The sequence below is a fragment of the Toxotes jaculatrix genome, chromosome 14, assembly GCF_017976425.1.
Source record: "Toxotes jaculatrix isolate fToxJac2 chromosome 14, fToxJac2.pri, whole genome shotgun sequence".
Classification (NCBI taxonomy): Eukaryota; Metazoa; Chordata; class Actinopteri; family Toxotidae; genus Toxotes; species Toxotes jaculatrix.
Window position 1 is genome coordinate 12,523,082 of NC_054407.1, and position 72,089 is coordinate 12,595,170.

At 40.0% G+C, this 72,089-nt stretch overlaps 2 protein-coding genes across 5 annotated transcripts; both read right to left on the reverse strand.

The window, feature by feature from the left end:
• Window positions 1-2,106: 2,106 nt before the first annotated feature.
• Window positions 2,107-7,856, reverse strand: LOC121193643 (cell wall protein DAN4-like). Of its 3 annotated transcripts, none has more exons than XM_041056046.1 (6): window positions 7,749-7,856; window positions 5,347-5,970; window positions 4,843-4,971; window positions 4,576-4,677; window positions 4,305-4,381; window positions 2,107-4,203 (listed from the first exon to the last, which is right to left on the reverse strand). In XM_041056046.1, the coding sequence occupies exons 1-6, from the start codon at window positions 7,804-7,806 to the stop codon at window positions 4,126-4,128; spliced, it is 1,068 nt and encodes a 355-aa protein (XP_040911980.1). In that variant the 5' UTR covers window positions 7,807-7,856; the 3' UTR covers window positions 2,107-4,125. The 3 variants fall into 3 exon arrangements, with proteins under 3 accessions (XP_040911980.1, XP_040911981.1, XP_040911982.1); XM_041056047.1 differs by having other exon boundaries at window positions 5,347-5,967; window positions 7,749-7,847; XM_041056048.1 differs by lacking the exon at window positions 4,305-4,381.
• A 3,401-nt stretch (window positions 7,857-11,257) lies between these two features.
• On the reverse strand, window positions 11,258-25,603 carry LOC121193642 (zonadhesin). Of its 2 annotated transcripts, XM_041056044.1 has the most exons (29): window positions 25,375-25,603; window positions 25,146-25,198; window positions 24,928-25,002; window positions 24,040-24,263; window positions 23,865-23,937; window positions 23,000-23,397; window positions 21,903-22,467; window positions 21,560-21,756; window positions 21,081-21,470; window positions 20,342-20,634; window positions 19,735-20,000; window positions 19,278-19,346; window positions 18,802-18,939; window positions 18,455-18,711; window positions 18,265-18,349; window positions 18,034-18,105; window positions 17,682-17,816; window positions 17,321-17,577; window positions 17,121-17,205; window positions 16,764-16,997; window positions 16,514-16,651; window positions 15,821-16,077; window positions 15,589-15,673; window positions 14,437-15,498; window positions 13,974-14,182; window positions 13,660-13,816; window positions 13,218-13,576; window positions 12,230-12,359; window positions 11,258-12,034 (listed from the first exon to the last, which is right to left on the reverse strand). In XM_041056044.1, exons 1-29 carry the CDS (start codon window positions 25,449-25,451, stop codon window positions 11,892-11,894), a joined length of 6,483 nt encoding a protein of 2,160 aa, XP_040911978.1. In that variant the 5' UTR covers window positions 25,452-25,603; the 3' UTR covers window positions 11,258-11,891. The 2 variants fall into 2 exon arrangements, with proteins under 2 accessions (XP_040911978.1, XP_040911979.1); XM_041056045.1 differs by lacking the exon at window positions 19,278-19,346.
• Between the last annotated feature and the right edge of the window lie 46,486 nt (window positions 25,604-72,089).

The window sequence follows — 72,089 nt, forward strand, 5'->3', positions numbered from 1 at the left end:
TGTAACTGATCTTTGGAGAGACGACGCACAGCTACAGGGCCGCTTCAACCTCTCGGTGACCCCATATGATCTAAGTTTACAAAGCTGCGGCGAAACGTGAACCCGAGACTCACTCTGTAGAATTAACTTCAATTGCGCAGCGGGATCGTGGAGAGCCGCTTACAGAGAACACACGCTTCTGATTTGCACCTCACATCGCCAGGGTTACCTTTGCGGAGAAGGGGAGGACGTTTCAGATTAGCAGACAGGCAGACAGCTGAACAGGTACAGTCTCATCCAGCTCTCGGATCAAGAAAGCAAAGAAGAAAGAAAGTCTTTCACGTTTTTGCATTAGAATTTTTTTTTTTCTTTGCGCAATTAAATCTCCGGGGTCAAAGGTGGAGCCGGACTGACAATGCTGGTCTAATTTGAACTATCCGTTCCTGGAGGTTATACCGGTCCCTGAGGCCATGTGGACCTGCTTCCCCTTCTTCCCTCATAATTAAATTTTTGTCTCATCCTCCTCCCTTGAAGTGCTGGGGTCACCACGTGTAGATCCTACCTAACAACACTGCATTCATGTTTTGGGTCAGTCTGCCCTGAAAACACCTACCAGATAGCCCTGATTGCAAAAAGAGTGTGTTTTCTTTAACCCAAGGCTTGAAGTAGGAGCTCATCATTCGGAAATTCTCATAGTAAGAGTTGTGCAGTCTGTTGTCATAGTACAGCTCTGAACACACTCATGCTTCCACTGGCAGATCTTTTAGGCGATTTCTTTTGTGGGTTTGATGTGTCTGATCTTCAAGGTGCAGCCCTCACAGCTCTGCTGGAGAAAAGGTTAGGCCTACAACACAAACCGAGAACAGCAAAAAATCACACACACTCACACACTGAAGACACAAGGAAATGTTACACAGCTGATAATGAATTGCTTTCTTGCGATACTGTAACTTGATGATGCTTATTTTTAGATTTGATGTACTTACAGTGGATAACGCCTCTAAAATTACACATTCATTTTTCTCCTCATGAGTTAAAACTGAGACCTTAAGGTGAACAATCTCTTTTAAGACATCTGAAGAGAGGAGTGTGCCTGTGAAAAAGTAAGTGCAGTTAACTGCATAACTGAATTAAAGTGACTTATATTTACTGCCTTCATTTGTGCTGATGGTGGATCTAGAGTCTGGCCTTTGGTCAGAAACTGTGGATATGCTGCCACCTCCTGGTAAATATGGGCCTCTACTGGTATCTAGACTTGTAGATAGATAGATAGAGATACTTTTTTTTTTTTTTTTTTTTTTTTGTAGTGGTTTCTCTCAGTGTTGTTCATGAAACAAGCACAAGAAAATTGTCCTAAGTGTTACTGAGCATTCAGCACCATGGCAGTAACATTGCTGCTGAAGATCATCACTAACCCAGAGAACAAACATAAATTTGACAAAAATATATTGAACAAATTTTCAGCAGCGAGAATAGATTTGTGTTTCATTGTATTTCAGAAAATCTGATGGTTTTGAAAGAGGTTCATCTTGAAAATCCTAATTACTGACCTGTAGCACTAGAGACTGTGTATGCTGAAGTCATGCTGTCACATCTTAGGGTTTCTGTGGTGCCAGTAGCTGTAGCAGCAGGGACTGTGGATGCTGTGGGTGTGCTGCCATCTACTGGTGTAGATCTGGCTCTGCTGGTTGTTGTTGCTAGCAATTAGACACAGGCGGCATAGGATAAGGTGGTCGCATTACGTCTAAACCACCATCAGGACTGATCATTTACAAAACCATGCTGAAAATCCAGTGCAGACCAACCCATGACTTTGTATGAATGGGAAGAGTGGCCAGCAGTACCCTACACCACTACTGACAAGAATGATCCCATTGTCTGCCAGAACAAGTAAACTATGTTGGCCTCAGAGTTATTTGATTTTTTCCCCCCTTTTCCACTGTTAGATAATGAGTAACACTAACAGAATGTTATTGTATCTACAGCTGAGAATCCACTGCCACAAATATAACCAGACTGCAGACAGTGAGAAAACTCAGTGTAGAAGTTCTCCCATGTTCAAGCATTCAAACACACATTAAGACCATGTTCCAGCAACATTTCAGTTATCATTTATTGCATGTTAAATTTCTTTCCAACAGACTGTGACCCAGTTGTTTTCATACAGTGAGACTGTGCATTAAACATACTGTACTGGATATTTGCAAGACATAGGCACTGGAATCATCAATCTCCATGTAAAACAATACAAACTGCAAAGATGTCAAATCACCATATAGGATTAGGTTGATTTGTTGATTGGTCAAAATTGCTACTGTATTAGTAAATAAGAACAGATAATATCACCAAGTAAGTAAAATCAATATAATAGCAAATAATCAGCACAACAACAACAACAACAACTACAACTAATAGGTACATTCACACAGTGAATCACAGTGTTCATCAGACTTAACTCAGTTGTCTCAGAGCTATAGATGTTCAAACTTCCCATCTAGGACTTCTCAGCGCCCCCCCCCCCGGCTGATACATCTCATTGAATTTGATTGGTCAAACATTATATTGCACCCTGGAGGGGAAAAAATTTGACATATTTATTGAAAAGAAATTAAAGTGATCCGTGAGGCAAGATAACAATCGCGCCGTGACCCCACAATAAAGAACAGAAAGTTAACTTTGTTTAGTTAGTTAGTTTGTTTGTTTGTTTTCCTGTGTTCCCGATAATGCCATCCGACGGTACCAATAATGGAGGGAGGATATGAGGACTTCCGGCAACAAACAAACAAACCAACAAACTGATCGACCACTACAGCAGCCTGTGCAGCGGGACACTAACGCTATGCGACATCAATACAATGACCTCTTCGCCTCCGTGAAAGAAACACGAAAGAGAAGAGAATGAGCTTCTACGTCGAACAGCGTGAGTCAAATAACGTTAAACCCTGTTTCTGTCTCTTTTCTTGCTGATTTCTCTCCTGGTGATTAGATGCTTGGACTCTGAAGCGGTTGTGTACTATGAAGCGGTTGAGTTGTTGCTGCAGTCGGCACACACACAGTCAGCAGGGACATAGTTTACCAGGGTTTAATTCAATTATATGGAACTTCTCCAATTTTGCTTTCTTGTTGTTGTTGGTCTTTCACTTGTTAATGTTTTATTTGTAAAAGGTCTGTTGTGGTTGCTTGTATGAATTAATTCGTCCTTTATTTTATTTTCAAATTGTGCTGTAATGTCATCTTTAATAAGTATAATACTTTAAGCTTTGTGGGGTATTTTTATATCCCCAATCACATATTAAGATTGAGTAAGTCATGTATTTGATACATGCATTGATTGAGACTTTTTAATGTGTACATACATGTCTTTCTTAATTTCAGTTGTGATAAGTACCTGTGTCACAGTACAAGCTTTATAATACAGTATAGGTTTGTATTCTAAAATGGTACATAAATACATGTAGACTGTGTATCTCAGATATATGAAGGGTTTCTTTTTGATGTGAACATAATCGTGTTCTCCAAATGCCATCCTAAATTTGACTAATTTTGATATTTTGTGTTGACTGTTTGTTGCTGAACTGAAATAAGTCCATGACCAATTACTAATGTGCAGCAATTCTGATAACAAATGAACTTTTCTGAGCAATAATGTTAGAGAAAATTGCCCAAATTCTGTGTTTCCAGTTTCTCAAGTTTGAATATTTTCAGATTTCCCCTGTCTTTTATGAGAATGGGCTGAATATCTTCACGTTTTGGTCTGTTGCTCGCACACAAAACAAGACATTTGAAGACATTTTCACCATTTGCAAACGACCAGTGAGTCAATTGAATTTGTTAACATTCTCCTAAATGTGACACATTGTTTGACCCTATACTTTAATAATGTGACCTGTTGACTTGGCTTCTGAACCGTGCCCCTGCTAAAATTAGTGCTTAGTTTTCAGAGTTAATTCAACTGAACTCTGTGGTTTAAATGGGCAAGAAGCACCACTTCCAGCACCACAGCCCCCCCTTCAAGGCTTAAAGTAGGATCTTTAACAGATTATTTAGATTTAACATATGGTTCTGTTGTTTCTGAGAGTTGTGCAGTCTGTCTTGTCACAGCACAGCTGCAGCCACATTCATGCTTCCTTTAGCTGGAACACAGGCTTAGTTAATGGGTTTGATGCCTTTGATTGCTGCAGTGCAGCCATTAGAGTCCTCCTGAAGAAGAGCCCTGCATAGATTCTGTGAGAGAGAAAACACTCAGTGATTAAAGTTACATATAATTCATGTTTTTTGTGATACTGTAATTTTATGATGCATTTTTAAAGGTTATTTGTACTTACACCAGATAAAGCCACTGAAATCACATCTTTATTTCCCTGATTCTGGGATAAAACGTAAGCCTTTAGGCGAACAGTCACTGTTTGGAAAATTTCAAAAAAGGAGAATATGAAAATGTGTTTTATCACGCAGATACAGACAATGCAGGTATGCACAGATAGACTGGTATTTGTCGGTGTTTTTCCTGCTTTTGAGAACAAGGAAACAAAGGCCTGAGGGTGCCAAAGCGTGCCAAAGGAGGTGAATCAGCAAGCCAAAGCCAAAATGACCAACCTGTAGCTCTGGAGACGATAGGTGTGGCGTCATCTGTGCTCATATTCATTGGTGTGGGTGAACTGGGTGCTGTCGTTGGAGGTGTAGAAGTTGTGCTGATATCTGCCAATGTAGATGTAGTACTTTTACCTGCTGTGTTGGGTCTGCTTGGCAGTGCAGTAGTAAGATTTGTAGTCACGAAAAATGATTTTCTCGGTAAATCTAAACTCTCAAACCATATGTTCAAAATGCAGTACCCTTCTGTTTTTGGTGTTCACCTTCACTTACTTTGTGAGCATGTGGCGCTGTAGTCAGGACAGCAGTCCCTAAAACTCAAACAGGCCTCGTCACAGAAACAGCCTCTGAAACAGCTGTTGTTCTGTCCAAGGCAGCACAGCACTGGTGGACCTGCACAAGCTGTAGCACACACAACACAGCTATATGGAAACAGAACATCAACGCTGCTCTGAACTAGTTTACAAATGTAAGTGTGCACATTGTTATTAAGATTACTCATGTGCAAACAACTGAGCAGCACGGGGGTTGGAAGATTCAATACAACAATGATGCACTGGAATATGGTGAGAGGCTGAGACATGCAGAACGGCCAGATAGATGAGGCAGCAGATTTTGCTGAATTGCAGTGGATCATTGTTAATACGCTAATTATTTACATTTGACAAATAATAAATAACATATTTTCATCACTGACTTGAAGAGGAGATGCAGCTTTTGTGAAGGCCGTGTTGAGTTTTTGAACAAGATTCAGCACAGAAAATCAAAATAACCAACCTCCGACTGTGGACGGTGAAGATGTGTTGGGGCTTGCTGGCGTAGATGTAGAACTGCTGTTGCCCGTGCTGGCTCCTGTTGTAGCAGAGTCTGTGGATGCTAAAGCTGTGCTAATATTTGTCGGTGTAGATGTAATATTACCATTTGCTGTGTTGGGTGTTGTAGTTGAAAGGACTTGGGTTGCAGAAGTTGTACTGTTGCTTGTTGTGTTGCTTGTTGTAGTGGTGGAGCCAGGGCTCCCATCTACTTGTGTAGGTGTAGTACTACTGTTTGTTATACTGGGTGGTCTTGTAGTAGAGACTGTGGATGATAAAGCTGTGCTGCCATTAACTAGTGTAGGTGTAGCACTGGTGTTTGGCAGGCTGGTTGGTGCAGTTACAGAAGTTGCATTGTTGCTTATCGAGTTGGTTGTTGTAGTTGTGGAGACTGTTGATGCTGAGGCAGGGGTCCCATCTACTTGTGTAGGTGTAGTAGTGCTGTCTGTGTTGCTGGATTCTGTAGCAGAAACCGTGGGTGCCGGAGTGGTGCTCAAGTCCATGAATTCAGATGTTGTATTGCTGCTCGTTGTGTTGAATGTTTCAGCGGCAGAGACTGTGGCTGCTGAAGTTGTGTTGGTGTCTGCTGCTAGAGGGAATTATATTTGAGGACAGAGGGCTCTTAGTTAACCAAAGAAATTAAGATATGTTATAGGTTATTGTTATTTCATGGGAATAGCGTGAAGAAAAAAAACAGTACTGACATGGATGTCACAGTAAAAGTGTCTGTTCATTATGGTTTTTGTCCTTCAAGAACAAATCACAAAAAACACAGAAACTGCTGCAGTAATTTGTTTTCCAATGTTCAAGTGCATTGCTGTTAAGTGCTACTGTATGAGACTGCAGTCAATAGTGACCACCACAGATTCAGTTTTCTGTACTTTACTGTCACATAGCTCAGGTTTATCGTGTGACAGTAATGTCAGAAAATCTATGAAGGCGTACAGATGATGTACAAATTACTGTACATTATATGTACAATTAATGCGTAGTGATGGAGTTATCTAACAACCATTTAGTTTGGCTTGTAACAATCACTTTGCCATAGACATTCGCAAACATTCAGTTGTGGTACTGATGTTATATTTCTCTCACCTTTGCTGAGTACAAGACTTTCCTTTACGAGAGGTAGTTAGGTCTGTCTTGTTACCATAAGCCTCTTCTCCTGAGTGAATTAGCCAGAATGTGCGCATACACTCACTAACAGCCTATGTCAGACTGCTAAACAGCGACATCACTATTTATCCATGTGTGTATATGTTCGTCCATGTGTGTTAGGGTCGGCTTTCTTTCGTAGAAGCCCCAGTCAGCTCCTCATAGTGTAGAAAGCACAGGCTATGATGGTTATGTATTGTCCTGGATATAAGTGAACCAACTGAAGTTTCAACAGTTGTGCTCATAATTTAGCAGCTGTGCACTGCTAGTGGAAACAGCAGTGCACAATGCACAATAACTGGCCCAGAGTTTCACTAAACCAGCTTTTTTGTGGCAGAATATTGAGCAGGAAATAAACTGCCCATTAAATGTAGTTTTTTTTCTTCTTTTGGTTAAGTGAACAGGCTAATACTACATGTTTGATTCATATCAGGTTATAGACTTTCACTTGCGTCACACCTACTGTAATATGGTTCCTGGACAATCACTTTAGATACCAAGTCACAGCATGTGGGCTTGGAATCTTTTCATCACCATGCTGAAAATGATCTACCTGAATGATAAATATGTTGGTACTTTTAACAAATGTACGGTAAAATGTGCAGCATTTCCTTGTCTGACATTCAAGTCTCACAGCTGAGTTTCCTACTAAATCTGCTTTGTTTTGTGAGGCACCAAACCTAAATGTGAATACAAACTGATGATTGAGTCAGAGAGATGTTTTTTTGCCTCTGCGTAATTTCACGCAATGGCCCGACCACAGGAGAGACCAGGAGAAACAGGTTAATTTGAAAACCGTGTAAAGCGGATCTGAGATCTGGCATCAGACAAGTAGGTCCATACCCAGCCACAGCTGAACTGTCACATTCCAGGCTTAACGGACACTTCACAACATACGCCTCGCAAAGCAAAGGTTTACTCAAAGCATGGCAATCCCCCTTTTGTTTAAACCAGCATATCTATAAATTCAATTTTCAATCAACAATTCAGGAACTTACAGCAAGCCAAACACAAAAAGTTCAGCAAAAATGATCCAATCCAATGAAAAAAGCACAAATGTTGTTGTTGTTATAAATGTGATGTGTTATTGTCTGAAAATACATTTCAGACAAATTGTCATTGCCACCACTTTTGCACTAAGCCCTAACTCACCATCATCTGCCATTGCTGTCAAAATTTAAATAACACATTTGACTGCGTGTAGTTACTCACCACTGTTGAGAGGCAGCAAACCCATCAGGAGCAAGAAGTACAGTTCAAACCAACCCATGACTTTGTCTGACTGGTGAGTGTAGTTAACTGTGGCCAACGCTTCTGACATACAAGATCCCAGTCCCAAAAACAAATCAGTTACCTTGTCATGTGACAAAAGCTCCTGTCAATTATTTCCGTGATGAGTTCCTGATGCGTGATGGGCTACGCCTGTAGACATTTAAGGAATGCTGTTGCAGCTGCACTTGAGATGCCAGTGAGCAGATTAAAAGTGACATGCATTTAATCGTGTTGCATATTTTATTTTATTGCAGTGAAGATTAAGCAGAACACCTGCTGATCAAGTGGCACTGACAACTGCTTATATCCAGCCAAACAACACCACCTTCATCAGTTTTTGGCTGCACAGCCTGTTAGTTGACTCTTGACACATAGTGCTGATGAATATGTGGTTCTTTAACAGTTTATTTTGATTTAATGAATGATTTTGGTGTCTCTGAGAGCTGTGGAGTCTTGTTGTCTGTCTGGCTGAAACACAGGCCATTTCTCAGGTGGGTTTGTTGTGTCTGATGGTCAAAGTGCAGCCGTTACAGTTCTGCTGGAGAAGGGCCTCGGATAGATACTGTATGAGACAAGACACTCACTGGTTAGTGACAAAGCTGTGTATAATACATGTTTTTTGTGATACTGTAACATTATGATGCGTATTCAAAGGTTGTTTGCGCTTACATTAGCTAAAGTCTTTGAAATCATAGCTTTATTTTTCTCAGTGGATAAAACAGAAGCTTTTAGGTGAACAGTCACTATTTGGTAGTCTGAAAAAAAAAGAAATGTGAAAATGAAAATGTATTTTATCATGGAGATTGGTACCTGCATCAGTGAAGTACAGAAGTCCATGTCAGTTACTACCTGTATTTGAGCTGGTGGTGGTCTGGGAATCTGTGTTTTGGTTGGTGCCCGTTTCTGTTGGTGAAGATGTGACACTACTTGTAACCACAAGTTTTTGTCAGTGTTATTCCTGCTGAAACTGTTAAAGGCCTGAAGTGTTATTCAGCACAGGTCATAATGACCAACCTGTAGTTGTGGAGACTGTGAGGCCATCTGCTGTTGGAGATGTAGTAATGCTGCTTTCTTGGCTGGTTGCTATAGTTGAAGACACTATGGGCTCTGAGGTTGTGCTCGCATCCAGTAGTGCAGGTGTATAACTGCTACTTGTTGTTCTGGGTGCTGTTGTTGAAGAGACTGTGGATGATAAAGATGCAGTCGTATCTGTCTGTGCAGATGTACTTCTGTTTTTTTGTACCGGTTGCTGGAATAAGAAAGACTGGGAATGCTTGATCAAGTATTACTACTTGTTTGCTGTATCAGAGTGTGTGGGTGCTGTCGGAACGGAGAGTGACGACGTTGTGCTGTTATTTGCTGGTGAAGATGGACGACTGCTTGTGAGGATGGTTCCTGTAGTAGCAAAAATAATGGCCGTGCAGTTGCACTACACTACTGAATGTGATCTTAAACAGTAGTGTAGAAGTTGCACTGCTGCTTGTTGTGTTGGATCTGCTTGGCGGAGTAGTGGTCAAGACAAAAGATTTGCACTATAAATCTTAAAACTAATCTCAATCTCAAATTCTGATACCAAATGTTTGAAAATGTGTACCTTTCTAATTTTTGCATTCACCCTCACTTACATGTGCAGGTTGACCTGTAGTCAGCACAGCAGTCCCTGAATGTCACGCAGGCTTCATCACAGAAGCAACCTCTGGAACAGCTGGAGTTTGTAGCACGGCAGCAAAGCACTGGCGGGCCTGCACAACCTGTAGCACACATGACACAGCTGTCTTAGATAGATAGAGATACTTTATTAACCCCCGTGGAGAAATTCGTCTTAGTGAAACTACAAGTTATTTTAAGATCTGGTCACTTACAAGATCATGATTATTGAACAAACAGTAATCAAGCAGTCAAGCATAATGCAACTTGTTCTCCAGCAGGTAGTGCTGATGTTCTGGTGGGAGCAGTAGTTGTAGCTAACACCCTCCAGATTCAGCGAATGTACGTGAAAGGGATGTTGCTAATCTTTGCAGGGGAGAGGTAGATGGAGAACATGTTGCACTAGAGGAGTGTGGGAACAGGGAGGGTTGCACTGTGGATATTACCTGTTGGTGTGGTATTGGGAACTGCTGTTTGAGCTAGAAAATTAAAAGGGACAGCAACATGTCAACATTTCATTTGAATTCACAAAAAAAAAAACTACATTTATTTTTAGCTTTGGCTCGAGAGGGGTAGCTGACATGGATACATTGTCATGGATGAATTGTCTGGTACAACAAAAGTGGGCAATAAAGCAGTTTTTCAGACAGCTGCATCCACCCCATTAAACCACAACAGTTCATTAACAGTAAATTTAGGTTCCAGGTCTGATGGAACAAACTACAGACACAAATTACAAACACTTCAAAAGGCAAATACTTGTTCAAGGAATGAGCTCTTTGTGTGAACAACATGACTTACATATTCATAATAATCATTGTTAGACTGAGGGATGTAATTTGTAACCCGTTTCTGTATGAATAACAATTTTCAGCAAGTTTCACATACCACTGTGAAGACTTAACAAAGGCAATTGCATCTCATTAACATAGATAAAAAATGAATTAGTAATTTGTTATTCTTGGTGTCTGTTTATGTATTTGTTTATGGGGATAATTTTCACACTGAGGTCAGTACAATTAGCACTAATAAATTATCTCTCAATAGTTAATAGGATACTATTTACTTGCTACCTCTAATAAATTGAGGCAGTGATTTAGCAAGGATAATAACCTGGTCCAGCAGGGGCTTATTTTTTTTAAATTGACAATGGCACTTGTGAGCATTGACTAATTTACCATTATTCTTTGAAATAATCCAATCATCTGAGTCCTCTAGTCTTTTGATTATTAAATAATTTGGCAGTCAGTTAGCTTTTTAAAAACAGGTCAAAGAACAACAGTCAAATCATTGTTTATCAAGCTTCAACAATTTGTGTTTGTTCTATCTTAATTATACCTAATTGTTGAAAATTTGTATCCTACGTAACTATATTAGTTAAACAATTTTTTTTTTTGTATTATGAGAAAAAGTTGAAAATTCCATGACTTTATTTCAGTATTAAATGCGGTAATGTTTCACTCACCATCATTGAGAGGTAGCAACACCAGCAGGAGAAAGAAGCACAGTGGAGAGCAACCCATGACTCAGTGTGGCTGTTAGGTGTAGCCAAGACTTATTTATACATTCATATGAGCATCACAGACATACACACACACAGACACACAGTCCGTCAAGACTAAGTCTATTGTTTGTGGGGGGGTTCCTTCCTTGTCTTCACATTACAATATTATGTTACAAAAGTTCTGTACAGTTTCTTTCCCTAATGATTAGTTTCTCCAGTTCCTCTTGTTCACACTGTCAGACTGTAAATATGTCAGGAATGCTGTTGTAGCTACCACTGAGAAATGACTAGACACAAATTTAACCACAGTGCATCTTTATTAGAGCAGTGAAGATTCAATAGAAAACCTACCTGGGTGCTGCCATTCAAATACACATTATGACCAAGTGAAGCAACATTCTGAATAAGCATTTATTGCACATTTGATCTCTTTCCAACTGTTTCAGGTAGTGCTAAATAATGCAAGTGTAGTCGCGCATTCTCATTATTTAAACACACTGCATTGTATGTTTTGTTCAGTGTGGCCATTACTGTGGAAGATACAGCATCTGCACAGATCACTTTTGAATAAATAGTGTGCATGTGACAAGTCTGATATATTGTCACAGGCTGCAAAGTTTTCATGAGAAAAGTAATGAAGATTTTGGCTTTTAAAAGTAGACTTGAAAGCTTTCAAATGTAGGCATGACTTTTTTTTTTTACTGTGATTTTCTTTTTTTACTGTTTTTTTTACTGTGCCGAGTCATGTATGGAAGCTCAGGTTTGTTGTCTAAGTTAAAAATAAAATCAGCATTAATTCTGTCTGTTCTCATTTTCCAAGGTGACAGATATTATGAATGTGGAGTTTTCTTGTAAACAGAGAGTAATATTTCTACTAAACCTCCACAGGTTATCTTTAAGTGCTGTGTCTCATCCTTACATCCATCTGATATTTAAACTCTCCAGCTCTCTCCAAACTCTTGAACGCTCCGGGCCCTTGTGCCGTCTGGCTTCATCCAGTCATTCCGCTTCTGACTGTCAAAGTTTCCACACAGACCCCCGACTTTCCTTTTATATATGTGTGGTAGAATGATCTCTGCAGGAATAACATCAACAATACAATGTCACTTAATTCACTGTTTCCCAGAAAATAACTATTTCATTGACAAACGAAATAGTTATTTTTGAATCAGATAATAAATTGTGATTTAAGAATTGGTGATGAATCCTAAAGATTCCTGGACTACTTATATGTCTGTTAGTCATGTTTCATAAGGTGAAGATGAGTTACCTGCTGTGCTGTGTCCATCAAATTCCACTGAGAGGCCAAAGTCAGTCTTCAGGTAGAGGCGAGAGGAATGCTCCCGGATGTTTAGACCTGGGGCTGGTGAAACAGGAGTATTAGTTCTCCTTCCATCCACCTGGAGAGAGATAAGAGTGGGGGATCTGTCAGTGGGACATATTTAAGTAGAACTGTCTGAACTAGTATTTATTCTTGTACAGTTATGTATGTTCTTTTCAGGGATTCACAAAACAATTTTTTGTTTGGCTGTCCCCTAACAGTTGATTAATTTTTTTTTTACATCAGTTGCATCCGTGGTCCCCACAGAATAATTCCTAATGACTCTGGACCCTGACATTTCTTCTGGCACCCCCACAACACCAAAGGTCTCACTTATTTAGGCCTGCTGACTTTGGTGATCCCCTAACTGTTCCATGTCCCTATCAGGATGAAATTTCAATTTGTCCAATACTTTGGTTTATGGCCAAATACCTGCAAAACTAATGAGATTCCCATCAGTCTCAGCTAGTCTTAGGATAGCAAAGTTATTGTGATTATGCCCGTAAGCTCTTAAATTCTGAGATATTGTTCTAGTGATGTTTCCCAAGAGTAACTGTCACCTGATACAAACTGGATTCAGGAAATGGACTCCTTTTGAAATATATATATATATGCATTCATATATATAGACATATGTACGTCTATGTAGTTCATATTATCTCCTTCTCTGTCTCTTGTATACAAATACACAAACAATAGTGCCAATAAGGAAATAATATGAGCAGAGTTAAGCACATGGCACATCATCTGCCTCAGTACTTTCGCAAGGAAAAGATGTGAAGGAGTGTGGTTTATTTCCCTTGGTGTTTTCACAAATGTTTGTGGGCGGGCAGAAATATGAAATAATCCCATGTACCTAATATTGCGTCTGCTGAAAATGCGCCACAGGAAAATGAGATGGCAACAGTGTGTTGTTAAAAATGGCCTTGATACTTACAACCAGCCTTCTATTCTTCTTGAACTCCACAGTGTGATTGTACACTCTGATCTTAAGCTTTTGTAGTCTGTGGTGTTCCTCATGCTCTTCACTATCATCATCATCATCTTCATCGCTGTCATCTTCATCCTTGATGCTGCGACTGTTGTTTTCTTCACTGCTACTGTCGCCATGCTGCTGACTGTCATCTTCATCCTCTACTGTGCGTGTGTTGCTGGCCTCAATGTAGACATCTGGAAGGTTACTTGGCAAATTGTTGGTCCGGACTAGCACATATGAGTGCTCCCCCTCAAAGTCATGCTTCATTTTATCAAAAGTTTTGTACTGAGGGTCTTCCTTTATAGTGCACTCACTGAAGCCTGTAGAGCAATTCATAAATTAGTGAGGAAGATGTAACATAGTTTAGATATGTCACAAAGTTAAGTCTTGGCATTTACAGCACCTGTAGACTTGCAGTAATATTCGCCCTTGTCGTTTTGAAGGCAGACAGCATTTCCATCACATTCATCTCTGTCATCGCAGTTGATCTTCCCCACGCCATTGTCTTCCTCACATTCACATTTCTGACTGCAGTGATTGGTGTACCACACTTCATTAAACTGTCAAGAAAGACAAAGTAAATCACACAGCTCAGACCTTATTGTCCACATGCAATGCTTTGGCTGTCAGAAAGTAGTACCGGGTATTTGAAAATACACTGTACAATAACACTGTATATGATCTGTGGATGACGAGTCGTTCTGAACTGTCTCTCACCTGATGTTTGGTCCCATTCTTGTCCACGCATCCACACTCTTGGATAGGCACACAGCGCTGCCGTTTCTGCACAAAGCCGTTGTCACATACACATCCGGGCACACAACTCTGACTGTCACTACACTGGGGTGGACCATTCAGGTGTGTACAGGTTGGGCTGCAGGCAGGGATACAAGTGGTGTAATGACTATTCCCTGGGCAAGAGGGTGCTAGAGAGAAACAGAAAGATAGACAGTATATACTTAGCATATATACAAGCATAAAATGACAAATCAAACAGGTCTATGCAATTGTTGTATACACTCTATCTACTGTAAATTTGTGAGCTATTCTTTAATTTTAGCTCACAAGTGACGTTTGGCATTGTCACCTATACATGGGAGGTGTAAAGTATGCATTAGTGGAAACCCAGTCCATGTTTAAAGTTTTTCATTAAGTAGGAAAATGCAAATGTATAACTTACTTGGCACAGGTGTTGTTGGTGGTTGTGGTCTAGCTGTTGTAGATTGTGGTGTAGCTGTAGTTGTAGACTGAGGTCTGTCTGTTGGTGGATATGGTTTATTTGTTGTTGTGGGTTGTGGTCTAGCTGTTTTTGTGGACTGTGGTGTAGCTGTTGTGGGTTGGGGTTTAACTGTGGTTGTAGGTTGTGGTCCAACTGTTGTTGGAGGATGTGGTCTAGCAGTTGTTTGTGGAGCAGTTGTTGTTGGAGGGTGTGGTCTTGTTTGTGACTCAGTTTGAGCTGTGGTTTGTTGTTGTGGTGTAGTTGTTTGTGGCTGAGTTTCAGTTGGAGGTTGCGGTTCAGCTGTGGTTGGAGGTTGTGGTCTCTTTGTTGTTTGTGACTCAGTTTGAGCTGTGGTTGGAGGTTGTGGTCTCTTTGTTGTTTGTGACTCAGTTTGAGCTGTGGTTGGAGGTTGTGGTCCAGCTGTGGTTGGAGGTTGTGGTCTAGCTGTGGTTGGAGGTTGTGGTCTAGCTGTGGTTGGAGGTTGTGGTCCAGCTGTGGTTGGAGGTTGTGGTCTAGCTGTGGTTGGAGGTTGTGGTCCAGCTGTGGTTGGAGGTTGTGGTCTAGCTGTTGGATTGGGTCCTACTGTGGTTTGAGGTTCTTCACTATATGCTGTTGTTTCAGGTTCTGGTTGCTCTGAAGTTTCAAGTCCTGGGTGCCCTGTGGGTGGGTGGGGTCTAGCTGTGGTTTGGGGTTCAGTTGTAGCTGTAGTTATTGGTCTTGATGTTACTGGTCGCTGTGGTCTTGTTGTTGGAGCATCAGGTGTTGTGGTCAGTGGGCCATTAGGATGTGAAGTGTATGGGGGCTTAGTTGTTGCTGATGGTTTTGTCGGGGTTTGTGTATCACAGTTAGTTGGGGCTGCTGTTGTTGTGGCGGTCATTGTTGTAAATGTAGTGGTCGACTGTGGTTTTGACGAAGTTGTTGTTGGTTGTGCAGCAGATGAGCTGTTTGCTGGAGGAAGCTCAGGACCCTCTGTTGCTACTGGGTCCAAGGTTTTGGGAGCAGGTGTTGTGGGTTTAGCCAGGTCTGTAACAACATTTCACAGTCAAGTCAGTCACACCAGTTTTCAGTTATACTGTGTTTGGACTAAGCAAAATGTCAGAAGGAGAGAAGCACCTCCACAGTGTCCGTGGTGAAGTGATATATCATCTATGGCCACATCAGACTGATCATTGGAACCTCTCCGCCCCTCAAAAATTATCTAAAAACAAGTGCACAGGTTAATGCCTATTACAGCATAGCAATCCAAAGGTCCTGTTAATGTTTCAGGTAGCACAATATTATTGTTTTGCAATGCAATTTTCTAACATTAGGTTGGAGAAAGAAACATTTTTAATAAGTAACTCACCTGGAAAGCTCCAGTTGTGGTCAAGTCCACCTGAGCCAGGTGCCACATATTTCCTTGGTCATTCCTTTTCCTCCAAACAGCATTAGCCTTTCTGTCCTGGAACAGGTAAACATGGAGTCCCATTGTGTCTGCCGAGCCGTACATATGGTACCAGAATTGCAGGCACTGAGGACCAGAGTCAGAGCACTCAGAGCTGATGAGACGAGCTGTGTCTCCAAGTGATGCACTGTTTGCTTCAATGTAAAGATAGTGGCCATCTGGATAAGAGCATAAGAGTTAGGTTAGTGAAAGTAACACATAGTGTATAGTTTTCTTAGATGATTTTCCATTTACTTCTATGTTCAAGGTATGACCTATTACAGCAGAAACTGGAGGCTAAATGTTGACAGTGCAAATGACTTTTAAACCAAAAAATGACTTTTATTTGCAAGCAGCAGCTACGCTGTAACATTATCTGGAGAATGACAGACTGATAAACACTGTTCCTGATATGAGATATTTTTCTTTATCAGGCTGCCATTCTGGTTTGACAAGGAAGAACTGCTTTAACAATGGGATTTTCACAGGTTTGAGGTTGACTGAGGCTAACGTCACTCTTTAAAAGAGTGTGCTGGGTTTTTTTTTCTCTGAAAGTTAAACTCTTATCTTACGTGGTATACAGTTACACCTGGCTTGTGTCAGAAGGCTAATTACCTCCTGTGGTCTGATCTGAGGAAGGACCAGTCATCATAGTGGGAGTGGAGCCACTATGCCTTGTCCAATCAAAAACATCAGCAAGCAGTTGACTCCACTGACATAAATCTTGTTCAAAATCACAGCGGAGTTGGCATACTGGAAAGAAAGGTTAGAAATATTATGAGATCACTGACATGGCAATTCTGGAAATAACAAAAACTGCCAACATCAAGGATGTTAAAGTGCCGTGGTGGAATTACTACTGTACCTCGTTGTTGTGGTGGTGGTCTGCTATGTGGAGCTTCAGTGACATTGTCCATATTAATAAAGTCAGTTTTTGCTTCCACTGTTGGAGGTATGGTGATATTTGTTGTTGGGGGCTGAGCTGTAACATTGACCAGAGGGGGCTCTGGATCCACAGTGGTTGGCACAGGGACACTTGGTAGAGCCGTGTTGTTTCCATCTGGTTTAGGAGGGCTTGTTGTCGCACCACCTGTCCGATCTGCAACAGTAAAATAAAAGCTTATTTTTTTTGTATTTAAAATATTATAAGCTACACATTTTTTTAAATAAGCAATAGGTTTTAAAGGTTTACAGTTACTTATTCTGTATGCATGTTTCTTACCTGAGCAGGGACCACGATAAAGCTTTACATCGTCTATGGCCACATCTGACTGATCATTAGATCCTCTGCGCCCTTCAATGATGATCTGAATGATGGTATGGAATTCATTAGTAAATTTTGCAGAACATATTATGTAATAGCATTGCACTACTAAACCAAAGGCTGTGCATCAGCTGAGTCCCTGGTGTGAGATGAGTCACCTGAAAAGCTCCGGTTGTTGTGATGTCCACCTGAGCCAGATGCCACATATTTCCTTGGTCATTCCTCTTCCACCAGACAGCATCAGTCACTCTGTTCTGGAACAGGTAAACATGGAGGCCCATTGTATCTGCTGAGCCGTACATATGGTACCAGAACTGCAGACACTGAGGACCAGAGTCAGAGCACTTAGAGCTGATGAGACGAGCTGTGTCTCCATGTGTAACACTGCTGGCCTCGATGTACAGGTAGTGACCATCTAGACGAGAGGAAAGGAAAGACTAAATTTATCAGACACACTTTCCATGGTGTTTTGTTTGTCTGTCACCTTTTCAATTGTCACATGAAGAAAGGGTGTATTACCACCAGTGTGGTCAGCAGAGGGCCCAGTCATCAGAGTGGGAGTGGAACCACTGTGCCATGTCCAGTCAAAAGCATCTGTCACCATCTGATTCCAGCTACAAAGGTTGCTGTTGAAACTACAGTCGAGACTGCAGACTACAGGAAAACATTTGCAAAAAATTAACATGGACTCAGTATTGAAACACTCATGCAGCTTCATGAAAAATTAGACAATCTGTAACCTTCAATCACCATTACAAATTGCACATTCAGTATTTATTGGACTAGGCATAAATGTTAATTGGTAACCAAACTTCTGCTTTTCCGATGCAGAAACAACTGACCCATAAAATATAGCTTCCTGTGTACTTACCTGGGTGTGAGGGGGAGACTTCTGCAGTTGTGGAAGGAAGCTCAGTTCCACTAACCAGACCAGGGAAGCTACCTAAAGGAAGTGATTACCGACTTTTTTTTAATGCTGTTATATCAGGCATGATAATAAATGAGACCTTAATTTATTAGCAGCAGTAAAAATGTTACAGTACAGTATATCAATCATCAAATCAAAAATTTTTTTGTCCCTCTTGTTAGAGGTGAATGTCACCTGAGCATGAGCCAAAGCGGATGGAAATGTCATCTATGCCGACATCTGACTGAGCGTTAGAGCCTCGAATTCCCTCTACTATGATCTGATATGGGTGGTAAGAAAAAAAGTGTACAGAATGTTCACTGTACAGAAAAAGATAATTGTTTTTTTCAAAAAGGTAGTGCAACTTTCAACCAGTCAGACTTACTTGGAAAGGACCAGACACTCTGATGTCAACATTTCCTGGATGCCATTCTGGCCCCTGGTTGTTCAACATGGACCAGAGCTTGGTGGCTTTATTTTCTTTAAGCAGGTAGATATTTAGGGCCATTGCTGTGGCTGAACCATACATATGGTACCAGAAGTGCAGACAAAGTGGGCCATTATAATGGCACACCGAGCTCAACAGACGGGCTGAGTCTCCATGGGTTACACTGTTTCCCTCAATGTATAGGTAGAAACCAGCTAGAGAAATGGTCAAAAGCACAATTACTCATAAACAACAAAGACAGAAGTCCAACAGATGTAATAGTTTGGCCGGACACAAGGTTTTACCTCCAGTAGTGTGGTCCTGGTTTGGCCCAGTTAGGTCTGAGGGGGTGGGTCCGGAGTGTCTTGTCCAATCAAAACTGTCCTGTATGAGCTGCTCCCACCCACACAGATTTTTTTCAAAGTCACAGTTCATGGGACAGACTAAGAAAAAATATATAAACACAGTAGAAAAAGCATATAAACACAATGGAAATGTATAACGTTAAAGTATTATGAACTAATTATCTATAGGAACGTTACAGTCTGAAAAACAGAATTTAAGTTAAAACATTATTTCATACAATCTGTAGATAATTACACCAAGGTTATTCAGATATATTCAAATACATTTTTATATTAAACCTCTATAAATTTATTGCGGTAGGAGGCAAGCAGAGTCAAATGTAATACTTGTTTTTGAAATGATTGATTATAAATTGGATTATGCCACTGATTTTCCAAACCAGTAACAAATAAACCTCATCCCTGAATGCTCTTACAAGTCTGATCTGGTGTTGGAGAAGAAGGAGGTGGAGTTGTTGGAAGAGTTGAAGTGGTTGGGGGGTCAGCTGAAATAGGAACAAAAACAAAACAAAAAGCCAAACAAACAAACAAACAAACAAAAACAAAAAAAGGAAGTGAGTTTACCATCTTTGCCTTTTGGCACCCTAGGCAATATTTTGTGTTAGGCCTCCCCCTGCCCATCTTAACCACTGAATTTCTCCGACTTTGCTAACAATAACAAACAAAAAGAATCATTCAGGTTGGGGCCCCAGGCAGCTGCCTAGTTTGCATATGCAACAGGCCGGTCCTGAACGAAAAGCGGAAGCAGAGAGAAACACATTTTATTTTTGCAAAAAAATAAAATGTGCCAGTTAATTAATCAATACCAGTATCAGTACACATACATATCCTCTCACAGATTAACGCTTTCATTATCTAACGCATGTAACTCACCACAGGCTGTGCCTGTCTGCCAGGGGGGCAGCTCCACTCCTGCAACCTCGCATGCTGCTGAGTAGGACTTCAGAGATTCACATAGGGTGTGCTGGTCACCATTCGTGGCACAATAGTCATACACACAACTATTAAGGTAGATGTTTGGGTGAATGGTTTCGTGGCAGGGCCTGAAGGCGTCCCTCAGTAGTATGTTACACTCATTGTAGGCCTCGTTCTCTTCGTCATAGTTGCAGAGCCTTGGCTTATTTGGATAAGCAGTACACCTGGAGGAGAAGGTTTAGACAATGAAATAGAGATCAAAACATTAGGAATTATGGTGCAACTCAACTTGCTGGGAATTATCTTATCAATCTGGTAATTGTGTATATATCTGGTTATGTATAAAGTTATCAGACAAGCCAGACAGAAATTATTTGGTAAGACAAAGAGTCTATGGCTATGACCACAGCTCCGTGAGACTGTACTTTGGCACAGAGGAGCTTTCAACTAAATGCTAATTTCAGTATGCTAAAATGCTCATAATGACAATGTTAACATCCTAATGTTCAACAGGTATCATGTTTTCCAGAGTTTAGTGCATTAGCACAGTGAGTAAATAACTCACTGTTTATTGTCCGGCACCCTCCAGCTGTCACCAAACTCAAATGACTCTGTAACGTTTTGACCTCCTGGGGTTACAAAATCATCGTCCTGGTATCCAGAGTAGGTGCCACACAAGCCGCACAGTTCATACTTGTAGCGCTCATCCACCTGCAGAAAGAGCCTATTCTGCCCATCTATCAACATTCTGAGGCCAAAGGTCGTCTCCAAGATAATATAATTAATCTTCACGTTCACCCATACTGAGCCGTATGTTCCATTGGTGGAATATGGGAGTCGGACAGGGTTGTTATTCACCTAAAGAGAGGACAATCCATTATTTGTAATGAGTTTGTGAGAACTGCTTGTTTTTAAATCCCAAACAAGCTTTAATGTTTTTTTTTTTCTACTGGTATAGTTAGTGCAACCATTTAGCTTCCAAATAGCTGTTCAGGGCAAAGTAAAATGGGTCAGCTGTTAGTTTGTGTATTCTTGCAAGCCCCAGAGGACAAACAAGTAACTTCCTCTAATGACCTGACGCACAGTACTGACCCCTATAAACATGGGTGTGTTGCTACTAAAGTAATCAGCCACTGCCATTAATGAATTACATTAGATAATACTGAACATTGACACTCCAGTAAAAGGCCATTTACAAGTCATAGACTGGAAGCTGTTCAGTATCATACACATTTTCTATATATAAATTGGTAGAAATTTGGGATTGCTTGATAGAGAGAATTGTGAGGAGTTTTCATGCTTACATAGACCTCTCCACTTTGATTCAGGGTGATGTAAAAATCTTCAATCTGCAGAGTTACAGCTTCCAGCTTGGAGCGGGTGAAGTTCTGAAGGGGAGGATGCATGTTATGTCCGATCACAGTGAACTGGACTGGGCTTTCTTCCCCGCATGTTGTAGTCAGCATGTAATTGCAGCCTCCTTGAAAGTCATAATCCACATTGTCGAAGGTGATGTAGTGTGGATCACCGTACACCTTGCAGGTGGCAGGTTTGAAAGGGAAGCAGTCTTTGACCCCATCCTTTACCTTACAAACCTCATTGTCTGCACATTGTGTTGCGGTGCACCACAGATTATTATTACCCATACACTGGCACTGCTGCTCACATTCTCCTTCTTTGAATGTTGCTCCTTTCTGCAGGAAGACGAAAATTGTGTAAATAAATGATAGCCTTGTGGACGTTAATAGGTGAACGTGACATTGTTTTCATCTACTTCACGTACCTCATAGTGTTTCCCATTATACCAGCACCCGCAGTCCTCTGCTGGGACACACTTTCCCCCACTGAGTTTGAAGCCAGAGTCACACTCACATCTTTCCTCACAGCTTCCACAAGAGCCAGCTAAATCCAGACTGGAGCACACCTCAGGACAGCCATCAGCACATGAGTTATAGTGGCTGTTCTCAGGACACTGAAGGGCTGAGGGGACACAAGAAAAGAGAGGAAAGAGGACAGAGCATGGCCTTAATGCTACTGTGTTATTGCAGTCATTATTTGCTACTGTTTCTCCTATTTTAGTAGTAGGAGGAAGAGAAATGAAAGCTGAAAGCAATAAAGTAACATACGACAGAACGTGGAGTTCCTCCATATGGGTATGGCGACTCCAGCCTCCTCACAGATATCAGTGTAGGCCTGTAATGTTTCGCACAGCACCGCTGGGTCACCATGAGTAGAGCACATGCCAAACACACAACCCCTGAAGTAACCCTCTGCCCCCAACACTGATTGGCAGCCAGCAAAGAGCCCAGTACTAGAGAGGAGGCCTCCACAGTACAGCTCACTGGCATACTCCGCCTCCTCCAGTGGGTCACACTGATGAGGGACTAGAATAGTTTCACAGGAGGGGGTGGTTTGCCCAGTCTGCCAGCTCTCAGCCAAATCTGTTGCATCTCGGGCAATTGTTCCATCTGGCTTACGGAAGTCATCTCCTCTGAGGTGGTTAAAGTTGCCGCACAAACCACAGACCTCATCTGAGTATGTGGATGGCAGGGTGACGTGTACAGCACCAGCACTGTCATATGAAACAGAGAGACCAAAACTGGTTCCCAGTACAACAGCAGCGGGGTTGCTCGTGATGTTGACCGTGCCACTGCTGAGGCTCAGCGGAAGCTTCCTCCAGATCCCATTAACCTGTAGAAGAGTATCAGTTTTATACTTACAGACTGTCATCAGCAATATTGACTCACTCTGTCTTACAGTTTGCATAAAAAGCCACATTCTGAAGATAGACATATCTTTGAGAACTGATAAGACTGATAAGTCCTCCAGGAATTCCAGGACATTCTGCCATTAAACTCTACACTTTATGATATGACGGTTTATCAGTAGAATGGGCTGCAGATATGGGAAGTGCTTGATCCAGGACATTACCAAGCTCAACGCTCATAACAGGTGCCTCAAAACTGAAGTTGTACACACAGTATTTAGGTTTTTATGGAGGGACCGATGTAAAATAGAAAATAAGAATGCTGTATGTTTTAAAGGAATAAAATGGCCTCTAGAATACCAGCATGTTAATTCATTGTTTGACTTAACATATCTGAGGATGGATTGGTTCACAAATAAGTCTCTTTTAGCTAAGAACAATGAGAAATACCATTGTCTTCAAAAGTAGTATTATGTGCCTTCCTAAAATCCTGTGTCTGTTCAGTAAGTAACTCACCACAACCCGGTGTGTCTGCCTTTTCACCAGGGACACTCTGAAGTTCCCTGTGTCCACGTTGACCTGCTGGACAGTTGACAGAGATAAGTTCCCGTTCTGCTCATTGACCACTTCCACACTGAACATAGGCAGGGCCTCAGTGGGTGAGCAGGTCTTAGCCAGCATGTAGGTGCAGGGTGCCATGAAGCGGAACAGCACCCCATCAAAAGTGCTGCAGTCTGTGTAACTGTGTATAGTACATGTCCCAGAGGTGGAAATCCCACTGGAGCTTCCTCTTTGAGGGCCGCAGATTTGGCCCTTAGGGCACGGAGAGGGAGCGCAGGAGAGCTGGCCAGCAGAACAGAGGCAGCGGGTGGACTCATCTGGCCATAACTCTGTGTTAGATTCACACTGGGGTCCTGTGAGGTGTATGAATGAGTAAACAATCACTTTATAATGACACAATTTGGCTCAGAATGATTGATTAGTAACATCAATGAATCATTATGTTCAGTGTTAATACGTATGAATTTTAAAACATTTTCTTAATTATCTTAATTAACCAACCTATTGTTCATGTAAGTGATACTTTGATTCATGTTTTCCTTGTTTAATCAAAAGAATGAAAATCATTCTTTCTGTTTTACTGAAATTGTGAACCTGATAAATTGAAGAATATTTTATGTATTTAGAGCTTGAGAAGGGTTTTGTGATCTTTTGCAGTTTCACTGACAGTAATCTGAAAGGTGTTATGATAGCAATGGTTTGTGTATTGCATAAACATTGTTATCAACATACATACTTAAATATAGTATGATTTTTTCTTTTTTTTTTCCAACCAAAGCAGGTTCTTACCACATAAAAAGAAAAGTAAAATAATACTTACCACATGAGCCTCTTCTTATACCTATTCTGTTAAATGTGATCTGTCCCTCTATGGACACAGCTTCAAGTACAACCTAATGTAAAAGCAGATTATCTATTTAAATATTTACAATTTTATATTTTAAAAATGCCAATACAGCTTAGTTATAAATCTGTGGTTAAATTCTTTATTTTACCTGAGTCACTGGTTTGTTGAGTGTCAGGGGGACAAACACTTGTCTCTGTGAACTTCTGGGGAGGGCGGGAGAGGTCCAGATTTCTACCAGATCAGTACCGGTCCTCAGGAGAGCTCGAACTTCAGACCCATTAGTTGCAACTAGGGCCTGGTACCAAAACTCTAGACAGGCTTCGCCCTCGGGCCCCAGTGGACCACTCTCTAAAATATTCACGGCAACATCCGCTGGAGGTGAAAAGAACAATAAGATAATGTAATACACTAGATGCTAGAGCTGTCACAGATATTGACCTAATTTATAGCTTTGATGTAGGGATTGTTTCTAAACTATAAATTCCCTGACCTGACACTCACTGATACACAAAATAAATGGTAGAATATTTTTTAATTACACAGGTTAGGAAAGGGCTTTTATGTTGAATCATAATTTCTCACCAGAAATGGAAAACCATTTCCTTGCATTTGTTATTGCAGTAAAACCAGAAGTACATCTGTTGTGGTGCAGTTTTCATTGAATGCAAAATAGCTGTTTAGAGTGTTTTGTGCTTAATTTCAACCTCAAGTGCAGGCCCTTTGCATTGATTGCCCCTGGGAGAACACCAGGCTATAAAAGATTATTAGCCTGCTTCAGATCAATTAGCGATATGCAGCGAGGCACGGACACAGTCACAGCCTGCAGATTAAAACAGAACTGTGGACTGATGTACCAAATCCCCTCCAAAAGGGGAGGGACAAAATGAAAGGTTACTACAGGCAAATAATCGCTCTGTGTCAGAGTGAACTGAATTGAGCTGTTGTGATGACTTTAAAATACATTTGGCTTTCAATTTCATTATTGCATTATTTAATTAACCAAATCCATTTCAGCAGTAAATGTTTCCTTCTGTACCTGTTCTTTGTTGGCTCCTTGTCCAGTCACAAATCAGATTCTTCTGTCTGTCATAAAAACATTGTGTAACATATTCTATGCAAGGAAAAAATAATAGGGGTTAGATATAATATTATGTACAGTTTGTGTGTTTATTTAAATTCTTATTGTTGTGACAAATTGACAAATTTGAATTCAGACAATACTAGTGAGGTCTCAGCAGATATAATACTAAATACCCGAATTTGTCCTCCACTCTGGTAAAGGAACTAATGAGAAGTCATTTTCGGCTCTGAAAAAGGAAAACAGGTGACATCAATCACAGGTTGCTTTTAAAACAACTATGCCATAAATTCATAAAAGACAGGAGTGATTTAATGACAAAATCTGATTAATTTCCCCTCAGCAAAATTAAAGAGCCACCTATCAGCTAAAATGTGTTAAAATTTGAATCATCTTTAGACCCACCTGCACTGAGTCCCTGTCTGAGAGAAGAAGAGTAAAGTCACTGTGACCAACAAATTTGTATAGACGCCTCCAAGCATGGCTGATCCCTTAACGGCAGCCACTCAGCTGTTCTCCCGTTGCTAATACTCTCAGTCTTTGATGAGCTGCAGAATGAATGATGAGCAGTAACTGTTGTGGAGCCACAGCAAATACTCTGTGACCCTATATCTGCCAGCACAGAGGTTGTGACTGTCTTGTGTCCCTCTCAGAACAGAGTAGAGGGTTTTAGACATTTATAGTCCCCCCACCCCACACACTTGACCAGGTAACCGCAGCAGTAGGCGGAGAAAGAAAACTGGAGTACAGGAAGACATAAAAGGGGTTGGACCGAGTCGGTGGCGTAAAAATACTCTAAAAGTGACATCAGCAGCTAACAGTTACAGTAAATAGTGATAGGCGAGGTCAGGGTTTAGTGCTGCTATGTCATGAGAGGCACTGAGACCAAGATAAACTAACGCATACAAAGGCGTGGGGAAAAGAAAAAAACAAATGATTTTGACAACACAATTAAATATCCTCCCCCCACTATGATGCAAAAGTCATACTTGTTAAGGTTTAAATCTGCAACTATTCAAACATTGTACACGGTGCAAAATATATTTTGTTGCTAATTATCATTGCCAGAACATACATGTTTATAGTCTTTAGCCATTTTTTCATGATGAAAAAAGCAGCAGGATCCTTGCAACTCCTCTGCTGTTCTCACCAAGTTCTTCTTCTGTCTATTGTGGTGTTAATTTCTGTGCACAGTTAGGCTAAAAGCACACTTTTCACTATGAGAAGATGGTAAGATTATTGAAAAAGAGTTAAATGTTAACATTAAAGCCCAAGAGAAACCAAAGTGACTATTATTTGACCTTCTGTATTATTATCAAAGATTTAGCTTCCAACATGTTTATCTAAAGGCATGACTTTTAATACAAAGGTATTAGATAATGTTTTCCATTCAGAATATCAAAGCTGAGGATCCTCATGAATTCTACATGCAGTAAAAGGGCGACAAGATAATTTCCTTTGCAAATTGGTGCAGAGCCTTTAACTTCATCACACTTAGCCAAGATAAGCCAAAAAGATGGGCCATTAAAAATGTCAACTTGTGCAATGCATATTCTTGAAACAGTCAGAACAAGGCATGTGTACATTGTGACCTGATAATGCTGTTGTAAAAAAACAGGCTTGAAGTTGCTGCTGGAGTATATTGAGTGTATGTCAGCTAGATAGAAGCACACACTATGAACATGTGGAAAACGAGTGATAAGAAAGACACATTGTGTGGAAGGTGCTGTGTGATCCACCTGTTGTAACATTCCTGAAGCACTGTCGGTGTGTGTCAACAGAGAGGGTGGTCCAAAACAAATATTAGAGCTCTTTAAAGCTGTCCAACATAAAAGAAGGTCTTTGTTAGGCATCTGTAAAGGACCAAATGCTATTTTATAATATCCAGAGTATAAAAAGTCTTAATTTTCTGCATTATGTGGACATGAACCTTCTTTTTTTGTGCTTGTTGGTAATGCCACAATTTTCTTAACTACACAGATTATCTACAGTTATCTGAAAGACACCAGTCTGATTTCATAACAGATAATCAATGTTTTATCTCAGGTTGTTCCAGGTGTTTAAGGTGTGTGATGAAAGCCACAGGAAGTGAGTTACTCATAAACTGACCTGTAGAAGACTGTACAGAGCAAGGACTGATATTTTGAGAGGCTCTAATATGAAATGTGGCAGATGTATGGCTCCGCTATGTCTACTCAAAAATCTGTATTTACACTCCAAGGCAGTGCAACACACCACTATGCGAATAAATATGCTTGACTTGATTCAGCTAATGTTTTGTCATGCTCAGTTACTTATTGCATTTTACTATGCACATACTTGGTACAGCATCACTCTAGCAAAGGCAGATTGTCAGGCCTGCCCCCTAATAGTCAACCAAATGTTAGTCAATGAGAAGAGGGTTAGTTAACCAAGTTTTAATTGGCCGGTTGGTTGTAGGAAAAAAAAAAAAATCAAACTCTATAGGAAGTGGTGACTTAATTTGTAACTCAGTCAGTCACAGACTGACATTGTTTACACGGCTGGTTCCTGCTGGATTAATAATAGTGAATGAATAATACTAATAATATCAAAGGCTTCTATTTTTAGCAGTAATAGTCATGATAATTACTGGAAGGGAGTTGTCTGTCTTTTGATAAGGCCTGTTGCGGGGTCAAGTGCCTTCAAATCAGTTTATCACAGTATATACTCACTTCTGAGTAAACCATAATGATGTACCTTACTGGTAACCAAGACAGTCAAACAGTGTGGCAACCTTTCTGCCCCACCCAGAGGTGCAAAATACAGTGAAATACTATGGTAACCTTATCAATATACCCTTGTAAAATGTTAAAAGCTGAAATATGACATAATCAATCAGAAAATGCTACTCAATTACATACCAATAAATCCATAAACCTGTACTTGTCCTCGTGTCTCATACCTCCTCATGTCTTCAGCCAACAAATAAAAAGGGCCATTAATAATCAACCTCGCCCGCAGGAAATAAGAGAAAGAGCTACAAGAGGCCAAGACCAAGTGCAAAGCAATATACTGTGGACTTTTTCAAGGCTCATTGTGGACTGCAGATGCCCTGATCCATGACTAACAGTTAATAAGCCTATGTATGCTATTTGGATCTCCTTTTTGCTAACTCCTTTGTTGTAGGTAAAAATAGAACACCGTAGTAAGCAAAGGAATGTTATTTTGAAAAAATGGGGCAAATGCCATGTTAGTGTAATTTTTTTAACAAATCTCAAGCAGGCAGCGTGACCTGCTCCTCTACAGAGTGTTCTGTTTAGGAGGGCAAGTGTACCATTAAATATTGCCTAATACAGAAATTGCCTAAGCAAGTCTCCAGTTGCAGATTTTGATGAGCGCATACACATGCTTGAATAACTTGTAATGTCTCGCAGGTGATTTTCCACTTGAATATTTCGTGAACATTATTGGTTTGGAGACAACCAAACAGGGAAAGTGGAAGTGGGAGTGGAGGCGCCAGTGTGCAACAATTTCTATAACTTTCCAAAAACAGCATTCACTCATTCTTTCATTCAGTCCGAGACAGTAGAGTTTGTGCTTTCCCAAGCTCTTGGTTACTTTTCATAAATGCAACACTATGCACCCCCCATATTTTAACAACTGCATCTTTTCTCTTTCTACAACAACTGGCTTTTCACCTTGCCTTCAAGAGTGGTGGCTCTGAACCTAGCCTAAAACACTTCTGCATTCTGACATGTTTGGATGATATGTCTTTTCAAGCATAACCCGACCTTTATGACACAGTTCATGAGCTGGACCCTTGTCTGTGGCCTTCAGAAAAACAACTGTATTTCTAAGTTGTTTCGTCTGTTTGAAAACTTTTGTCCCTTAATCTTAGAAAACTGTCCCCCTGTTGAAAGTCTACTCTTCGACCCTTTTGTCAGAGTTCAGTTTATACCAAGCTCACACCCAAAGGTCACCTCTGCTGAAAAAAGAAAATCAATCCACCATGCAGCCTTTCATCTATGAATAGGTCACTCAATGGCATATGAAAATCCTCTCCGCCTTCCTTCCAGTTTACTTGCGTCTTAGCAGCCTGCGCTCCCAGGAGATGTCCTTAGTTGTAGCAGCAGGTCAAGGTCATGGTTGATAGATAACACTGGGCAAGGCAGGGCAGACACTGAGCTCTCCCTCATGTCAGAGCCTTAGTACTTATACTGAACTCTCATTCGTAAACTTGCTTTCTTCCCTTAGACGTGGGAGTTCAATGAGGACAACTGGGATCAAGCTGCTTCTTCTTTTTGCTGTCCGATGATTCAGTGTAGGGTCAAGGTCATCAAAGATGGAGACCAATGGGAAAGCAGGCCAGATAACTGGCTCTCATTTAGGTTCCAGGTTTGAACTGAAATTTGAGCTTTTGAGTTGATGCCCCATTTTTCCAGTCTAAGGAATACTAATAGCTTTTTTGCAGCTTTGAAGCGTGTGTGGACGTTTTGGCATTTCTAAACTCTTCACATGATTTCTTTTCTACTCCTTGAACGTTTATAGAACATGATGTATGGCCTTCAAAATACTGCAGAGGACTGAGTGCTTGTGCACCTCGTTGATAATTATAGTAGTAAATTACATTGGTACATGAATGTTGAGGACATACGTAACTGCTTAAGTGGGTCTATAACATTGCATTTTAAATCCCCTGAATATTTATGGACACATTTTTTACAGGAGCTACCATTTATAGTCTGTCTGCTAGAAAATGACCTATTTTCAATGAGGTTTTTAGAATGAAGAGTTACCACTGAAGGGTGAAAGAAAGCAGTGAACGGCTCCTCTGTGGAATGTAAAGTAGGTAAGGTATAGGTTAAAGCAATCTCTTAATTCTTCCAAAATAAAACAAGTCTATCAAAACAAATTAGACCTCAATATGCAGCATCTGCTTAATATTCATTGAATCATTGAACTTGCCAAAGCATTTCTTAATTTCACAGGGACAAGTCAAACTTGTTAACATTTCACCCTCGAGCCTCAAAAGTGAACAAGTGTTTATAAAGCAATAAGAAAATAAATAACCTCTGTCTGATTCCAGTTATTATTGAAATAAACCACCCAATTTAACATTTGTTGGTTTTCGGTTAGGTTTTTCCTGCAAACACCTGTGCGTTTCTTTCTTTTCCCCCTTTTCTTTTTTCTTAAGACAAGGTCATGAGCTGTCCTTCCCTCTTTCTCCGCTTCCTTCCTTCCGTCACGCTCCATTGAAAAAGTTTCTGTGCAATCTTGCAGGTGTTTCTTGGCCTGTGGCGCTTCGTTTCACAAACAGAGCCTGACTTCTCCTTCCGCCGCATGGTTGCTAAACAGGTTGTTTAATGAATACAGGTGCTGTGGTTCTGCTCTGCCTATCAGGGAGACATGATCAATACTGTAGGCAAGCTGCGTTTAATTGTCTTTTGTCAACACTTGTGTGAGGAGGAGAGAGGAACATTCCCCACCCCCCATATCTTCCCAATTCAGTGCTTTTATGCCATTCTTGAATCCTCATCATGCTTTATGATACATGCAGCTTGTTTCAACACCCAACTCTCTCTATGAAAAACGTGACGAGAATGCAATGTTTAGGCAGAACTCCAAAAACAAACAGAAACAGAACAGTTTAAGGGTCACATCAGTTGTTGTTGTTTGTGTGAAGGCTCAGAGAGACGTATTTGCATCATAAGGCATTTAAGATTTTTTTTTTGGACACACGAGTGTCATATAGTTACATATAGATTTTCTATATAAATATATAGATTTTCTGTGTGCATTTAAGACTGGGTATTAGAATAGGCTGTTTTAAATAACGTCAAACCACGAGGCTGTCATTTTTATGCACCAAGATTGGTTTTTATTTTTTTTTATTCTCAGGCAGTTTTAAAATTCTCAGTCTATAAGCCACATTCATGACAACACTTAATACAAGCTGGTGGAGCAGAACATTACCGTCATTTATTCATTTCACCAGAAGGTGGCACTCTGTCTCCTTCTGTAAACCACCTTAGTATCAGAGGCATGATTGCAAAGTTTCTGAGGGTTTACCAGCCAGACCATATTATGAAAACCAAGCCTTAGAGTTTCTCCCACAGATGGAAATGTATAATCTTTAACTGAATATTAATTTTGGTGCACGCATACATATATAAGAAATAATAAAATAATAAATTAACTACATTTGGACATGGATCGACTGAAACATTAGGTGTGAATTGGGATCTGCCAGGTCTTTCGTGCCCATGAACCTGGCCCAGAAACAGATGAAAAGAATATGAATTTAATTACAATAACAATTGATCTCACTATCTAATCTGTTAAAGCAAGATAATTCTCATTTGTGAGCTCTGATAAGGAATCGTTTTTTTTTCTGGGTTCAGTGATTCTCTCACTGATAAACCCTGCACCCAACTACAATACTCCAGCAGACAGTGGCCCAGTGTCCTATCTCCCCTCAATTAACTTCAAACTGCTCTCCATTACACGCTACAATGAGACACGCAATTTCATTACCTCACACAGGCCCATCAGTGCTACTAATTGTTTTTCTTTGCATTTTTTTTAGCATCCCTCCATCTCCCAGGGAGTGGGTGTGACGATATCCCATGTTCAGAAAGATAGAAGAATACAGGAGGTAGGGGAGGGAGCGCGATACATAGAGATTCCAGTTTTCCTGGGTACTTTGTTGTTTATTGGTCTGGTAGTGAACAGGGCTTGGGAGGTAGTCTGTATAACCTTCACAAGCTGGGAACTTGAAGCACTCACAGACACTTAATTCACAATCAGCAAAAGGTCAACGCAGACACAGACACATATACAGAGTGAGGCTGTAGTTCACTGAGCTAACTGTCAATGTCAGCATGTCCCTGCTTTCTGTCCCCCAAAGACAACAAATCATTGTTTGTACTCTGGTAGAATTTTGAAGTACCCCAAGCAATGTTAGTATACTTGAAAAAACACATTTACTTTGATCTACAATACCCCGATGGACTATTGAGATGCACAAACACACATAAATTAGATTTTAGTCACATGCAGATTGGAATATATTTAGCCACCATCCATTTTAGAGTGGGAAACTCTGGAAGAAAAACCTGGAAGAGCAACCTTCTAACAAATGTGTGCATTCAAGCTGGAATTGCTTGAGTTTAGTATTAAGCTATAGTTCATTTGGGAACTCTATCAAAAGTCCTACAAAATATTTTGAAAGAATGAAAATAGTGTATGAAAATCTCCAAGCTTCTGTATGAGTAAGACCAAAAATGATCTATCTAAACGATTTGCTTGTTAAAACACCTGTTATCTTAGTCCTGTAATGACTGATTTTTGGCCACTTGGGGGCAGTGGAAACAAGCTGTTGTTGCAATCAACTGTTGTTAGCAAAGAGATGCTTATTTACACAAATGGCAAACATTGAGCAAAATTAGCTTTCATTAAAAGTGATGTTTTGCATCCTTGTGAAGAATCTAAATCCATATTGACCCATCTTTTAGCTATGTTTTGCTCTCCTCCAACTAAAATGTCAGAGTCAAATATAAGGCTGCCACCTGCTCCACTAGTTATTTGCTAACTTTGTCGGAGTGCTGCTTGGTGCTGGGTAGGTAGTGGACATTAGGGAAGGTTTTTAGAGGTTTGTCTCCGAAAACAGCTGCTTTGGCTGTGGCTGGAAATGGCAGTTACGAGAGCTGTGAGAGTGAACCAAAACAGTAATGATTTGTTTTGTCTCAGAGTTTTTATGCTTTTACACTGGTGTACTGCAAGGACCTCTTAAAATGGTAGAGTGCCAGTGATGTAATAGAAATGACATAAGCTTCTCTGAGTCAAGAGAGCAAACGGGGGAGGCCAAGAGCCAGGAGTACTTAACTGCCACTTAACTACTCAGAAGAAAGAAGTCTCCTAATTAATAATGCACAAAGTCGTGCATATGAGTTGCACTGGTGATGTCAACTCACAGTGGGCTTCTTGCTGTGGTAAGACCTACAGAATGACTCATTCTGCCTTAAATAACCACAGATCGCAGTTAAACTGTTTTCTAAAAAGGTGCTAATTTTTTTTTTTTTTTCTGTAGGTTTCAGCGCATGATCACAAGAGTCACTGCACTGCAGTGTAGAATTTATTGCATTTTTTTTATTCAATGTCTCTATGGGTTTGGATGTGTGATCCTGTGTTGTTTGTTAGTTGCATAGTAAGACACTTTGTGGGAAACAGGTGATTTGCAGAAACTTTCAAAAACAGAGAGGATAGCGTGATTTAAATTCCATATGTTTCCATGCCCATCTCAAGTTTTTGTTTCATAACCTCAGCTGTCCTTTAACACCGCTGTCTCTGTTCCTGTCCATATATGAGCTGAATTGAATCGAATGCATCCAATTGAATGTGCCCCAATGACTGAGATGTGAGGCAGGGTCTCCAGTCTCAAACTGAAATCGTTTCAGTCGTGCTATCCAGGATTTGATTCGCTCACCCAACCAGCCGAGACCAGTCTGTGATGAGGTGCTGGTCTCCAACAGAGCTATAGAAATCACATCCACGCTGCTTCACCTTAGCTGAGGCATACAACTACTACACTGATAGAAAGAAGAATAAAAAAAAAAAAAGGCAGAGAGACAGAGGAAGAGAGGGAGAGAGAGATAACGGGAAAGAAGTCTCTGAGCTTCAAGCAGAAAAGGTTGCCCGCCCAAAATCCTGTGCAGTCGAGCATATAAGAACAATCAAAGCTTTCAAACACACACATACACACACGCATTCTTTGTACAGTTTCTCAGCTGTGTCTTAGTTCCTTCCTATGTCTTACCTTTTTTTCCTCACTACTTAAAACATGCGGCTGTGGTCTGTAATGGTCAGCCAGTAGAACCAGAGGAACAGCACCTTCGTTTTATTTAACAAGAGGTAAAAGAAAAACAGTGAAAGGACGAAACCTTTGGTATTCTAATTACTGAGTGATCTGCATATAATCAAACCACAGCATATTAGCCTGTGGTAGGGCCCGTATGCCCTGACAGGAAGAATAAAAGTATTTTTCTCCTTTTCTGTAAAGGGACCAGGCACAGAGGCGCCCCGGCAAACCCTCATTATGTTTTGAAGATTCGTCTGCGCCTGCAGCACCCAACCTGTGCACCCTCAACCTAGCTGAAAAAGATAACAGTGAGCAGCCGCAACCAGGTAGAAAGCACCGCATTTGAATGTCAACCGTCAAATATCAAAGCTACAAATGGCACAGCAACTTTGTCAGAGTCGTAAAGACACACATTATCTCAACATGGAGCAACTCTGATAAGGCGAATCAAAGCCAAGGGAATTTTAATCATGATATTAGGGATTAGACATGGGAACTGAATGGCATTAATTTGAGGTTACCTAACACGGCCCTGAATGCAAAATGAAAGCAATTCATACGAGGTGCATAAAGAATAGGCATGGCAGGAGGTATATTTTAATAATCAATGCACTGCTTTATTTATGCAAATACTAGCTAATTTGTAATTTTCTGAGTGGGTGCATGTTTGGAATCTTTTTAGATCATCCTCTCAATGTATAACCAACAGCACCCATCAACAGCAGCTGATAGTAATGAGGTAACAAGAGAATACAGTGAAGGGTGAGATTCTACAACACTGTATGATGTACAGCATTTCAGACATATTCAGTGTCCTACAGTACGTCATTATCAGGCTCAATCACCACTGATTTGCAGCCAGACCTGCCATGTAAAAACAGAATGAGCAATGTGAATGAATACTCAGAATGAATACTATGACAGTCGACCAAAAGATGAGAATTGTTCTATTGAGGAACACCATTCAGGGTTGTTACAATACTTTGCTCTATGCTTGCATCAGGTGCTGAGAAACATTGTTACTTCCTCGGAGGTACAATTGCCTTTTTTTTTACATATACGTGTGTGTGTGTGTGTGTGTGTGTGTGTGTGTGTGTGTGTGTGTGTGTGTGTGTGTGTGTGTGTGTGTGTGTGTGTGTGTTACCTCTTTGGGACCTTTTCTGGCATAAACGCTGACCTTGTTGGGACCAGTGGTCCTCATTGTGACCAAAGCCCAGTCGTAATGAGGCAAAACATCATTTTTGAGGCCCTGGTTAAGATTAGAGAATCTTAACCAGGGAGGGAATGCATTATGTCAAAGATAGAAGTACAATTTTGTGTGTGTTTGTGTTTGCATTACTGGGCAAAAGTTGCCTTGACCCTCACTTTTCTGATGCAACTTGTTTATTGATGCACTGATGAACAGGAGTTTGCAGTTGCCTCCATAGGACTCGAACACTGACAGAAAGCAACGGGTGCATGCTCACCTAGTCGATAAACAATCTGAGCACCACAAAGGAACAATAGCCACCGTTCTATTGCCCACCCAGCAAACAAACGTCCTTTTAAAATGTCAAATGAAAAAGCTGTTGCAAGAGCGCAGTGTTCTGTTGATTCGAAATGGGCTCATCATTTGACCACTATGCCCAATTTATGGACTCCTTCCATCCTGGATACAAAGTGGTGGAGGAAGACCTGCAACTATTTAAGAAATTGCTGGAAAACACATGAAATCTGTAAAGTCATGTATAAAAACAGTAAAGGAAACTGAAAATAACAGCAGCTGGAAATGTACAATTTGTGGAAGACTGTGGACGGAGCTGTAGAGACTGAGAGAGGCTTTAAAGAAACACTTGGTTTCTTATTTACCACAAAATCCCAGTAATAATCCTCATCAACAATCAACACAGGAGTCAAAAATAGCAATGTAAATAAGTGATACAGGCAGGACTGATTAAACAGAACAGAAATGGAAACCCAGAGGCATCCTAATACTAGAGCCAGAAAGAGAAAAGGACAACAGTGTTGTTTCATATGCACAGTGCCCACTTCCTTTGAAGACCATATGAGTGTGGATTCAATCAGATTTAATATGCCTCCTTCTGTGGAGCTTGGCCCAGTGAAACCTCCCTTTCTGATCAAGCCAGGCCTTTTTATCCCTTCGGTTGCCTTCCTAAACCAGTCCAACCACCATTCCTCTCATCATCTCTCATTCTCTACATCTGCAACCCTTCCCCCATCCACCCATCCTGCTTCTTCCATCGTTTTGCCCCTCCATCTTTCCAGTACTATCTTTTCCTCCTGACTCAGACACGTCTTTGTTTCTAAGGCCCCATGTTCCCTCACAATTATTTTTGAGCCCCATATTCCTTCAATCCTCAAGTTTATCCAGCATAATAAGAAGAAAAATGTTCACACAGCTTGTTAACAAGATGTTAACAAGAGTTTTATAGCACGTGGTCAGTAAAGGTCTAAAATGGTGAATATAAACAAACTTGTGTTGCACATTTCTGTGAACAAAAACGATTTAACCATGAATGTTATAACTGTGCAGCAATGTTTATGTAAAAAAAATACTGATTATTACATTAGCATATTGAAACAGTATGGCAAGTCGAATCTGCTGAAACTACTTGGTTAAGGTTAGGGAAATGTTAAGGTCATTGCAAATACACAGAAGATTAATGACATAACCATGGTTATCTGAGTGAGCTTTTCTCAGAGCGCTGGCAGACCTCTTCCCTCAGTATTGTTAGCAGTGAGGCCCATAGTTGCAATGCACAGCCACAGGTGGCGATGAGTAATCATCCAGATCACCTGACCTTCATGGGTCACTCCCTGTCCATCTGGAATATGTTAACTGGATGGAGATAATCTGGGTATGATTAAGGTATGGTTACGGTCAGTTAACAAAACTACACATTGTCAGAGCAGAAAGATCAAGGTCATGGATAGATAAATGTCAGCATTGACTAGTAGTATAAGATGGACATATACCACTGAAAATGAACTCTCCGTTGCCATCCACAATGAACTGTAGCTATCACACTATTTATTTCATTGGCATTGAACTTGGCCTCTGAGTATTCTGAACACAAAAACAGTAATGAAGATGAAAATCATTTGCAGGATACTGGGTTATTTAACTTAAATGTAAGGATAGTTATTTTTCTATTTTCTATTCACTTGTTAATCATAAAAACTGCCCCTTGTCCAGGCAGGTCCCTCTCCCTCCTCACCTTTTCAGAAAGGGAGCAAGCAGGGAGGTTTGTCACAAGTTTCACAGCTGTGCCAACCAGATCAATGTTAAAATGATTTCTAATGGCAAATACTTTGTATTGCAGACATATTATAAAATCTGGCAGGAATGATATAACCTCTCAGTAATTTATTAGAGTAGTAAAACACTACATTCTGCATATGCTGTCCAGATCATTCAATAAAATCACTGACGTGCAAATGTACTGAATTACATTACCGCCATTGTCCTGCAATACTAATCCCATTTGGAGAGGCTATTGTTGGAAAATGGAGGGAACATTTTGAGGAGCTTTTAACCTCGATGGACATGCTTTCTGATAAGGAGACAGTGATGGAATATTCTAGTAGTGGGTCCATTTCCCTGGCAGAGGTACAGAAATATTTGAGGCACAAGATATTTTTGTTTGTCATCCTTACATTACCAAGTCCGTAAGAACGAGGAATAGAGAGTGTATTTCAGTATCACAATGTTGAGAACTCAGAGGGGAAGCCATGGAAAGCATGGCCCGGTCTGAAAAACGTATTCTCACTTGTGGTTAATTCTGAAAACGTATATCCTAGCTCTTTCAAAGCCGGCATTTACTGGAGAAATTACCCTCCAAAGTGAATTTAAAGTAATAATTTATCACAGTAAATAACCACCCCACAGATATTCAAGGAATCAACAGAGCTAATCCTGTCTATATACATTTTGTTGATTTAGAAAAAGGCCTATGATTGTCTTCCTAAGGGTTTTTTGTTTTCTTGCTGCCACTGCTACAACCTATTTTATCTCTACTGCTATCACAGTATATCAAGCTTACAATTTGAGTAAACAGCACAATTTTTTTCAAATAGAACATCCAAGTAAGACCTGACATTTAGCTGAAAAAAAGTAGAGCTTTGAGCACACTACACAGGAATTATCTTGAAGTTGAAGCTTAAAAAAAATAAATAAATAAATAAAACACACGCACACAAACATGGACTCTTGGAACCCAACTAGCCTTTGTGTAGTCACAGTATTGAGAAGGTGCTCAACAGCTATGGTGGAACCCTTCATGCACAGAGCAACTGCAAGGAACCAAAATGCTTTCATCTATCTGTCATTGTTCCCAATGTAACTTTCTTTCATTTGCCAAAATCTGAGAAAAAGCATCAAATCTATGTCTGTGTTTATCTGTCTGTTTGTCTGTGTCTTGCTGTCGTACGTGGTGTGTTCTTCAGGCCTCGATGGCTCTGTGATGAATCCTTATGGCCCAGCAGGCATCTGCCTGTATTACAGCTGGGCCAGACTAATGAACTGGACCCAGACACAGTCATAATCAGATTAATGACTATGTTCAGGTATAAAATGACCAAAATCAATGGGGAGAAAGTGAGATAGAGGGAGAATGTAGCCAATCCATGGCTAAAGAATGATTAGGCACTGTGGACAAGCATGGGGCCAAGGTCAGAGACCAACCAGCCAATTCCAGGTCAGAAGAAGGTACTAAGTCAGGGAGCAAAATAAATATAAAAGGTGTCCAGGTAGCTAGAGGCCTGAAACATTCTGTCTGCCTGCTGTTGATGCCATATGGGAAATTACACTAAATGAATACAGATCGCAAATATTTTTGAGAGGCATATGGTGACAAAGGTCAGGGCCATTCCTGTCTGCCCCGGTCACATCCCCAAGGACAGTTTGACTCCTGGCATAGACTGTAAAAAAGGACAGAGATCACAGCGCGACTGAAACTGAGGCCATTCATGCACAATTCTGGGCCCTAACATCCTTAGTAATACGCTGCTTGGAAACAGCCACTGCGTGGCAGAGAAAATGTTAGAGAAAGGTAAAGTGTGACAGCAGGAAAGAACTTCAAGCATACTAACTAAGATAATAAGACAAACACTGGTTTCTTCAATAAAATTTGCAACAAAGTAACATGGAGTGTAGAATCAGAAACTTAATGTGTACAGCTGGGGTATAGATCTACTTGCCAATTTGTTGTTACTATTGTAGGTTCATGTTTTGCATTTTTATTGCTATTACTGTGGTTGTTTCAGAGGATGAGAAAGGAGGCTCGGGTGAGGATTACTTTAGCCGTTGAGGCAAGCAGCTGCCACCCTTTATACACCCTGCCAGTGACTAATTGGAGGTAGAATAAATGGCTAGAGGGGGAGCTCACACTAAAGGAGTAGGAGGTGAGACTAAAAAAAGCTACTGGAGGGAGTAGAACCAAGAGAGGGTTTACAGCAACAGACTTAAAAGATGTTTACTTCATGCTCTTGTGACTCATATGTAACATGCTTACCTTGTGTTCTGGTAGCTTCCCAACAGATTTCTTTCACTTTGCTTTTCAGAGGAATGGCTCACAATTACAACTTTCTGCCATTTGGCTACATCCTGGCAGCCCCATAAACTTTCTCCAAACGTGGAGATGGCACTTGACACTTAATTAATTTATTAAAAATGACCAACTCATCATGGCTTGCTCTCCAGAGTGGGTCATATTCCTCACATCCCTGTTGACACTGCACCTGACCAGGTTGGGTTCATGATGGGCAAACAGCTACATCCCAGCCAGCAGATATTGCACTGTACCTTTGAGTGTAGTTCAACTCTGCCCATTTTTGTGTTCAGCTATCAGAGCTGAAACACATGATGATAATCCAACTTTCTCAGGCATATCAATCTGCTGAATGCCAAGTCAGTCTTTATCTTTATTGTCCCCCAAAGGGAAATGTTATGTGCAGCCTTTCTATCTAGCAGAAATCCTCACAAATACAAAGACACAACTAAACAGGTGGGTCCTTTGGAGACAAGCCTTAATCTTCTTGAGGCTGGGGTTGAACTTTTCTTTCAGGCACAAAAATAAATCCCAATCAGTATCTTTTTCAGAATTGTCTGAAAAATGGCAATGCTATTGTAGTCATGGGCAGCAATTTTCTGTAGCCTGCTTTGAGTCTCTTAATTTTTTCCTGTTACCTGTTGAGCATACATGCATACAAATACAAATAAGATGCTACATAATTAATATGAATGTCAGATCAAAAGTATATTGTGCACCAAATGTAGGAGCAGGAGCGGAAGGTGTGCAGTTATTTTTCCTCTGGAAGATTAATTGTACATTTCAGTAGTGATAGTAAACAAGCTGGGAGATAGGGACCCATAATCACATCTTGTTATTTTTAGGCTGAATGGCAATGCACAGTATACATATCTGTATTTTCTTTGAAGTGGATTAAATGTTCAGTTATAAGTCAAAGCCAGATGTAAGACGTTACAAGCACTTTCATTAAAACAGACTGTGATCACAATTAAATTCAAAGGCAGGGTTTCCTTCCTTGTTTGAAAAAGCTACATGACATGTAAATGGAAAATTATATAAAATAGTCTGTATTAGATAAAAATAGGCCTGTCTCTAAGAATGCTCCTTCAGTTGTTTTCAACAACAATAACAGACTGATTAAAATAGAGTACAATTACAGGTTTTCTTCTTCTGCTTAGCAAAACACACAGCTGCGCAATTAACAATAAAAATATAAACAGAACTAATCTTTTAAATCTGCGCCATCTCCAAATAATTGAACCATTGTTTTTCCTTTTACAAACCAGGTCCTCAGTGTCTCCCACAGATTGAAAATTTGCTTATGGTGGTGTGTGACTGATGTGCATGGAGAGACTCATGCTGTTTAGAGGGGGAGAGTGTAACCCATGTTATTTTCTGTCTGTTCCCTCACGCCTCACAAGCAGGCTATCGGTAGATGTTACAATTTATCGATGTTCCCTAAACGCCTCACATGCAGGAAATTGGTGGAGGCTAGCTAGGTCGCTGCACACAGAAGTCTCTAGGCCTCATTCAGTTACTGTAGTGCACGCAACTCAGACAGATGTGTAACCAAAAGTTAGTTAGTTTGAAAAGAGTGAATTAAAACATTCTAATGGAACACTTACCCAAACTGAGTAATTTAATATACCTGGTGGGTCTCAATCTACCTGTGTGGGCTACCCAAGTAGAGCCTATGTATGGGAAACGTGGGGTCTTCTTCGGCAGTGTGGGCCAGCACTGTCTCCTTTCTTGATGCAGGAGAACTTGTGAGTGGGTGGGGCCAGGTTTATGTGCAGATGCAGAGAGAGAGTGGCAGCAAGGTTTTGCGAACAGTGTGAGGGAGGAGAGATGCAAACACTGGCATGGTTTTGCAAAAGAAATGGGTCATGTAACGCGACATCAAACTATATCAACATAAATGGTATTGTCTCATCCTGCGTCTCGTTTGGAAAATATATTGAAATGCCTTAAAAAGTCAATATGAAAACATTCCCCCTTCTCCTGTTCCAGGGGTGGTTTAAGAAGGGATCGGGCAGCTCACTCCCGCAAGGATCTACATAAAAATGTCCACAAACAAAACCAAAAAAACTTTGGAAGTGTGGCAATAACAGCACAGAAACGATTGTAATAATCTCAAAAGGTAGCAATAAAAATCCTTTTGACCCAGCATGCCGGACACTGCCAGGCCATTAAGGAGCCCCCGAGTGGTGCACCATTCCTGCTTCACTGCCAGTGGCTGGGGCAGACATGCTGCTTCCACCCTTCCTGACTTCATTATTATTACCATTATTAAAAGTGGCAGTGATAGAGGTGACAGTTACAGTAATGATAGCAGCAGTATTATTTTGTCATGAGTTGCCATAGGTAGTATTAGTATTGGTGTTTTTTTTAGTATCTTTCTTTCTTTTGTTACTGTTTGTTCCCCGATTAGCTTGCCAATACTTTTTCTCCCCACTCCCATCCACATAAGTATATAATGGTATAATGTGGGGTACAGGCAGGCATGTGTGCATGTGCATGTGCATGCACACGCACACACATTCCATGCTAATGCAACACCCAACAGCAAATGTCACTTTGCTTTTTTGTTTCCTGGCCAGACATTAATTTTCCTGTCCTATATTTATTGTTTTGTTCACCCGTGTTGTCCTGTCAATGTTCTGTCTTTCATGTTGCAGGAAAAAAACAGTCAATATACTGCCCAGCCCTATAAATAAGTAATGGTGGGATTAAGCAGGTACCAAATAAGAAGTACTGCAATTACCCCATAGTATTTCCTCTTCATATTGAAAAGTAAATATGTTTTCTCTCATCTTGTTCTTTGAATTATTACAAATGCAAATCAAGATTGTTAATTAATAGCGTCAACAACAAAAACAAATGAAGGAACAACAACTGTATTCCAAGCTACTCAGCACTAAATACTCCCTGAGATCCAGTGTTGCAGAAAGCTAAATGGCTTGCTAGTGTTTAACTTTGCAGACGTAATCAACAGATGCTCAACATGTTGTACAATGGATATTACTTGGAATATGGTCCATGGATGCTCAGAGCCCATATCCTGTAGTGGAGCGCTTTGCAAATTTAATGCATTTGGATAGGGACACGCTTTACAAATATCCATTTGAATATTCATCCAGTGAAATACTGTGAAATTGTGCCCTTGGTTGTTGTGGTAATCTTTTTGATAATGCCATGCTTTCTTAACAAGTTGATTTGGATGTACGCTTTTCACTCTTTCTACCATTCACACACACTTTCAAAGGCAAAATTTCAAAGGCAAATGCAAAATCACTCACGCACGTAGTCACAGACACGCACATGCACAATTTCACCTCATCCAGTAGCATCCAGGTGTCCAAGCAGGGAGCCAGGCAAGAGGGCACATGGGAGTTTCTTCACAGCAGGCACAAAACACTGCATGAGAAAGTGCTTCTCATTCCGGTGTATCAGTCTGAGACAGATGCCACCCCAGGAGAGGAAAAAGGGAGAACATATGAACCACCATATAAGTTTGTTTACTCACAAAATTGATGCAAAAAATTTGCACCAGTCTTTTCATCATTAGAGCATTGCAGTATATTGCTGAAATATTAAGCATTTTCTACGACAACATATCAGTTACCAAGTTTTATTTCCTTTGTTTACAGAGAGACTATTACAACTATTGTTTATGACATCTCACCTTTTTTCTAATTTGTCATTGTAGCATAGAATTTATTTGCTAATACCATTTTCACAGTTTGACAGTTGCTTTCACTAAAGGCTTTGAAGTCCAATTTTTTTGGCTTCAATCTTCACATTGGCAAGTGTGTTTAGCTCCCTTTGCATTGTGAGGGCTGAAGAAAATGTTAACCTTTTTTTTTAATCTCAATTTGTGATCTAGTCTTTTAGTGACTTGGCTATTTAAGTTTCAGCTTTATTTTTTACTTATTTTAAGTTTTTTTTTTTTTTTTTTTTTTTTTTTTTTTTTTGTTAGGCCTATTTTCGGAAAACCTACTTCTGTCTAATTAGCCAATCACCAATTAGTACAAAAATATGCTGTTGGCTGCCAGTAAATCTGGGTCAGAAGTTTCCACATGGACTATTTCCATTCTCCTTGGGAGTGATTAGATAAACTAAAAACATAAACAGAGATTTATTGCTTAGTGTTGTTGACTTATTGAGTGGATTAGCCTGTAACTCTGTTTGAACTCACAGCTTTTTTCAGGTCATCAGTGTAGATATGGATAGCTTAACTACAGCAGGCTGCTGCTGTCATCACATATTCAGAAGGAATCATTTGCCTCCATTGAGTGGTAGTCAAAGCTTGCAAAAAGTCTCCTTAATGAGCCCTTCTACACTGTAAGACTTATGAATAAAACACACCAGATCAATGAATTATTGACTATGTGTCATCAAGTAAGGAAACCCCTAATGAAAAAGTGATATCAATCCAGGCTGTATTGCGATGTATGCAAACAAAATCCATTAACTTTATATGGTCACTAATCAAAAGAGTTATTACCCTGACAAAATACAAACGTAACTTCTGCACAGTAAAAATGAAAACAAAGAAATCATCTTTACAGTGCACTAATTCTTCAACACATTTTACGACAGCCATTTAGATGCTATCTGGGAATTGCCTATGTTGCTTCTGAAGCAACATTTGTGTGTGGTGCTGTAAAGACTTTAGATTTTTTTAAAAAATTAAAAAAAAAAATCAACACTTAATCACGGGGTTGATAATAATGCCATTAAAATGCCAACAAAAGAAGATTTTCCACTATTCCACTATTTTCAGTACATTTAGAGAGTATTCAGGAAGTAGTCCTCCATTTTTTTCACATTTTGTTTTCTTGCAGCCTGATGCTAAAATTGTTGAAATTAATTTTTTCACTCATCAGTCTATACATAATGACAATGCGAAAACAGAATTTTAGAAATTGTGAAACACTATGATACTATAGCTTAGGTGCCTCCCATTTCTCTTGATCGTCTTCAAGATGTTTTCTAGGCCTTGATTGGAGTCCATGTGTGCTAAATTCAATGGATTGGACATGATTTGGGAAGGCACAATCCTGCCTGTATAAGGTCTCACAGCTGACAATGCATATCAAAGCAAAAAGTGAGCCATGAGGCCAAAGAAACTGCCTGCAGAGCAAGACAGGATTGTGTAAACGCACTGGAGAAGGATAGAAGGTTTCCATGAGCACAGTGGCCTCCATAAAAGTTTGGAACAACCAGCACCCTTCCTAGAGCTGGCTCCTCGGCCAAACTGAGTGATTAGGGGAGAAGGGCCTTGGTAAGGAAGTCTCTCCTCAGTGAAGGACACATGAAAGCCCCATTTGGAGTTTGCAAAAATGCACCTAAAGGACTCTCAGACTGCATGATGAAACCACAATCAACTGTTTGGCCTCAATTCTAAGTGTCATGTCTTCAGGAAACCAGGTACTGGTCATCACCTACCCAGTATCTTCACAGTGGTGAAGCATGGTGGTGGCAGCATCATAATAGTACAGCCAAGAGAACTCAGGAGTGGCTCAGTGACAACTCTGTTGAATGTTCTCAAGCAACCCAGCCAGAACCATGACTTGAACCCAACCGAACATCTCTGGACCTGAAAATGGCTGTCCACCGACAGGTCCCTGCCTACCTGACAGAGCTTGAGAGGATCTGCAGAGAAGAATGACAGAAAATCCCCAGATCCAGGTGTGCAAAGCTTGTCATGTCAGACCCAAGAAGACTCAAGGCTGCAGTCGCTGTCAAAGGTGCCTCAACTAAGTACTGAGTAAAGGGTCTGAATACTGATGACAGTGTGATGTTTCCGTTTTTCTTTTTGATGTGCAACAATTTCTTAAATTCTCTTTTGTCACTGTCATTTTTGAGTGTAGCTTGATGAGGGGGAAAAATGAATTTAAACAATATTAGCGTAAAACTGCAACATAAAATGTGAAAAAAGAGAAGGGGTCTGAATACTCTCTGCGTGCACTTTATGTCTACCTAAGTGTCATGCATAAATACTGCCTGTGAGTCAGTAATTGACTGTGCCCTTTAATAACAGCCATGTTTTTTTCCCACTTCTCAACTGTATAACACCCAGTGCACATTTCCATGCAAATAGGCTCGAATTGCATCACAAAATATTTGAAATACTCACATCATCACTCTCTGCCCGTGTCTGCTGTCTAAAGCTAAATAGTGAAGTGGTTCTAGCTGTCTGTTTCTGAAGAGCAGTGAAGCTATGGGCCCATTTTCTGTCTTTCCCTGACAGCCCTGTGATGTGTACAAAGCCCCCATTCCTCAGCTGGGAAATCAGCCTTACTACAGCCCCGTCACAAACAATCAGCACTCATTACCCACTACACAGCACTAGATTCTACCCCATTTACCTGCAATGTCTAGGGTGTGTGCTTGTGTGTGCCAATATGTGTGTCTTGGTGCGCACAGCTTATGATGATTTTGTTTGTGCACAATGAATTGCGAGTGCTCTTAGGTGAATTGCTGTTAGCTGCGTAGCTTTCAGCCTCTAACTTGGTGAATGAGCTCTATGGTCAGACGGTGTGTTGATGTTACCTAGGCCCTCTAACCTTGCATTGAGTAGAGCAACTGTCAAATTCAGAGAGATGCTTTTATCTGCCTGGTGCGGTGCCCCAACGTTGAGCACTCAACCAATTACCTCCCCTTCAGACATAAACATGTATGCTGTGTTGCTGCTCTCTCTGTCTATGCCTCTTTGAAGGACATGATGATCACAACCAACCTCATGTCAGAGAGAGGGCCATTCCAGGAATTGAGTGTAATTTATGAGGAGAGCTGTGAGCTGGTTGCTCTGTGTGTAAGCAGATTACAGGCTGGCATAGTCGAGACCCCCTTAGGGCGGCACAACATGGCTGTTGGTACGTGGTGTGTAAAACAAGCATGCCACTCATGAATTATACATGGGAGAATGCCCAGCCATGGAATTAGGAGAGTGGAAAAAACAAGGGAATAAGAGGATGTAAAAATAGGAGAAAGACAGAAAAAAGAAAGAGGGAGAGACCTCGCTTCATGACAATTAAACAGAAAACAGGTGTAAGCCAACCACCAGGAAGCCAGCCGGAATTTGCTGAAAGCAGAAAGCTCCAGGGTTTCTTTCATTTAGCATTGTTCACAACGCATTGTTGCTGTTTTGTGTACTTACCTTCCTGCTAACAATGAGCTTGTTTTGCATAGAGTCCAAATTGTTGCTTATCATTTTTGCCAAAGAAAGGCTTCTTCACTCACACAAGCTTTTGTTCTCTCTTGGATGTGTGTCGTCTTTAGGATTAGTCTCTTTCATCATTCTAAATAGGTCCCTTTGGACTATTAAGCTTTTCTCAGCACAATATGCTTCACTGCTCATTAAAAGAGAATAACATACCCATAGTACATAAGCCTAAATACTATTTGGCAAATAGAATCTGGACGTTCACTTTTGTAGAACTTTTCCCAGTTTTGTACAAATAAGTTTTCTATCACACCTCTGCAACCCCTGGCAGTTGCTCAGACGTAGCAGTTGCACAACAAAACACATTATCTGCTTCTTCAGATTCGATATCAGGCTATTATCACTGTTGTTCTCTGTCTATGTAAAAAGAAATGAAAGCTAATAGCTTTTGTATATTTTCTATGTAATTTCAAAAAGCTTTGAGAAATGAAGTGTTGAATCCTTGAAACAAAACATCTTGAGATAATCTCTTTCTTTGGAAAGCTTGTTTTTATTTGCCACAGTGAGAGCAGGAACTCTGAACACGGTTCAAACATTTATCCCACCTAGGGCCTTCATCTGCAGATTTGCTTTGTTACACTTAAGTTCACTGCCATAGATGAGCACATCTTGTGTGCTTTTTTTCAATGAAATATACATTTTCTATGTTAAAATTATGCCTGCGATGTCAGTCTGTTTCGCGGACTCGACTGTGTTTTGCTGTCTGTGCTGTATTCCTGCAGGTTTAATGCTTGTCACGAAGCAAAGATGGTCACTAACTCAAATCAGTCAAACAACTCAATTCACTTTAAGTTGATACATTTTTGTAGCTGCAATTGTACTTGAGCTTGGAATATGAAGAAAATAGAATATATATTGATATACAGAGCTATGAATTGGGGGGATGTTTAGAGAAAAGAGAGTTTTATCTTTGTCTGTTTTTCAGAGATAAGTTCCAATACAGTGCAGTCAGTCTATGAGCAGTATTAACAACCTGTGCCCCAGAGAGTAGATCATTAACAATGTATGGACATTAGTCCCTGAACAAGGTGCTTCAAGACTTATTCAGTTAAAATCTGCAAAAATACAGCATAATCTTGGCATTGTCAGGTATTTTAAGTGACACTGTGGCAGACATGTTCATTTTCCAGTCTATTTATTTCTCAGTCATCTTTGAAAAGGAACGAAATAGCTTATCTCTGTCACATTTTTACCAAAATTACAAGGCTGCTGCACCATGGGACCCAACCAGCAGAACATCAGCCCATTGAGAGTGTCACAGTTGATAATGATGCTCATTTCAAGACACATGACAAAACAAAACAAAATCAGCACGTAGAAAGCCAGCCTCCGATCGAGATTGTCCAGTGCCAAATGAGCATTGCCAGTGCAGCCTTAGCAATTCAAATAACCTCTCTCCTGTGCTTTGCATTAGGATGCGGCAGAGAGAAAAACCTTGATAATGGTTTTCATTTACCCCCCAGCCAGACTAATCACACCAGCATTGGTTCCACTCACTGCTCTGGCTGACGCATTGGAAATCCTGCAGCCCAGCACTGTAGGTAGCAGTGGAGCAGGTCGATGCTCCCGCATCATCCTGTGTGCCATTGCCAGCTTTCACCACACAGCCTCATGGCAGGAGTGCAGAGGATCTTGGCAAATTTGTCACATTACATAGAAAGCACTCACTTATACACTACATAACACGCAATGAGTGCATGTTTGGAAGTGCTTCTGCACGCTAACCTGCACAAACTCATCACTAGGGGCCCGATGCATAAACACTGCACACACACCATGCATACGCCAGTTTCCTCACACAAACAGATATTTATTGGATAAGAGTGTGCAGTAGAAATGCATGCACCTCATGCATAGTTCAGCCCATACACAGACCACACAGTTTTACTAGAGTAAGCAGAGTGTGATATGGTAAAAGGGAAACCGAATCTAATAAGCAATGTTATTCTCTTAGGCTGTTAGTCAGTTTCATTGAGTGTGTAGATATTTTGCAGTCTGGCCAGATTTAAATAATTTAAATTATGTGCATCATAAACTTCGTTTTTAGGGCCGTTGTATACTCAGTTGTATTATTATCATTTTCTTAATTATTCTGATTTCAGTGCTTTTTTTCTTTTTCACTGTGAAACACTTTTTAAGCTCATCTTTGATATTATTGCCATATTTAAATCATTATTCATTACCTTTCTAATGTTTGATGACAATGATTGAAATACAGTGTAGCTGCTAATGAGGGTTTAAATGTGCATTTGGGATGATTTGAATAATTAATGAAACTATTGATGCTATAAATAGTTAATGCGTGAGTGTAAGATTTGCTGCTGTGCCACTGTTGGACAAGCTTGCCAGTGGTATTTGGTAGAATTTAGAGGAATGAGTCTGGTGGAGACAGCAGCTCTGATTATATGCAAACAGCTTTTTGTGGGCATGTCTGTGCCCATTTATGACTAACTGTAGGAGTGGAAATCAGGTCTGTGCAAGTACACACAATATGCTTACACACGGAATGAATATGACTAAAATATTATGTACTCTACATTTTTATATATATAATCTCCTGAACTACAGGTTTATGCATCTGGCCCCAGGAAGTGTTAAACAGTAATATAAATGTTTTACTCTATATAATGTATAGAGTAAAACTACAATCTCGCTTACTAATTATACCCTAACATTACAGTGGATATGGACATCTTTGGTGCATTTGTATTTGTATATTTGCATCATTACTGTCAGTATGTGTTGTGTAGCACTGTTGATGACACAGTAGTCCTGGAACAACATAATCTCATTAACTCAGGCATTTAAAATACGCTGAATTATTAAACATACATTTGACAGTTTCCGCAGTATGTGAGTGGAAAGCCTTATATGGATTATTCATCCTTATATTTATTCCTCCATAAATATCCTGGGCAGTCAAAATTCACTCAGAGAATTAGATAACTGGCTTATAATGCGAGTCGGTTCTTTTTGCAATCAGGCCCAATTCCATCCTGCGCTAAGTCACAGTTTGCTCTAGCAGGTTGCGTTTATTTTCAGTAAATTTATGGCTGTTTAAAACTATTTTGTATAAAGGGAGAGTATTTTCAGTCAAAGCAGCATTTATTTTGAGTGTCCTGCTGATATATCTCGGCAGTAGCCATACGCTTCTGTGGGTGACATAAAAACAGCGAAGAACCCTTGCAGCTAGAAATCTCCACCGGGCTTTTGACAATTAATCATTCAGAGCTGAAGGTTCCATTTGTGGAGATCGTGTCCATTTGCCTCATGGTCGAATAACTGAATAAGTCAACAGCAACAATGAGAGAGAATTTGTTCTTTGCTTAGCCATTTCTCAAAATAACTCTCCTGAGGCTGAAACTGAGACAATGAGAAAAGGAGAGGAAATGGGAAAGCCAAATGCATGCTGACACTGTGCACCACCATATTTGCTCAGCTGTCTATGAAATAATAAAAATTGAACACTGAGGTCATGCTTTATTCAGCGTAAGAGCCTCTTGTGTTTTTGTTGCGTTAAAAGACTAATAATAAACCCTGCAAATGTCTTGTTTCAGATCCTGCCTCCTCACAATATCTCCAAAATAACGTCATGCCAGGTCCTCTGTGCTGTTCCAACACTGAATTAAAACAAAAGAAAGTGAGAACACTAGAAAGAGGTTATGCAGCTTCACTTGATACGACATAGACCATGTTTAGCAAAGATGTATCAAAGTGTATTCACAGGTGCATAAATGTACCAGAAAATGAGGAGGAAATGTAAAACAAAGAGCTTAAATTACCAAGGCAAGTTGATTTCCCTTCACAGATCTGGATTTTTTTTTTTCTTTTTTCTGCTGAGACCCAATTATCTGTGATTTTAGGCTTATGGATGTTCTGCTCAGGCTTTACAAAGAGGAAATTTTAATTACAACAATGATGCAAGGACCGATTTTCGTATTGTTTGCTGTGATGGTTGATTAGGTGGATGAACTCAAACATTTTCCTGCATAATTAGCAAGATGCTGACTCTTCAGTAACTGGAATGATTTTGAGTTAACACTTTAAGTCGCAGCCAGAGTCATGCAACAGAAGTTTTAGAACTTGACATGAATTTCTTGTTGTATACCATGGTATGCAAAAGTCTGGGCACCTGTGGGTTAATTACATATTAGTTTAGTTTGATTTTTGAAGTGGAATGAAGCACAGGGGGCTGTAGAGTCTGTTCCAAAAGCTTCAGCCTGTGTTTCTTGTAGTAGTTCATGATGAATGTTGACGTCTGATTTAGATCATGTTTTTGTTGTAGAAGCCAGCCTCTTTTCAGTTTCACTTTCTTGACTGACTACGCGACGTTTGCACCCAGAATGTGCTGATATTTAGTCAGCGTAACGCTTCCTGTGTTTACTGGCTGCCACACAACCCCAAAACAGAACATTTCCACCCCCATGCTCAACTGTTTGCAAGGTGTTCTTTTCATCAAATGCTGCTCCTTTTTTTCTCCTCTTTTTGGCCAAAGAGCTCAGTTTTAACTTAATCTGTCCACAGCACTTGTTTCAAAAAACAACTCTGGCTTAGGTTGCCGGTAAAGTTTCCTTTTGATGGCTTCCATGTAGACCCTGTGCGTCAATGCCTCACCACACCACTCCTCTGTCAACTAAACCTTTTTGCAGGTACTTAGCAGTCATATAGGGGTTTTACGTTGCATTTCTATCCAGCAAACGTGCAGTATTCTTGGTCCCCCAGATCTTTTCTTGACCACCACAGTTCACCTTAACTACCACTTCTTGCTGAGATTTCATGGAAATCTCATTCTAGAAGCTCTTTGATATAATTTTATAGCCTCTCCTGCATTGTAGGCATCGCTTAGCTTCACTTCAGATCCTCAGTCAGTTGCTTAGAGGAACCCATTGTTGTTGCTGTTGATGTTGCTGTCACCAGTCAAAAGGTTTGAAGAGTCCTAATGACAACTCTTAACCTACCTTACATGTCTTAGCAAGTCAGTTAAGGCCTAACAATTTAATGAGAGTTAAACGGTGCACAACAATTTCTGTGTATTTTTTTTTTCTATGCTTTAAGTTCATGAAATTAAAAAAAGCACAAAGCATTAACATTTCAAGAAAGACTCATTTATAATTCCTGTGTGCTGCAGGGGTTGTATTTACTTCTTCTCACTTCAAAAATCAATAAAAAATGTAATTTGCCAAGGGCTGCCCACACTTTGTCATACAACTGTAAGCATTTTCTAAATCACATATAGTAACAGCAGCCATAATATTTACTCACTTAAAATGATGGTTTATCAGTTTTCCCTTACATCGCTGACAACCATTGACATTGCTAGTGGTAATAAACTTGTGGAATAAAACTATTTTCAGTGGAAAATGTTTTAGCAGGAGATGCTAGAAAGATGTAAAGGAAATATTAGCTAAGTTTCCCAGTTGCCAGAACTCTGTTGTACATTAGGGACCATTACTATGAAGCCAATTAAGCATTTTGACACTTGAAGACACTTTTGTCTAAAACACTTAAAAAATAATTTGGCAGGAGAGTGCTGTCTAAATTCTAATGGAAGGCTTTTTGTCCATCACAAATTACAGTATAATGGCAGTTTTATTTGCTTTTTTTCCACAAAATAAATTATCTGTAAAAGCTAAAGCTTAATGCAAACTGCAATTTTGTTTGAGTTGTTATTGGTATCTCACACATTGAATGCGTGGGTAAAGGACCGTCTGGTTTTCTAAGATAGCTAATTATATATATCTATGTAAGAAATAACTGTCATAATGACTACACATACTTTATGTTCATGGTCCGAATGTGCATACATGTCTGTCTCTGTGTGGCTCTGTGTGTGTGACTTCATGCTTCATCTGCTTGAATGCTACATCACTCCACTGCCACTGATGTGCCCTGTCAGGGAGCAGCAACATGGGTCTCTAACCTGTCACATTGTGGCATGGCATTGTTTGATGATAAGAGAGTGCTGAAGACACTCAGCAGCCTCTGGGGTGACCAACTGTTGTAGAGGTGCAGCAATACTGCCTCAAATTTTATTCAGGCTGTGGCCGAGACTGTCACAGGCTGATGTTTTCTTTTCTTTTTACAAAACTTGCTTTTTTCCACGCCTCCTTCCATTTGAATGGTATCACCCCTTGTCCTCTCGGAAGTTTGAATGAATTTAAAGTCATAAAAGACTGAAGCATAAATTTGTACATGCTTGTTAGTCCTCTCTCGAGACTCTCAGACTGTCATGTCCACAAATGCCTTTTTTTTTAACTTCCTCTTCTTTGGCTGTTGAGATCACTTTTGACTTGACTTTCAGTTCATCTATATTAACTTGATTTGCAATGCTGAATAAGGACTGATCATGAGTCACTCTTTCCATTAATCCATTGAATCTTTCAATTTGCAGTCTCGTAACAAATTCACTGAAAGTGTGCAAATTTCTGTGGGAGCAAAGTTTTTTTGATTTTCACAATTCTTCCCTCGCTCTATAAGACATCACATTGTGAACCTGTTAGCCACAGGTGTGAGACATTGAAATGAAGTAACACTGAGGAAGCTGTGTTGGTTGCAGCGTGGCCTTCACAGTTTTTGCACCAGATGCTGTATCCTTTTAGTTCAGGGACCTCAAAGCCCTTGGGCTGAGCAGAACAACTGAATCATGGGGAGATGTGGGAAAAAAAAAAAAAGATTCCAAGAACATCTGACTTATGGGTGCTGAAAGCACATAAATGTCTGTAGTTGGCAGTGCTGACCTTGAGCCAAGTCAATGCTGTTCTTACTGTAGTGTCAGTAGTGCTGGCTGCTTGTTAACTTTATTCAAGCAGTGCTTCAGAATTGAGGTTACCACTCAGAGTGGCATGACACAATTTTCGGAAATAGGCTATTTTCTAAATTGTGAGAGAAACTATGAGATAGAATTATTAGTCAAAAAATGCTGTTTCTGTTCCCTAACATTTATTGTAGTCTACTTATTCAATAAGTTATGAGTGTATATTGAACTTACATTTGCGAGGTGGTCAGAAACAAATGAATGCTAATGCTTCTCTGAGTCTGCTGTTTGGCTTACAGCTTGTTCTACTGCACCCAAGTGACCAAGAAAACAAAGACGCTTAAAATTAAGCAAATATTATATATATAGGCTTGATATCATATGAAAGATTTTTGTCCCCATGTCTTTATTTGGCCTTGAAACATTCAGCAAACTGTAGCCTGATAACATTTCAGTGTCTCCAGGTGCAAATAGTTTTTACAGAGGAAGGGCTGGAGAATTTAAAATTCTGTCATCATTTAGGTATGATTTACAATTTTCCCATTGTGATTGTGAATGTGATCATATTTTCATACTGTCCTTATTAGAGAGACTTTTATATGTAATTATCATAGTACTTAATGTGTTCTTATAACCAAACGGCAAGACACAAGTCTGTCTGAATAAAATTGCCAAGAATGTCAGTTGCCATTCTTGGCATTTCTTTCTTAGAAGTACTGTTATTATTTACTCTTGATAACAGTTTTATTTGTAGTCAGAAAGTGCGTGAATGGCAGTGCCTCACGTCAACATTATACATGGATGATCTTTAAAAAGTGTCTTCACTGCTGTCCAGGTCCCCCTTTTTCCATCCACATTATTCTGAATAGAACATTACCTTCCCTCCCTCAATGTCTTTTCTATCTTTTCTCCCCTCTCTCCTGCTGGTATGCTGTGTGACAGCTAAACACTGTTGCCTGCACCCCACTGATTTTCATCAAAATTGCATGCATCAGCCAATCTCTCTTCCACTTTATATCCACCTGTAAGGCAATATGTGCTTAGGAAGGACAGAATGAAAGGTGGGCTGGGTGGGCTGCCGATAATGTGTCTGTTTTGGTGCGTCAGAAATATTCTCTGCCACAGAAGCAATGTAGTAAATTAATTAAAAATATGAATGAAAACTCAACTAAATTAATATCATAATAAGAAAATGCAAGTGAAATTAAAGAACAGATTGTGAAATATTATAAAATTTAAAAATATATATAAAAAGGACATATATGTTCAAGGAGAAAAGTCGACTTATAATTAAATAAATCCGTTTTGGAATAAATAAAGATCTAATATTTTAAAACTCATTTCTACCTATGACTGATTAAAGCTTTTATAAATTTACTGTATGCTTTAAATCATTTCCAAGCTGCATTTTTTTCCTGACTGGTACTTTCCAGCTATTTTTTGAATAAAAATGGGGGAAAAAAGCCATTTAATTTTTCTTTGATATGAGCTAAAATCAGGGTGTAATCCATTCCAATGGCAAAAGCCCAGTTTCTATTTTCAAATTAGGAAGCCATAATCACTAAGGCTGCCAATTCCAAAAAAAAAAAAAAAAAAAGAAAAAGAAAAAAAAAGAAAAAAAAGAAAATGCAAAATCTGTTTCTAATTTGATGTCAGTATAATAATAATAATAATGTGGGGTTATATCTTGGAGAACTGTAAATAGAAAATTTTAATTATTTGTGAATGAAGTTGGACATGATATTGTAATATTAATAGTCCTTCATTTCCTTCCTACATAAACAGCCTGTGCTGGTAACTTCTCTTCCCATAGCTAGAATGTGATCTTCTTTCTGTTTTTATCTTTCAGACAATACAGAAATGGGTAACTTCAGTGTTTATCTCAAATAAGATTGCTTGCTGCTGATACATAGTAACTTATTTAGATTGTGTACAGATGTGACTCTTGCTGCAGTGTTTTTCTCAATTACTCAGGATGTAGAGCTTTGCTGAATCAGCAAGGCTCATATACACTCAGCCTGTAGAGGTGGGAAAGTTACTTCACAAAGGTTAAGAGTTAACAGGCTACAGACTATTTACCTACTTAAAATTGCCCAGCAGCAGTAGTAGAAACTAACTTTTGATAGATACAGTAAGCACAGAAACATATTGTGTGGATTAATTTTTTTAAAGGTATAAAAGATGTGTGTTTATTACACAAGGCAAGATCTTAGTGTTCTAACTTAAAAGATATTTCCTCTTCATCTTTGTATATATCATTCAAAGTCAGAGTATGAGAGAGAAAAGAAAGAAAAGAAATATATAATCAGGAACAAAGAGATAAAAAGAAAAATGAAAGTGAGAAAGACAGAAAAAGGAAACAGGTTAGTGTCTAGATATACTGTAGCTCTGAGTGTGTGTGTGTGTATGTGTGTGTGTATGTGTGTGTATGTGTGTGTGTGTGTGTGTGTGTGTCTGTGTGTCTGTGTGTGTCTGTGTCTGTATTTAGAAATGTCTTCAAGCATCTCTGATTGAATCAGCATGATATCAGATTTGGTGAAAACATGTGGTGTGCTGTCATCCAACATAGAGCTGTCAGTGTGCACCAAGACACGCAGAGTGTGAATTGTGAAGGCGGCCTCATCTAGCGGATGCCTTCCTGTCTCTGTGGACTGCTGCTGGCTCTGTTCAGCTCTTTGCCTAATATCATTGAATTTTTTTGTGTATGTGTGTGTGTGTGTGACATGTGGTTATGGATCTCCAAGGACAAGAACAATATGATGAGCAAGTGTGTTTCTTCTCTCCAAACCAATGTGCATTCTAGTGCTGTATATTCAGCCATGTTGATCTTGTGCCTTCTTCACCAGGAGCCCAGTTTTGGGAGAAGCTATTTTGAGAACATGACAGTTCAGGCTGTACTGCTTTTAAAGACACGTACAAAAGGTTATTTGATTAGTACTGATTTTTGCCAGTTTGTACCACACCTAATGTTAATGTATTGCACCTAATCACACCTCATTTGTGATTGTGCCACAATTACACAACATGCCTCTGGCAACAAGATTAACAAATTCATTTGACATGCCCTGTGTGCTTGTGCCCTACGCTAACAAATAGGATTTGCACTCTATGCAATGAATTCATGAAAACAGAGCCCCGTAAGTAACCGTAGGTCTCAGATGTATTCTGAGCATCGGAATTCATCCCGTATATGGAACAAGAGGACCACATTAGCTGCAGGAAGGTCTGACTCTGTGGCAGCTTCTCAGCTCACACTTTTTATTCTCGCCAAGTAGCTCTACTCCTGCTGGGTCCCCCCACCCTGTGCCTGGATCGACAGTCTAATTTCCATTTACTGAGTTTTAGACTGAAGAAAAGGCTAAGTTTAAAATGCAGGGAGTGCCCCCTGTTTTTGAATCAGGCTGTGGCTGCATAAGCTGCAAGGACAGTCTGTGTCCATCACCGTAAAAAAAGAACTTTGTCAAGGATGTGGCCACAAACGACCACGTGAGCAGCTTTTCTGCACCGGCCTGTCACTTTGTGTTAGAGCAGTGCTCACAGGAACCATGAAGGTTTCAGGTTCTGACAGAAGGCTCCTTAACAAGTGCTCTGCCCCCGCTGAACCCTGAGACGACTCGTAGCTGCCCAGCAGAAGGGTAGGTGGCCTGTTGGTGTGACCTTGGCCTGGGGCCAGACACCTGGGCAGAAGGGAACTGAGGAGTAAGCCAGCCGGGACCAGCTGCTGCATAAATGCTTTAAATTAGGTAATCAAGATTCAGTTTATTGATGCCTGTCAAAGGTTTATTCCTAGAACATAATGTGTCTGTTTTTGGCTACATTTTTGTCTACCTTGGATTTATTGGTAATTGGTTTAAAAGCGCAATTAAAGCATCTTAACACAGTTTGCATTCATAGGTGATGGCAGTCAATGGTTTGTCGTGTGTGGTGTACTGGGGAGAAATTACACAGTGCTTTCAGGACTGATCTAAGGACATTTAGTAGCAGAAAGCATCTACTCGAAAAGAGTATGAATGTCTTAGCCAGGCCCCACTAAATGAGCCATATCGGCCTGCTGAAGCCAGCCAGAAGCTCCAAACTCCAACCATCAGTCAGGCTTTCTTCTTTCCAAGCTGGAGTTAGAGAAAGGAAGTGGGCTGGCAGTAAGTGGGCATCTGCAGTACTGGTGGAGGATCATCTGTGGACAGTTGGGATAGAGTGAGATCTCCTTCCTGGGCTTTATTTTGGCTGGCATTCAGCAGTTGTGGTAGCATGAGCAGACGTGAAGGCTCTGCGATGAAATCTCTATCTGCCATGGAATGCAGACACTTGGTCATTGGCCGAGGTGGTGAAGATTAAAGCGCAGATCTGTGCGCCAGTGGGATGTGGGACTGAAACTGGACTCAGTCGTCTTCCATATGATGGAGTCACCAAGTTGCAGATTACACAGATGGTCGAAAAAGAGAGATCAGCTTGGAAGAAGAGGAGTTCATATCTTTCTTCTCCAGGGTTGTGATATTTAGCCAAACCTGTCAGTTGCTGATAGTGATCAAAGCTGAGACATGGCCTGTGGCGGCGGTAATGCAACAAGACAGAAAATGCAGCTGACCACATATCTGAGATTTTTTCTGAAGGGAGAGAGGGAGAGAGAGAGAGAGAGAGAGAGAGAGAGAGAGAGAGAGAGAGAGAGAGATCGATCTTAGCCATGGCTCATGGATCAGTTTTAATAGTTGAAACCAGTAAATGCAAAATTTCAGGGCCCTTATCTGTAGGAGTGAGTGAGGCTAAAGCTTGTGTGTAATTTAACAAATTTTGTTTTGTTTTTTTTTTCAGTCCAGTACCTGAGAATTATAATTTACAAGACAGTTATTATTTATATGTCACAGCATAAGATACTGATATATATATATACGACACAAAAAATGACGTACACATTTAAAGGAAGATCAGGATGGTTATGTTTAGGATTTGCAACACAGATGTTTTCGTGTCCCCTTCCTATATGTTAATGTACAAAACCATAATTATGTAAATTGCCTCCTCTTCCATTGCATGTCTCAATCCTTTGGCTTTTATTTCATTTTAATCAAAAGCAAGGGCACACAATGCATTCCATGGTCGACATATCAGGTAGCACACATGCTGCTTAAATGTAATCTGCAGGATTTGGTGTCTGGATTTAAGGCCCAGTGAAATAGCCTTAAACACATGCAGATGCATGCTCAAAATCACCTAAAGCTTTGGTGTAACTGAGCTCACATATTTATGAATACAAAACAAGCTCAAGCAAAACAGCTTTATTGAAATGAATAAATGTTTTTCTGAAACTGTTTGAGGTAATGCGTTGTTAAGCACCTACACTCTTTGTAATAAAAGACACTAATGAAAAATGAAAATTCTGATGAGAAAGTCACTTCTATAAACCCAGTTAATCAATCACAGAGAGCCTACTGCATGCATTTAGCTGAACCATTGCTCAAAATGACTTGATTACAGTTGCTGCTGATTTAAAGAGGTTTGAAGTTGAACTGACGTGATCTGCTTGCAGATGTCGTGACTGACAGGCGTCCGACTACCCATTTAACACTTTACACCTTCACCTTGTATCTACATATGAAAACCAGTGGGATCGATACAGAGGAGCAGAGGCTTGTTAGAATGGAAAATCAATGGCCACAAACAGTCATTATGGGAAAAAAAAAACAGCACCAAGGGGTTGTGCTTTTACTGCCTAGGGTTAGGTCGATGAGTTGCGAAGTCAAAGAGTCCACCTCTGACGTATGAGAATGAGTTATTGGAGTGTCAACTTTATCTGTTGCAATGATCCTTTTATGTGGGTTTCAGTGTTGCTGAAAGGATTTGCCAAGTCAAAGGCAGCAGGAGATGCAAACACCACCTATCTTTTTTACTCCCAGGTATGAAATATTAAGTGGAGTTTTAACGATAGCTGTGTGCACCTCAGCAGGAATCTGACAGCTCTTAAAATACAGGGCAGAGGTTGGAACACAGACAAATGGAGGGCTGGAGATATTATGCGGAAGTTGGATTAAAGCTGTGGGGGTGCATTTTTGCTTGGAGAAATTGAAGTCAGCTACCTGCTGAAGATTTTGGATTAAAATTGGATCAAAATGTGGCATGATCATGCGTTTGATTATCTTTTAGAGGAGTGTGAATGATGCTTCCTCCAAAATCTAAGTTATTTCATTACATGGTTTCTTTGTAATAGACATTTTATTTCACTGCTAAGATATAATTGGTGAAAGATGGAAAAAACAAAAAAAACGTCTGATTCCCGTCCTCTCCCTCTCTCTGTCTATCTTCCTTTGCTCTTTCTTTGAATCTGTCTTTTTTCTTGTCTCTGGATAGCAATCAATAGTTATTATCTGCTGAGTGTCGCGATAGATACTACACAGAGCCCCCATTCTGAGTTGATGGTGCTTTTTCATTATAGCTGACACTAGTCTAAACAAAGCAGGCCTATTTCCCTGCCACCAGACAAACACAGTCTCCATAATGGCACCAGATAAAAGAGAAGCAGGAGGGAAAATTGAGTTTCACATAATGTGGAATCACTAACTCAGGACCATTTCTTTTCCCACTCCATTTTTCCCTCGTCCACCATCTTTCTGTGGAGTATTTGGATAATACACAAACCCACTGGATGTTAATTTCTTACCTCTTTCCACTGATCTGTCCATTCTTCCATTCAGTCATTCCTGTTATCCAGTCTAATAATGGTTTTATTTTGTTCATCCATCATACATCCATCCCTCCATGCGTCTGTCTGTCTGTCCATCCATCCATCCGTCAGTCTGTAGGTGGGTAGGGGGTGAGCTTGTTTTGTTTTGACGGGGTTGTTGTTTCATAAAATAAATAAATGATATCTGCGCAGTGGAGTGGAAAGCATAACGAATGGCAGTTGGAGAAAAGGCAATTTAGGGAGAAGTGCAGTGGCTGGCGAAGGAACAGAATGGGTTTTTACTGTGAAGTATAACCAATGCATTACAAAACACATCACCAGAGGTTTATTGAAAAAGCCAAGTACCCCTCGCTCCCCCCTATGAAAATGGCCAACATTATCATGGCCTACATGGTTAGGCACTGAAAGTCACTTTCAGAAAGTCAGGGGGAGAGGTTTTTATTGCATTGGCACACAGAAATAGAAGAGCCCCAGGTGAATGGTGGAGCAAGAGGTGGTCGTTTTTCAATTCACTTACATACATAGGTGCAGATAAGTTTCATGACACATGGCATGGGGTCACCACGCAGTGATACATTGTGATTTCTTATTCACAGTATGCGCACCTTTGCTGTTCACACGTGCTTCTTAATACACAGACATGCAACACAATGGCTAGACCTTCAGAAAAATGTTTTGCTTTTATTAGTTAGGTGTCTAACTAGTGAAGTAGCATCAAGGTTTTTTTTTAATGGTTGCAAATCAAATCACGAATAAAAGTTTGTAATGGCCAATTGCACCGGAATCTGTTTACTGGGGTAAAGTTAAATCCTCACTAAGGGCTCAAAACAGCTTACAAAAATCAGTTACTTTCAGATTTATTGTTGATATTTTTCTAATTACTGAAATTAAGAAAAAACATATTTGGAAATGCCCCTTTTTTGCCTCCAAGTCCCTGAGTGGGATGACTGATGTTTGACCGGCAGTTGAGCCAGCAAACCGTAATCTAGCTGTAGCTTAGATGTGAAGGGCAGGCAGTGGAGTGTCAGTGTCACTGAAGATGAATGACCTCATCACTTTGCATGTAAAAACGACTGACGTTCAGAATTTGCAGGCAAGTTTTTAGACTGCTCAGTGTGCTACAGCTGACCGGCTAATTAGCCATAGCCTGCAAAATGATGTTTGCGCTGCACTTTTCCCCAGGTGGAAGTTTGTTTGATAGCTTGTTCAGCAAGCCAAGATGCAACATAAGACATCTGTGCTGTAGATTAGAAGGAAACATTATCTTGAAAGCTAATGTGGGTTGTGCTTCAAAGTCTTTGGCTCTTTCTGTGGCATGTCGCTGTCTGCAGTCTGGCAGTTAGTTAACGTCTCTGCCAGCCAATGATAGAACAGTGAATTAAAAAGGTATATTAATAGACGGGGGCACCATGATGAAACCAAAGAAGAAGAAGAAAAGGAAAAACATGCAACTTAATATCAGTTAGACTTAAAATATGCAGTAGAATTTATTAGTATAAGAGGATCAGCACAGCAGTTGTCATAAATGTTTTATGAGTTAGCAACATGCTTTTGCACGAAACACAAAATATAGAGAAATGTGAGCCGAAAAAAAAACGAACCATTTCCAATGACAAACAGCTACAGCACTAGCAGTAACTCGCAGGCCATCAGGTCGCCCATAAAGCTTACTACCGTATGGAAAATTCAAAGGTCTAATGGAAATACTAGAGTCACTTCGCAATATCGATATATGTAGAGATGTATCTTTTTACCAAAACAAAAAAAGCGTTTTAAACTGGAGAGAAGTAGATTCACCATGATGATGCACACATATGGACGAGAAAACCAGCAGACACTGTTCTCCTATGTCTATTCTAAGTTTACTCAGGTTGTCGTATAGTTCAAACTTTTTTCTTCTTTTTTAAGAGCTGCTGGACTCACAACCTGTAAAGCTCCCGACTGGAAACATTTTCATCATCTGCTGTCACAGTATTATATCACTATACCATAATGACTTTCTGTTGTAGACATTCCTTCACATTTTATCATCTGTTCTTAAACATTCCACGGTCACTTTATTGCGTATAACCAAATAGAACACTGTGCTACGCACGAGATTTTCAGCTACAAATCCATATATAAAGAATAGTAGCAGGGTTGAGAGGTTCAGGTGCTGTTTGACAAAGTTTAAGAATTAGCAAGTTGGCTTTATAATTGCTCACCATCAGACGGAAATTTAAGTCATTATGTGCTAGACTAGCCGACAGCTGATCCAGATAAATGCAGTCATGTTGGCATTTTAAGCAAAGCCGACAACTTAAACTGTGAACTCCTCATTCTTTCTGACTGTGTCTACCTGCCAAAAGGTGCTGCTGTCTGCATGTGTTACTTACTCCTACTGTACCTTTCACACACTGCTCTTGACTAAGTGTGCTGCTGCTGTACTACTTTCTCCCTCCACCACCCCTGCCTCCTCCTGTCTGAGTTGACATTTATCATATTCCCAAGCCATATGGCATTGTTTGTAAAATTCCTGAAAATTGTCAGTCAGATGTGTCTACTTGTGACAACAGTACACCTTCAAACAAGACAAATAATATTTACAGCATTTTGTTTAATCTGCATATTGAAACAGTTTTATTGAATACGTAAACCCTAGTAATGTAGATGGACATAAATGAAGGTCCACAACCTGGCGGTCCACAGAAAGAGCAGACAGTACAACCTCATCCTGCTGGTCATGCTGTGCATAAACTGTGGCTTAAGGGCATCTGGGCAGGGCATTTGTGGGTTCACATTCAAGACAATGCAGATGTTATGACGCCTAACATACACACTTAATGTGCATGTGTTCCTGAAGCTATATTTGGTTTTTCCCACATGGTAATGCTTCTCTCTCTCTCTCAATGACCAGAGAGATGTTCGTCATTTACCCAAAAAACACAGTTTACTGAGGACCACTGCTGATGGACGCTATTTGGGCTAAATATATCAAGTCAAACTTCTTGAGACTGAGATGAGAGTCCACCAAACAGTACTGTAACCACCTGCCCTGCATATCCAAGAGAGCTGATTCCAGGGGCTTAGTCATCTGCTGGAGCCACGTACTGTCTCTGTATGTGTATGAGACTAATTTGTGGTCATAATAACTGCACCGCTCCCTTTTTTGTGTCCCTAGGCCAATAAAGAAGTGGAGTCAGGTCTCTGAATGCACTGTGAATTTATATAATCCAGAACAGCTTTGCTTTAAACCCTCACATCTTCAAACCAGCCATAATTTCTTTGAAAAGCACAAATGGCCCTTTAATTCACTACTTTATACTTTGACTTGTATACTCAAATCCACAGAAACTGTAAACATCTTGGGAAAATACAGTAAAACGCAGAGTCACTGGAGTTGCAAATTAAAAGGCTATCAAAGCCAATTATCAGCTTTTAGTGGTGACATAATGAAAACCAACATCTATTGCCTTTTGTTTGAAGTCTAATATTTAAGTTATTTTGAAGGATGAGGCTATTGGAGGACATTTTTAGCTTATAAACTGAATTTGAGGAACTGAACCTCAGATGCCATCGGACTTGTCCTTTCTCAACTTTCGACCTTCTTAGTATTTCACTCTTTAAAGATAATATTGTTGTTGAAGATTATTTTTCTCATTGCTTGAATCTCTGCGTCCACTTTACCATCTCCAATATGTACATCCACACTCTGAGTTTATCAGTGCATATCATCATTGGATGAAAGGCATTAACAGAGCTCTATTGGTGCTACACAGATTGCTCCCATCATTTATGCACCACCCTTCCTGCAGCACATTGTGTTCTACGTGCTGTTGAATTGGCGCAATTGAATCCATCTGCTGTAACCATTGTTTGAAAACCAGGTAGGGTGCTCCATGGACAGCTGAATAAAGTTGTTACATAGGACTGGAGTGCAGCCTGCAATTTTCCCCCTACAATACTATAGCATGGCAGTGTGAGTCCTTTGTGGAAAAGCATTATGGTGAGGATAATACAGCCTTGCAAAAAGCATGCCCTGTAGTCCAAGGGGAATGACTGACAGACACTCAGGCATTATCACATTAACACCTGGAGCCAGAGAAAATCTGTCCTTCACTATAAAATGTAGGTTACTGTGAACCATGTTTGCAGATGTATTATGCTGAGAGAACATATTAGATTACACACGTGTTTTTGCAGAGAAACTGTACATGCAAACCAACCCTATTACCAAAAAGCACTGATGACAGATTCTGCCAAACTCTAGATTATAGAAGTAGTGACATTTTTGAATGTTGTCTCAACATTGTATCTCTGTGGGAACTATGTGTGCAATATCATTCAATTACTATTCTGAGTAGGAGACTGTCCTCACAAGGAAACTACAGTATTTGTTTTTTAATCAAATGCCTGATATGACCTATGTTTACATTCACCTGCTCATGCTCTCTAGGGGACACGTGACTTATGACTCTTGTCTGTCAGAAACAAGGGTGGACGCATGTTGATTTTCTTACAGAACCACAAAAACCTCACACAGATGAGGATGGATGGATGGGTGAAAAATACATGTAACTTGGACAGGTAGAACCACTGTTCCACTGTTGGTCAGTATTGTTTTCTTTTAACCATGACCGTGATGATCTTTCTCCAACCTGATCTAAGTATAGCATCAGCTTGAGTGAGAAGGACTTGTTTAGGACTTGTTTCTAAGCCGACCTGAGTTTGATGTTTGTGCTACAACAAAAATGGAAATGATAAATACAGTGTTTGGCAATGAAATGCTCGTAGACGAATTTAAAGACCATATCTGAATAAAATCTAATTTAAAGGCAATGGTTGGCTTGAGAGAGATGTGTGTGTGTGTGTGTGTGTAGTATGTCTCATGCATTCACAGCATTTGGTCCTACATGCTGATGGCTTGCGTATTAGAGTGTATCAACTGTCTGAACTAAACATTCCCCAGCACAATATCATAGTCCTTGCTGCGTGAATAGCTATCTCATTTATATTGCATTAAATTGCTTTCGTTGATGTTGTATTTTATGTGTGTGTCTGTGTGTGTGTGTGTGTTCACTTGGGCACTAAAGCCCATCTATTTATGCGGCTATGTGCATGGGTGTTTTCTTGCTACTCTAAATATATGTGTTTATGTGTCTAAGAAGTGTTTACTTCAGTCGGAGATATCCACCAGAAGCTAGGTAATCTCAGCAGCACAAATACATAATGTAACGATGATAAGATTAGCTTGTAGCCCTGTGTTTGCTGACTGGCTAAAGAGAAGGAAGGCGAGCATCTGTAGAGAGTAATGAAGTCCCACTATCAGCTGCACAAGCACAGATAAATGTGCTGCAGGGGGCTTTGTATATATATTACAAATTAAACTGGAGACAACGTCAAAAGTCGACCTTCCAGTGGATTATGATCTCCCTGTGACACTGGTACTAAACATCATTGTTATGCCATCAGTGTTAAAGGTTTTGTTGGTCATGCTGTGAAATTTATTTTGTGGAAATGCTATGCAGTGGATACCAGATGTATACCATAAAAGTTTCTAAGCACTAAAACAAGCAAAAAAAAATGGTTGTTTGGTTTTTGAATATCATGCATGAAAGAGGCTGTTTTGCTATGTCTGAGATTCTTTTTAATATGCATATATGCTGAAAGTACAAAGCAGGTATTTGTAATAAGCTTTTAACCCTGTGAGCCCGTACGTATCATATATGATACCCACATTTCTGGGACTCATTGCATCACCATCAAGCATAAACTTTGCATTTAACCCTTTTAGATGAACTCTTATGCTCGTATACTAACTCCTGGTGGACACTCCTCACTTTCCAAATGTTTTGACATGTGTTTTTTCTTTCTTTCAAAATGGCTGCCTCGCACTAGCACACATTTGTGTTTCTCAGGGTCAAGAAAGTTGATCATTTCATGGTTTATGGTGAGAATTTCTTTGAAACACTTACAATATTTTTTAAATGAATAGTTAGTTTGTCCTTAAAATGTTGTATTACTCAGTTTTATAATTACAGTTAGTAGTTATATCGAGCAGAAAATCGGTGTATAAAATATAAAATATACTTAGAATTTATTTTTTTAATTATTTTTTTTTACATTTTGTCAAAGGGACAAATAAAGAGTTCATATCTGAAAAATTAGAATTTTCTGATCATTCTTTCATAGTTCAGGTCTCACAGGGTTAACTTGAGGATCTGCATGTCTAAGTAGTGAAATGCGTTATTCTGTGGTGGTGAGTTTTAATCTTTTGAATCATAAAACAGGTCCCACTCACTTATGGTCAATCAGTATTAAACTTTAAACATAATCTTATTACTAATTTATTTTTCATTACCATTCTCCTTTGGTAAATGAAACAGCTAGCCTCTATTTGTCTTCTTTGTTATTGTCACAGTGTTGCAGAAGATTGATCTTTTAAATTCAAAAGCCTGTGCAACACATGGTCCTTACCTGTTATTGATTATCCTTCAACCAGGTTTGACATGGTCTCTTTGGAGGATTCTGCAATAGAATTAGAAACAAGGTGGAAGAGGATCAGTGTTTTTACAATACTGCTGAAGTCTGTCATAACTGCTCCCTCCCACTGAATAGGAAAGTGGAGGTAAAGACTCTTTCTGCAGTCCTTGGCTGTACAAACTACGCAGTACAACAGTATATCACATTTATGGATGCATTCCCTCAAGTCTTTTATTTATTGTCAAACTGTTCATTGGGGATATTTTACGTGAGAGTGATGAAATATAAAATATGTAGGACAGGAGAGAAGATAACCTCTAAAATACTACTGCAGAGCACTGATTTTTCAGTTAATCTACTTTAAGCCTGCGTACAGTACTATGCAGATTTGTTTTTATCACTTTTTGCAATCTTCGTGTGTCTCAGTCATTTCACAAACTGACATGAAATTGCACAACACAGAAAACACCACAATCCTTCACACCTAACACTCACACCATATCTGTGCTCTCTCTCTCACACACACAGACACACATCCTTCAAAGACACAAGGGATGGTCACCTTCCCACTCTGTGGGATGCTTTCTGCACTGGAAAAACAATGCTGAAATATTGGCATTCAGAGAGCAGAAAGAAGCCAAAGGCCAGGGAGAGGACACACAGGCCCAACCAGAGAGACAGAAATGAAATGTTTTCTTGGAGTGCAAACAACAGGGATAAAAAAAAATTGTATCTGTTAATAATTGATGATCTGTTTTCAGCGAGCTTTTATGAGCTTTTTTGGACATTCATTTAGAAAACAAATATTATATGAGAAAATATTATAATCACTAAGTAGAACATATGATTGATATATTATGGCTGGCACTGTTAGAGAACAAACAGTACATACTATTATTAGGCTGCTTGTATTAGCATAATGTTGATGCAAGTCGTTGATGAGTCCACAAACATGGTCAAAGTAAGTGAGCAACTCACTGACATATACCCATTGGTTACCTATGCAATGGAAGGCAATTGAATGGTTTCTATTAAACACCACATCTGCTTGCCAAACTAGGTAAAGCATCACTTTAGATTTCAAAGCAGCTTGTGCCTTATTGTGATGTAAGACTTTGCCAGGACTTATTATTTATTCCATCTTTACACTTGTTTTGAAAAAATAGGCACTGTGTACTTTTTCTGATCTGTCTAGAGCATGCATTAATCATGGGCTCTCGTGGGCTCTTATCGAATTATGTCTTTGTTCTTTGTTTTCTCTTGCAGTTCTGTTTGCCCAAGGCTGTGATGATGTCTGCCCCACTCAACTACGTGTTATTATTGAAGAGACTAAAGTTCAAAAGTTAATCGTACCAGATGGAATCCTTAGCACTGTAGATGAACTTTTGGCAGCTGCACACGATCATTTTCAACTCCAAGGGAATTTTGCTCTTCTGTACGTGGATAAAGATTTTGATGACCATTTCTTCACTCTACAACAATGTGATTGGTTAAGAGGAGTGGTTAAGAGGAAAAACACAATCAAAATAGTCAAAACAGAACCTTCTCTTATTCTCACATTGACTTCCATCCATGAGGCTGCTGCTGCTTCCTCCCCTGCCACTGGATCAGTCTTTCCAGGATGACGGTTACTGAGTTCATCCTACACCATCATTTTACCGCATCCTCCAGAATATTGATCAGAACCTTGCCCAAATAATTTAGTGATACCCACCTTTTCACGAAATGCTTAAATGGCTATTCAAGTATAAAATAAGGCTTATGGAAGTGATGGCTCACTTTCTTCCGAATCCAAGCATGAACTCTGACATACTTGAGAAACCTGCGGAAGCAATATTCTACACCACTGCCTATCCCACTGGTCTTCAAATACAGGCAGTTGTAGAAGCTCTGATAAAAAGCATCCATGCCTGAGGGAGCCTGGAACCTCATTTTCAGGCATGTACGGGTGGCAGCAGCGTCTGAAATACACGATGGCTAATTACTGTTCTAAAATGAGAAGTTGTGAAGTATGTGGTCCTGAGCTTGATATCAACTGCTTGCAAAGAGGGGGTCCCTTGGTGAGAAAAATCCTACAATAAATTGCAAAAGACAGAAGAGAGCAGAGGTAAAACATCTTCTTCCATAAGCAATTGGAGAAACTTGTGACACTCTGGAGATGGAGACCCAGGAGATTATAAACGAAATAAGAAGAACAATTCTAAGGAGATGCAAGAAGAAATGGCTGGTTGTGAGTGGAGGTCCAGCGGCTGATGACTTTCGAGCAAGATAACGTGCTTTGTTTTGTGAAGCTGAGGTAGGTGAATCTGTAAACCCTTAACACCCTGTGCAGAATTTACCTCCCTTTATTTTGCATCAGACCCTTTGACCCAGGTCCTGATCTTGCACTTAGAGAATAACTACAGTTTCTGTGGAGCAGAGCTTTGTGTACAAATTTGACCACTACACACCAAAACTAATTCCCCTGAGTTGTCGTGGAGACCAAACTGAGGCCGTTCCTGGACAGATTGAGTCACACGTTTGGTTTTTTTTTGTTTTTTTTTTTTGTTTTTGTAATTGTGCTTCTTCATATTTTTTTGCACAGAGACGAACCTGGTGTCTGTCTGACTCTCACACACACACACACACTCCACACGTGACTCTTTCTCCGTGCGCTAAGATCACTTATCCTTGCTCTTGTATGCCCTTGTGTTCTCACTTGAAAGTTCATTGTGTATGAATAATGGGTAAGTATTGACACAATATTAATCTTTTCACAGAACCAAAGCATCGAGATGAGACGTGGAGCTATTATCCACAGCCTTGTACTGTACCTTGGCAAGAAAGAAGAGGAACTTTTTGAAGATTGCTTGGTAAAGCATGATTTTCTTTTATTTATTTATTTTTTATGACAAGGTTTTAAATTTTAATGCGTTATCGTTTAAAGTGCAGTCTGTAAGTAAGAGAGGAAGGTAGACGAAGAGATGGAGATATTTGGCTCAGTGATGGCCCAAATGGTACACTGAAAAAGCCAACAAAATCTTATTTCATCTTGAAGAAAGAGCTAAATGGATATTTTTCAGTGCTTCAAATCAAGTATAATCACAAAAAATTAAATGTGCTTTGGGGTTACAAAGCCACAGGGCCACAGAGAAGAATCGCCCCCTTTCAAAACATTCACATTATGTTGATTCACGTCCTGAAATGAAAACACACACACAAACACACACATACAAAGAAAAGAGAATTCTTCCAGCTTTATTTACTCAGTGCAACTCACAACATCCACATGAAAGAAAAAGTTCTGAAAAATAATAAAAAACTTCAATAACTTTATTATTTTCTATTTTCACTGTATGTATATATTCTGCCCTGTTAATGAAATCATTTCGAATATTTTGGTTTCTCAATAGAACTGTCTTCATTTTTCTTTGTGTGTAAATTGTATGCAGGACAGCCACAGTGATTCCACTCAAGACATCTTCAAGATCCTGGTCATCGATTGTGATCCTGATCGTGGTGCTGGTGGAGAGGATCCATCCTTCTTGAAGGTAAGGTAAGGAGCTACGAGTACTGCTGAAGCTTGTTGAAGCTTACAGGGTTGCCCCCCACCCCCGCCCCCCAGTGCTGTGCTACACATTTGAGGTGTTTCGAAGAACTAAATAGGATTAGGCTGTCCTCAAAAGTAGAAGGTTTTTAAAGTTGAAGTTGCTGTTTTAAATGTTCTGGCCATGGCAAGTCTCAGTTCTGGTCTCAGTTACTTGTTTACCACAACAACTCCAAAGACACTAGCAGCTCCACTCACATGCAACTTGTCTTTATATGGACCTTCCACTGCCCAGCACACAGACTTTTAGTGGCCTTCTTCATTTTTGACTCTCCAAAAGACTGCGTAGGATGTGGTTGAATATGGCCAGGACTTGTTGTTTATTATAGATAATGGGTCACTGGCTGATGTACTGATGTGGTTAAAACTCGATCTACTGTTGGTTTTGTTCTTGTAAAATCCTCTTTCTATATGTTCTGTATTTTGAACTGATGTGTATACTGCAGGATCAAATAATTAGCAGTGATATTTTCATTTAATATTTTTGACAAGTTCAGGTTGGTGAATGGAGATTGAACTGCTTGGCAGACACTTCAGTGACCTTTGAGTTATACTTTACTTTTTCAGTAGAACAAAAATGACCCTTCAGTCATGCCACTGTTACATCTGGGACCGCTGAGATTTAAATGGTAAATGGACTACATTTACCTGGGGCCTTTCTAGTCTATTGACCACTCAAAGCGTTTTACAGTGTATGTCTCATTCACCCAGAAGGCGCAACATCAGGAGTAGTTAAAGGTTCAGAGTCTTGCTTAATGACACTTTGACGCACTCTCTGGAGGAGCCAGGGATTCAATCAGAAACCTTCCGATTATTAGACCACTCTACCTCCTGGGCCATGCTGAATTAGAATTTTTAAAAATACCGCACTTATGAGAGGTAATGTTGCATTTATAATCTAATGTTACTGAGTTTGGTCTTGATGTGGCACTAGCATCGTTTTCATCTTCAGTGCAGAGTGCTGCTGGTAAAAGAACGACAGACTGAGCAGCAAGGAAAATGGATTTAAACCTTTTTGAACATTCAAATCGAGCAATAACTGACTGTGTTTATTGACCAAAAAAGATTTGTTAAAGTAATCAAGTATTCTCCCAGGTCACATACATAGTAGGTGGCTGGCGCTATAACCCTGCCAATGACAGCCATCTTGTAGTAAACTTACAGTTAGTGGACTTGTTTCTCAAGTGTCAAGTTTCCCTAAGAGTGCAATGACATCAGCAGAATTGCTGAGGATGCACGCCAATGTTTTGACTAGCTTTAATTATTCATTAAAAATATGCTGTCTGTTTGTCCTGATAAGCCACTGGCTCATTCAGTTTTGTGCAGCCATGTGAGCATAGCTGATTTAGCTAACTGTACTGTAGATGCTGCTCTCAACATTCCCGTCTGCCCAGAATCAGTGTCTTCCTCCACAACTGGTCTGAGCTGGCCTTGGATTGCCTGTCTCTTACAACTATTCCATTAAAATGCCTTTCATTTTGAATTTTAATTCAAAAAACATTACCGTTCATCCTCTTCCAAAGTTATTTTAGCAATGTTTTTTTTTTCCCTCAGTAAATGCTTAATGTGGCTTTAACTTTCTGACAAAAAAAAGCAAAAGTTTAGAAACCCAGTGTTAAAGCTTTGCCAACAATTGAGCTTGTTAGTGGCAGAGCGTAAGGTTTAAATTGGCATCTCAGAGGTGACAGGTGTGTGGTCCTGCGTTGCCTGTATTTGTATTCATCTCACTTTATTTAAGAGGAGGTGAGAGGGGAGCAGAGGGATAAAAAAAGACAGTCTAATCAATTAGGCTTTCAAGGTCTCTGCTCTGGTTCCCCCCTCCTAATCAGATACAGCTCTAATTCTCCTCTGCCAAAAAAAACACAGAGGGAGGCCACCCTAATGAAGAGTGAGGTGCAGCCATATCAGCCCACCATGAAGCCAGTGTGAGCCAGTACTTGTTTTTCCCAACATTTCCAGCTCCCAAACATCCTACAGAAAGAGCCAATGTTGGAGATGCTCAAGTGCCACCTTCACATCTTCACCAGTGGTGATGAAGTGGTTGTTTTGGCAGCAATGTAAA

Bases quoted from the DNA above. Each gene is read 5' to 3' on its own strand.
- LOC121193643 (XM_041056046.1), bottom strand. From the start codon at position 7,806: ATGGGTTGGTTTGAACTGTACTTCTTGCTCCTGATGGGTTTGCTGCCT. The intron at 4,972-5,346 runs GTTGGTTATTTT...TGTGTGCTACAG, and splicing joins TTCACCGTCCACAGTCGGAG to CTTGTGCAGGTCCACCAGTG. The intron at 4,678-4,842 runs GTAAGTGAAGGT...CTACATTGGCAG, and splicing joins CAGCGCCACATGCTCACAAA to ATATCAGCACAACTTCTACA.
- LOC121193642 (XM_041056044.1), bottom strand. From the start codon at position 25,451: ATGCTTGGAGGCGTCTATACAAATTTGTTGGTCACAGTGACTTTACTC. The intron at 13,577-13,659 runs GTGCTGTAAATG...ATTGCTCTACAG, and splicing joins ATATTACTGCAAGTCTACAG to GCTTCAGTGAGTGCACTATA. The intron at 12,360-13,217 runs GTAAGTATCAAG...ATCTCTCTCCAG, and splicing joins AGAAGAATAGAAGGCTGGTT to GTGGATGGAAGGAGAACTAA.